General features: G+C 42.1%; 3 protein-coding genes and 1 long non-coding RNA gene across 4 annotated transcripts; 2 read left to right on the top strand and 2 right to left on the bottom strand.

Annotated features, from left to right (window-relative positions):
* The first annotated feature begins 5,424 nt into the window (after positions 1 to 5,424).
* Positions 5,425 to 6,833, top strand: nog1 (noggin 1). The gene has a single exon (XM_080905897.1). It carries the CDS (start codon positions 5,778 to 5,780, stop codon positions 6,450 to 6,452), a length of 675 nt encoding a protein of 224 aa, XP_080762023.1. The 5' UTR covers positions 5,425 to 5,777; the 3' UTR covers positions 6,453 to 6,833.
* Positions 6,834 to 14,360: 7,527 nt separating this feature from the next.
* LOC308411640 lies at positions 14,361 to 34,687 on the top strand. The gene is made up of 3 exons (XR_013974428.1): positions 14,361 to 14,482; positions 22,523 to 22,682; positions 34,353 to 34,687. It is a non-coding gene; the product is annotated as an uncharacterized lncRNA (long non-coding RNA).
* cbx2 (chromobox homolog 2 (Drosophila Pc class)) lies at positions 26,697 to 32,412 on the bottom strand. The gene is made up of 5 exons (XM_080906118.1): positions 32,323 to 32,412; positions 32,185 to 32,228; positions 30,376 to 30,441; positions 30,142 to 30,211; positions 26,697 to 30,055 (listed from the first exon to the last, which is right to left on the bottom strand). Exons 1-5 carry the CDS (start codon positions 32,392 to 32,394, stop codon positions 28,727 to 28,729), a joined length of 1,581 nt encoding a protein of 526 aa, XP_080762244.1. The 5' UTR covers positions 32,395 to 32,412; the 3' UTR covers positions 26,697 to 28,726.
* Positions 33,538 to 40,482, bottom strand: LOC308411639 (ectonucleotide pyrophosphatase/phosphodiesterase family member 7-like; the record flags this gene model as incomplete). The annotated part of the gene is made up of 6 exons (XM_080905607.1): positions 33,538 to 33,740; positions 34,082 to 34,214; positions 36,111 to 36,345; positions 38,666 to 39,295; positions 39,669 to 39,814; positions 40,248 to 40,482. 6 exons carry the CDS (start codon positions 40,480 to 40,482, stop codon positions 33,683 to 33,685), a joined length of 1,437 nt encoding a protein of 478 aa, XP_080761733.1. The 3' UTR covers positions 33,538 to 33,682.
* Positions 40,483 to 72,089: the final 31,607 nt, after the last annotated feature.

The following is a 72,089-nucleotide window of genomic DNA, read 5'->3' as shown; positions in this document are numbered from 1 at the left end:
CACCGACTCCGCCTGGGTGCTGAAATAAACTAAATGTCCTTCTGGCTGCAGAGGACGCCTGCTGTGTCTCTGCGCCTGTCGTCAGGCTTCATTTATATCACTCGGCAGGTTGATGGAGTACTGTATCATCCATCAAGAGCGCGAGTATTTACTTTGATTCCAGAAAAATAAAGGCTGATCTAAAACTGCTGGCACTGGTGCTTCCTTAAAGGGACAGTTCACTCTAAAATCTGCATGGTCTGCATGCTTTTTATCCATCTTGATTCGCTTTGGTGTGACTTCCCCAGTTTTGGCGACACTGTGCTGGAAACGTGTCTCCCTTCTGGTGATGTTTAAAGTGACTGAAAGAAAAAGCATTCAAAAATGCCAAATGTATGTGCAGAAGGAAGTCTACATGCTCACGGCACATCTATGGAAGCCCATTTCGCCACTAAAAACAAAAAGTATCCATAACTTGAAATTTTGAGTTATTTTCTTGAAATTTTGAGTTAACAACTCGAAATTTCGAGTTGGCTCTGCCAATCGGTAATCTACGTGATTGATGTCATTTTCTTGTTACCCGGAAGGATACAGTGCGGAGGAATGCGCACTCAAAACCGGATCGCAACAAACCGGCGCTTTCGAGAGTACGTTTGCTGATAGTAACGCCATGTGATTCAGCTAATAGCTCAAGGATTTCATCATTTGTGAAGCTAGCTGTAGTTTAGCTGTAGCATTTGTAGCTGAGGGCTTCAGCTTCCGGGTAACAAGGAAATGACATCATTCACGTAGATTACTGATTGGCAGTGCTAACTCAAAATTTCAAGAAATTAAGTCAAAATTTCGAGAAAATAACTCTAAATTTCGAGTTATGGATAATTTTTTTGTTTGTTTGTTTGTTTTTTAGTGGCGGAAATGGGCTTCCATACATATCAGTGATATCCTCTTCAACTTTAAAGTCAGCTAGCTGCACGCTTCCTTTGGGTGGCAGATGTAATTGAGTGGAAGGTTATAATAACAGTTCCAGTGAAGCTGTTCACAGTATTTTTGTTTTGTTTTTATAATATATTTTTTGTTGGTCACGACTGCTCAATGACGACATCGCTGCTCAGTTTTTCAGATACTTGTTGTTTGGGTGCTTTGAGCATCATTTAATGAGGCAAAGCTGCAGTTCTTCTCGCATTATTAAATAAACTTGATTTTATGGTCATCCGTCGTCTTCTGACCAGTCCAAGACCGAAGAGATCCGGCTTTTATTGTAAGAGCAGGAACCATTATTTATGTCTACATCTGCAGGAAAATGGTTTGACTGCAAGAAAGATTGTTCTCAGAGTTATAAAGTGGAGCAGATGCTTTCCTCCTAGTGCTGCTGAGATGTGGTGATTCCAGAGGAACAGATGCACGTGTTTGAACGTTATCAGACGGCTGCACCAAAGTTTATAACACTCAGCTCTGGAAAACTGTCACAAGAGCCATTATTTTCTGTCTAGTTGCTACAAGCACCAGATAAACTGCACAAATACGGCATTCACATTTACACTAGAGAGGTATTTGTGCTCGCTCACATGGGACCGACCACTGCGGCACCACGCTGGACGACAGCTTGTTGCTTTATGGCACAAGCCGAGCTAATCTCGGCCTGAGAAAACATTTCCTGTTTGTCCTGCGTGCTTATGCGTCATAATATAGGTTTCTGATATGATAAGACTATATTTAATATTTAAATTCAGACCTCGACAAATGTTTCTTTTCCCAAATGACAATTCAGAATACTGTAAAAATTATAAAAGCTGCAGGACAAATGGATGTGCAAAGTAAGCCAACGATTCTGGGGGAAAAAAGTTAAAATAAGCCATAGTTCAAGATTTACGAGCAAAAACGTAAAAATACTTGTTACAGCGCCACAGGCCGACCCGTCAGAGTAATACCTGTCAGCTGTCCCTTTGCTGCTGAGCTGAGATGTTGTTTTTCATCTTAATGGCACCGATTAACTCGACTCTCGGTCCTCCATACGCCTGAATACACAATCAGTCGTCTGAGTAATTACTCAGCACTTTGTTCAGAGTTTTGTTTTAACGACTTTGTTCGCACGCAGAGTTTTCTGTCTGTGAAAACTTTATTGAGGACTGGAGTGAACACACTCTCACCAGCCTTCAACCTGTGGGAAAAATTAGCTAAATGCTAATTGGGTAATTATACCGCTTGTTTAAATCCACAGATGTTTCACAGCGTGAGCGCATTCTCCACAGCCTGAAGATGATTCATTTGAATAACGTGTTGTTTGATTTGGATAATGATATTCTCGGTTGTAGAGTCAATAATTCCACCTCGTGTCAAACTGTGATTGTTAACGAATATCCTCTTATTTTATTAACAGACTAAAATGAAATTTTCACCGTGGATTTTTTTTAAAGACACTCTGTTAAGCTGAACGTCGCGACAAAAATGTTATCAGTCTGCTGAACGGCAGCTATCAGCCACTATCTCTTCCATCAGGCACAGGGCTGAACTGGTCTGAATGTGGGTTTTAACACTGCTGTGAATAGCCGGGTAACTCGAGCTGTAAAATTCTTTAATGGAACATTAATAGTGTGGCATGAAAAAATGCAGTGTGCCATCAGACTGATGATCAGTGGTCTGAAGGAGCAATTAATTTAAATTAAGCTCACAGCAGGAGTGATTATGGCAACTAGGTGCTGTTGGATTGCAGAGGAATGGAAAAAGTGCTAAACAAACAAGCAATTTGCACACCTCCCAAGTGCCAGAGCAAACAGAATAGCACCCACTCCGTGTCTGTGTGTATTCAGCTTGGCAATGCAGCCTCAATCAGCACAAGGTGTGAAACAACGTGCTGAGGGAGATAAAGTGTGTGAAAGGTGCTTTGTGTTGTCTGTGTGACACTGTAAGCTTTACCTGAAGACAGGACGAGGAGCCTCGAACGCCCGCTTGCCTGGCTGATATTTTTCCAAAGTAGACTTTTCCAAATATGTCAGATTTTTTTTCTGCTCTGCTTTTGCAGGGATGAAAGCTGAATCTTAATCTTCAAGTCCCTTCTGTTGTGTTTCTACCCGAGCATGACTTTTCTTGGTAGCACTGCTGAATGTGGCTGCCAGAACACAGAAGTCTGCTTTTCCTCACTAAATGAGAAATCAGCAGGGAATGGTACAGTGACCTGTGATCAGCTCAAACGTGGAGATTCATTTTTAATGTAAATCCTTAAGCGCAGGTTTAAAAGTCAAGGACCAGACCCTGCATTTTAAAAAAAATACAGGTAATTAGATGGGCCAGTTTATTAGCCGGGGAGGAAAAAGTGTTTGGTTAACTTAGAGATAGAAAAAAAGTCAGTTAAGCAGGCGTCTGTCTCATGTAGGCTGACTTTATAAGGAGGAATAATTCACTATCAAAATGTCCCTGTGGTAAAACAGTAGGAAGGGATTAGAAGAAACCAAAACAACTCTGCGTTAAATGAGCCTGGCAATCCACATGACACTTAATGAGAACCATATTTGCACTTCACTCGAGCGGCCCCATTACAAACAGAATATTCCAGTGTGTGTCAAATATTATTCCTTAAAAGAATGAACATGTCAATTCCAATTTAACATTTCCCTAAGTATGTAAAAAAGTATTGCGAGTGAGTTTGAACGCATCGCTTTAATTCTCCAAAAGAAAATGTGCAATTGAGCATTTCTATTTTTTATTAGACTGCACGTTAAATTCTGCGATTTCTTGATATCTGATGCTTGGTGCTGTTTGCATGCGTGCAGAGTTTAGTCTGCACTGTCCCGCATGTGAATGCGCTGGATTGAGCAGATCTGTCAAGTGTGTTTAGGAGCGATGGTTTATGATACGTGCTGGTCAGATGAAAAATATAAGGGGTGACATTTTCCAGACTTTTCACCATCATTTGACCATAAACTAAATGAGTCGTGTGCTCAAGTGCTTGTGTGAATTAGCTCATTCAAATTGAAACAGAGATGCATTTATCTTAAGCGGATGGTTTATGGCTGATGTAGCAGCTGGCTAAGTTCTTCCATTAAATTATTTTTCAAAGAATGATTCTCTGAGCATGAGTTTAGACAGGTTCACAAATTGTGATACTTTCCATGGCTGCCGCTTAGCGAGCGTTGTTTATTTGGGAGCTAATTTGGCTGGCTTTATTGAGAGGCTCGCTGTGGCGCTGGTACAGGCAGAAATATTGTCCCACTTGAGCTGGACACATGCAGTAAATACACTGCAAAAAGTGTAGTTAACAGGCCATTTCATCTGATATTCAGGCTGTAAATCACGCTTTTCTTCAAGCAAGCAAAAGGTTGAGCTGGATTTGATGTGATTTTGTTTGTTTCCTGTGCAGTGTGTTTCATACAATCTGTCATTCAACTGAATGTGTGTGTATATTTTTTTCCTGCGATTTAAGATTGTTAAAATAATCTTGACAGCATTTTGCCAGTCCTTCATCAGATATGTGCACACATCACTATTAAACTTAAGGTGGTCTTTCTTATTCGCACGAGTCCATCAGATGGAAATATTCAAGACATTTTCATAAAATCATCATTTTATTGTTGAATTTGTGTGTTCCAATATGTTTGCACAGCAATAAGTCTTTAATGAATAGCCACAGTGTTGCTTATTGTAAATTTATTAGGAACTGAGAAGTCTAACATTTGGTTTGAGGTTCGGTTCATTTAAGCTGTGCCAGTAAGTGTATTACACGCCCTAAATAAAACAAATCATTCTGACGGCACATAACCGGCTTTTTTTTAATTGTTATTGTCATTAATATTGATTGGCTAAAACTCGCACTAGGTGAAAACAGATCAGAGTTTTGGGATCCTATAATATGCATTTCTAATGGTGGAATCTAAATTTTCTTTGTGTGTCCTGAAACTTTACAGTGTGAAATATTTTATATTTCTAATCCAGCCAGCAGTGTAAAAAAAATAGTGTTCACATCCTCCAGCTAAATAAATGTTGATGTAGTTTGTTACATTTGACTGATTTTTGATGCATTAACATGTATGTATGTCTGTATTACTTGCTGTTACAAATTAAAGTTGATCTAATAAATGACATGTCAAAATGCTTTGTATTATATTTTTTCTTTCTTTGTATTACTGCTGTTAATAAGCAATACAAATATAGCTTTTAACTTCATGGTGTAAATAATAAACATTAACAAAACTGTTTGTGTAATAAAACTTTCTCTGAGGTGTTTAAGTAAAGTTGTCGTTACTAGTTTGTATTTTTTCATGAGGTGTTCTGGGAGCCTGCTGCAGAGGCTCGCAGCAGAAGGATTCACCAGATGACCAACACCCCTGATGAATGAAAGCCTGGTTTAAGAAAGTCTGGAAAACCGACAGGGGGCGTCTCCTCTCCCTCCGTCCCCCGCCTCCCCCTCCGGCACCCTCCTCCAGTGTGGTGGAAGAAGGAGGTATTGGGGATCTCCTCCTAGACAACAAACCCACATTCAAAGAGGGGCACACGAATTACATCACGCTCCGTGCGGAGGATATAACGGAGGTTGCGAGTTACGCTCAGCGCTTTTCTGCAGAGGACACAAGTGGAGCATCATGCCGAGCAGAGGCGCGCGAAGCTCGAGGACGCATGATCTGATCTTTGCCTTTAGAAGTCGTTTCCACTAATGCTTCGTGGAACAATCTTTTATTTCTATCGCGGATTTTTATCATGGGAATCTGAATATTAAGGGACTCTAGAGGCCCACGTTTGGATACGGCTCACGCGTAATTGCGCACAAGTGGACAATAAGCAGCTCCGTGTGCGTGAGGATCTCATCGATGAACATGGATCAGTCTCACCAGTGTATTGCCATGTATCTGCTGGTGCTGTCTCTCGGACTTGTGATGGATAGAGGGATTTGTCAGCACTACTACCTTCTCCGTCCCATCCCGAGTGACAGTCTGCCGCTGGTGGAATTAAAAGAGGACCCGGATCCTGTCTTTGACCCCAAGGAGCGAGATCTTAACGAGACTGAATTAAAGAGCATCCTGGGAGACTTTGACACTCGTTTTTTGTCCGTGTTACAGCCCACGGAGGACAAATTCACCGGGAACGATGAGCTCGACGACTTCGAGATCCAAAAGCCGGGGGGAGTACTCCCGAAAGAAATCCGAGCGGTGGATTTTGACATCCAGTTCGGCAAGAAGCACAAGCCCAGCAAGAAACTGAAGCGGCGCCTGCAGCAGTGGCTGTGGGCCTACTCATTCTGCCCGGTCGTGTACACCTGGACCGACCTGGGGAACAGATTCTGGCCGCGGTTTGTGCGAGTGGGCAGCTGCCTGAGCAAACGGTCTTGTTCTGTTCCGGAGGGGATGGTGTGCAAACCTGCGAACTCTACCCACCTGACGATACTGAGATGGAGATGCGTGCAGAGGAAGGGGGGGCTAAAGTGCGCCTGGATACCGGTGCAGTACCCGATCATTACAGACTGCAAATGCTCCTGTTCGAGTTAAAACACAAGACTCTGAAGATAAATTATAAGCTCAGTATTTTTTTTTTCCAAATCTCTTTCACGTGCACTACCGAGTGTAGGAATGTATTTTCTGTATATGCGGTGCCACGCAGTTATATAACTCCATGTACAAAATCAGTATTATTTGTAACCAGAGTCTACTTTATTTGTGGAGAATATTGGTTATATATTTTGTATTTATGGAGCGATAGAGCCACGTAAGGACTTGCTGTTTTCAAAACGCGGACGCAGCGAATCGACCTCAGAGTTAAACGTGGATTATTGATACAGTTTTGTGTCAGTGACTTGTTGTTATCCTGTAAATTTAAGGAAATGTGCTATTTATTCTTTATATTCGTACAATAAAACGACACTGAAATGATTTAAACATGATTTTCCTTTACTTCTTATCACTTTTATACCCAATCTGAGCGATTACACATTAAGTCACCTGCCACATTACGCACAGCCTGTAGTTCCCACGCTAAAACCATTTTACGCATCGTGTTCTTATTACAGTTATGGTGGCTGGCCTTCCCTGTCTTACAGCTTATTTCATAACAGTACATAATTATAGAACCAGACGGAGATTTGGCTATAAAACTACTCATTATTGGGGGGAAACGTTTCTCATGGTATCATATTGGTCTTATCAGTAGTCAATTATCACTTTCTGATTTATATACAACAGGTCACTGGTTCTCTTCAGTTAGCCAGAACTATCTTATCAGTGCTAAGGCTGTCAGTCACACATAGGGTCCTTTACAAGCTGATTATAGAAGAAGTCTCACATGTCTCACTTTCTTTCATCTGCACAAGCCCTCCTCCTCATTTTCAGCCCAGCAGGAGATTTGCTGGAGAATCAGAGGCTGATACTACATGACTGTTAATAAGCTGACACCATTAAAATCTGGATAAAGTATTTTCTTCATAGTGCAGTTTGTTCATTAAAGGTCTGATGTCTCCTGGGTAAATACTGAGCGTGCAAAAGAGCTAAACATACAAAAAAGCTCAACTTTCTTTACAGTTAGGAAAGAGATTACAGTCAGTAAATATGCACAGAAACAATCTGATTAAAAATTAAGATTAAACACAATGATGGGGAATATTTTCCTGTAGATGATGGGAAGCGCTCAATTTGAGCATAATTTTGCAGCCTTGCACACATTCAGTTGCAAATATCAACGTGAGTCATTATAAACATGCTCAATTTATTTAAATCAGGGAAGAACGTGGCATAAAATATTGCATTACAGTCTTGCGTTCATTAGCTTTATATTGCATAGGTATATAAGGCAGTAGTGATGACAGGTTACGTGCTTTACTCAAAAATGAAAATACTTTTTAGGCAATAGATGAATGATGTGAAGAATCACGGTATAATTCAAAGATTGCATATACTTGTCATTACTTCATAACACTTCCAATACATAATTTCAATCTAAGGCTTTACTCGACATTGTGGTACTGCAGTTTTACTGTAAATGACAGAGCTGGGTTTTCTTCCCTTTGCTGTGTAACACACAGTAATGCATCTTCTTACAAACAGTGATTTTATCCCAGTCGCTCTGAATCAGTAAAGGCATCTGTGTGTGAACTTTGTGTGAATTATTTTGAATTTAGTGGGAAAAGACTTATACAGTTTACAGCTGTATTAAATAATCTGTATATTCTGTAATGGCCTATCAAAACATAATGGGCCTTTTCAAAGCTACACGGTGTTAGATTTTAACAGCATTGCATTAAAAAGAAATATTGTGGCGGTCTTGTTCATTGTTATTCAAGCTGACATCTTTATATCTTTTTTTTTTTAACTTTGGCACCGCCGCTAAAATCCAAGGGATGCTCTGTGTGTTTGATCACAGCTGTAGGGTTTATAACATGAATAGTTTTAATGTAGCGTTTCTAATCGTTTTGTGGAGCTGCTTCTGTCTCACACTGACTGAGACAACCCCCCCACCCCTCAGTTGTTCCAGAGCCTCAGTCGGGTAGACAGTGGGGCACCAGAAAGCCTGTGTTTTGTTTTAGTTGTGTTTAGTCCGTAATGATGCTCCTTAGCCTCAGAGCCAGCTCTGCACATATGCATGCAGCAGACAAATCCCTGCACTTGTCACCGGATGGTAACCTAAGGCCAAAAATTTGTACGACGCATCTTCAATAAAGTCGTCGTGTAGCCTTTGATGTATGTGTGTGTATGCTGGATCTCAGGCGGTTGCCGCTGATCTGTTATTTCCACTATACTGTTTGTCCTCTTGTGTAAAGTTGGCAATAGTCGGGATTCACAGATGACAAGCTCTGTGCATACCCAGCTATTTCAGGTTTTATGCATCATAGTCTGAAGATTTCGATGCGACTGCCTCAGTAAATATAAATCCGATCATTTCTAATATGTTCAAACCCATTTTCTCTATTTTTGCTCTTTTGAAACAGGTGCCCAAGTATCTCTGTGTTTTTAGCAAACTGTCGACATTTCTTTTCTGATTGTTTTTACAAACCTCTCCTTAGAGAACCTTTCCTCATGTTTCTTATCAAATGAGAAACACAAGTTATTAGTTGTACTTTCCTCTTCTTCAATTTCAACCTCTCTTTCCTTGGGTTTTTCCTGCCGTAGCGCAGGCAAAGTGCTGACGCCGGTCAGATGATTTGTGTGTGGAGTAATACGTGCTGACAGAGCGCTCGGTGCCTGCAAATACCAGCTGAAGACTGGAGGATGCAGGGCTGCTAATGCCCTTCGTCACTTCTGAGCCGGTTCCCAGCTCTTTGCGTCTCTCTCCTCAGCCTCGCAGATCTCTCATGTATGAGATACCCGGCAACACATTGCTTTTAGCCACCAGCGATCCATTAAGTTAATGATCTCTTTGGGTAGAGGCTCGCTTTACTGCTTTTCTACTCCCTCCTCCCCCCTTTTAACCTAATCAACCTTTTTTATTTCTATGCAGATATTCTGAAGCCAAAACCTTGTTGCTGATTAAATTCTCCTACAGGCTTCAGATGATAAAAATTACTTTTGATAACTCTGACTGGCTCATTAATAGGCCAAAGGTAGCCTCTGTGGCACCATCATTACGAGTACAATAACAAGCTGAATGTGCCAGCTTAGTTTGCTCCACAGTCTTGACTTTTACAATGTTTATTCAGTGGGAATGACAAATTTCAAATAATGCCGTTAAACAGTTGAACACATGAAAGGATGTGCCGTAATGATCAGGTTTGTAAGCTTCGAATACACATTTACTGCTGTACATGGGCCACAACTCTATAATAAAATGATACACAAAGCTTTCTGCTTTGATGAAAGCCAAAAAATACCTTTTGATCTTCTTAATGATAGTAGCTCAGAGAAAGTTTTGACTGGTAACGGAAAGTGCTCTGTTAAAAGGCACATTTGACATAAGATATGGCCTTTAAACTTTAAGATGTGTTTTATATTTCAAAAGCTTAATTTGGCAAACATAATGAACCGCAGCCCTCGTTAATCCACCCGTTTCAGTGTGTGCATACTTTTTAGTTTTGATCTGAAGCCATGACACTCTTATTTTGCACTGCATGCTATAGTAGATCAACTTATAGATAACAGAGTAACCCTTAACGGTGCCTAACACAAATTAAAAGACGTTAACAATTAAAACACCTGGAGAATTGACAAGTGACGCTTTAGTACTTGTCAAAGATGAAGATAGCCGACATGATGTCAGCCACCGGTTTGTGGAACAGACTGGAGCCTGTAGGAAAAACAGGGCGAGCTAATATAGTTAAAGTTAGCATGTTTAAGAGATCCGCAGCTAGACGCCTAGTCAGATATCACTCATTGATTTGGACTGCATATGTTGAAGATTCAGAATTGGCAATTTGGACAACCCCATGTGGGGTTTTTGAAGCCCAAAGTAAGCATATTCTATCAAGAGGGCAGCGTGCTAAAATGTCAGCTAATGTTAGCTAACTTGGTTAGCAAGCTACACCCACAAACTGTACTGGTGCATCACACCAATGCTAGATGCCTCTGTAAAGCACGCTGTGATTGCTTTAGTGCCTTAAAAATAAGTTAGATATATAAATGTAACTCCTTTAAAAGCACTTTAGTTTTCTCACAGATCTTATTTTCTTGAGTATAAGGTGCTTGCTCAGGTGCTAAGTTGAGCAAGCACCTGATTCAAGGGTGAAATGAGTCCATCTGTTGATGAACAGCAGTTTAAATCTCTGTATAAAGCTACTAAGTGGGTCTTGAGTTGAATGTCTAAAAGTTTCAAAATGTAAAAGGTTTGCTTAAATTTTTTTAATGGATGGTTTAAAATGTGTCAAATTTATCTGACATGCTTTCATTTGGAGTTCATTCATAATTCTCTATCTTTAGTGACTGTAGGGATTTGTCCGCGTGCGTCTGTCACTGTGGGCAAATCTAAAGACATGTAAATGGGTTTCACTGACTCGCTGTCCAGATGTCCAGCCGTGGCTGCAGCAGAGCCCTCTGGGAAACGTCGCCGAATGAAGGCAGGTGTTCGCTCCCAGTGGAACAGGGAACATCTGTTTGTGTTGTTCACACACATGTTGCTCAGTTAAAGCCTCATTTTGTTCCTGCATTATTTTGTTAGAAAGCTTTTCCCTCCTGTTGAATATCGGCTGCAAAACCAGCGCTCTTAGTCTGAATAGGAACACGCGTAACCAAGGGTGTAATTTCCAGGGGGTTAGGGGGGTTATGACCCCCCCCAATAAAATCATGAATTATCTTGCATAAATAGGCTGTTGATTTTCTTTACTCATTTCAGTTATTACCAGCAAAGTAGTTTCATGTTTAATCATCTGGGAATTTACCCAGATTTATTTAGACAGAGATCTTGACCCCCCCCCCCCCCCAATGTTCAGCACAGAGTTACGCCGATGCGCATAACGCTTAACCCATTAACAATGTGCACACTTGTGTAGACTACAGTGTGTCTGTGTGTTTCTGTGCTGTGCTCACAGTGATGATACTTCTCGTCCTAACTGATAATCAAGCTGTATGGACAGTTTGAGTATTTTTATAATGGTAATTCCATCTTCTCCTGACTCATAAACACAGTCTGTAAATTTTACCAGTACTGCATTAATACTTTCATAATTCCTAGCGCCAGCTCCTGTTATTGGAATTGTTTCAGTTCCAACTTATCTGGGATTTGGGTGGAAAAAGCGGTTTAAGGGTTCTGAAACACCCGTAAACACCAAGCTGAGTCAGCCATTGGGCTTTGTTTGGAGTTTTTATTTATGGAGATGGTTTGTTGTTTAACTCATTAGCTTATCAGCATGAAACTGTCAAAGCTATTTACTAAGAATTTTTCTCAATTATATCATTGTTTTGGCACTGACGTTTATGGAATTATGTTGTTGGTTGAACATTGATACAATTAATGGAAAATTGTACTCAACAGATGGTTAACTAGTGTTTTTTTTTTTTTTTGCCTCATAGATACCATCCACTTCCAATTAGATCACTCAAAACATCAGTTTCATGAGCAAACATTAGGAGCGGGCGCACTTTCGCTGAGCCTGCAGAGCGCAAATCATTAGCAAATGAGCCCGAGTGTACTCCTTTGAACGTCTTTCACCTACAACTGTTCAGTGTCAAAATTTGAGGTTTGGCATTTGGCAGTTTTTATCACTCAAGCTTTAACTTCTTGTAATTTCATGCTCTGCAATAAAGACTGATCACAAAAATCCAGAAATGTTCCTTCGTGGTCTGACGATGAGCCAGGTCTTATGGATTTTTGTTGGTTTCTGGAATAAACTAAATGTCAGTGATTGAGAAAATTATTTCAACCAGGCTACTTTTGTCTTTTATCTTTTGCTAAATGTTACTTCTGAGATGAAATGGCATAAATCAGTGTACAGAGTATATGAGAAACTGGTGTGCTCTGGGCAGACACGGCCTGTCAAAGGTTTGATTTGTCTGGTAAAAGATGCTGTTTGGCGCTCTGCCTGGTTCGCTGCGCTCTCCCACACATCGCATAATTGGAAGCCTTTGAAATCTCCTCGCTGCTGCTGCTGCTGGTCCTCGTCCTGGTCACGATGTTCAAGCTGAGATGCGTACCATGGCCAATGTTAATTTTTCCGGCATTTTTGTCTGCTGTAAATTTCACCAGGTTGATGATTTGTGGGGGCGAGGAGGGGGCGATCCCGCTGTTTGATGTCCAGAGCTCGTTAATCCAAACCTCATCTGGTATGCAAGGTCAGGCCGTACTTTGATGTACACGGGGGCAGTTCTGCCAAGCCCAGAGAGCCGAGAGGGCACTGTTCATTTACAAAAAAAAAAAAAAAATCAGGAGACATAGCAGCCTTGACACATCTTGGCTTTTGTCCATCAACTACTGTGAAGACAAGGTCTAGCTTGATGAAGAGGCCTCTTAAGCCTCCTGCAGCTAGGAGAGCACGCACGAACATTTCCTGAGAAACTGATTCAATACCAGTCATTTTCCAAACTCACGGGTAATTGGAGGAATGTGTGAAAGTTTCATGTTTTCCTCGGGGAGCCACCAGCGCGGTTTAGAAAGAAAGCACCATGACGATGCAGAATATATAAACCCAATATTGGCATGTGCTGTCATACTGCTTCCATGCGTTTCCTTTTAAAGATTCGCCATATATTCCTATTAAAGCAGCTTTCACCCCTGAGCTGCTTGACAATAAAACAAACAATAATTGGTTTATTTTGGGATTTTGATTTGTAACCGCTTCAAATCCTTTGCCATTTTTGGCTTGCGGTCCTTTGAAACAGAGAAGAATGAGTGGAAGCGGTGTGTTTGTTATGTAAAATTAAGCAACAACGGCCCCTACTTTGCACCCAGCGCAGGAATTCACTGCAATTAACTCTTGAGCGTCGCATGTAAATACGAAGGGGTTCGGGGCTCCGCAGGCAGGCCGGCGCTCTTCACACACTGGATCCCGGGCCTTTGTTCTTCCAGGGCTTTGGCCGGCCGCCACACTGCCTCACTTGGCAGCACCTAACTATAATTTTCTCACAATGCCTGGCGTGTGAGCCGTCCATCATTCCTCTCTCTGTGTCTCCCAAAGCTCCCCCGGCCCACTGGCACCTCTTAAGCCTCCAGCATTTTCAGGTTTACCCACTCCTGAGCGCATGCCAAGTCTTTTCTATCATCCCGTCATCTTGCACAACCAAACAAGCTGCCTAAGGATATTTATTAATTCACTCTTCACACTTGGCTATGCTTTGATCAGATGGTAAGTATCTTGCCATCTGATCAAAGTATCACTCCTGTATCGCTCCTGGAGGTGTTTTGATATTCTCAGATGTTCTGTGGGATCGCTGCAAATTGTTTCCAGGTCCAGCTCTGTTCAGTTCACCGACAGTAACTTTAGAAAGTAATAACAAGAGTGCTGCTCTGTACATGTTTTCCTCTTGTTCCTTAAATACCTTTTAGATGTTCACTTGATTCTGAGAAGGCAGCATGATATCGGGGTTTAGAAAGAAATCCTCAGGTGCAAAGGAAGTGGCCACAGCATGGACAGAACCAAGCACGGGTATGGCACTTTAAGCTCAGATTTTAGATTTTGTAATTTGATTACTGCGGTGTTGCTCCGAGCGTGTGATTTTTATCTATTTAATTTCTTATCTGAGGTTTGACAGCATTCAATATCATCAAGCTAAAGTTGAAGCAATGCATAATATTCACTCTCTCACTTGTACCATCATGACATAAATGCGATGTAAATATTAGGAGTGCAACGATACTCGTATCATATTGAACCGTTTGATACAGTGCTTTCGGTTCGGTACGCATATGTATCGAACAATACAAAATTTTTAATTTATTTTATCAACTTTCCTTCTGACGATGCTGTCTGTGTTGAGCGCTCAGTGGATCTGCGCTCGACAGTGCAGCCTAGGCTGAATAGTCGAACACAGATTCACTGAGCGCAGGGCAAGCTAGCGAGACAGAAGCTAAGCTCTGGTTGCAACATGACAAGTTGAACCTCCCCCACCCTCATTCAGATCTGGTGTTTGGAACTATTTTGGTTTTCATGTGACGTATGACCCTGAAGGTAAGCGAGTCATGGACTAAAGTAAAACAGTATGTTGGATGTGCCAGGCAATGCTCAATTACATGGGTGGGAGCTAGTGTGTTAGCGCAGTTAGCTTGTTAACGTGTTGACGCCGTCCAGCCCCACGCACGGGGCGATCAGGGGTAGCTCGTTAACGGAGATTTGCCGTGTTGTGGCGTTAACGTCATTTCAACAAGATTAACCTGAAAGCACTAGTGGGAACACAACGAATATGACTGCACATTTACGCCGACATCATCCTAGTGCAAAGACAAGTGGAAGCAGACAAAAACAACAAGCACGCATGCTACAAACTTTACCCGAGTCATTTAGACAGCCGTTAGCACAGGATTCTCCTTATGGGGACCTGATATGTTTAATATGCTGCTGAGAATATAGCCCAGAAGAAGCGCATAGTATAGCTTTTATTTTGGAAAGAGACATTTCTCTGTAATAAACTCTCTTTTCCAAAGATGAGTGATTTCTCCATCAGATAGATTTATTATTTTATCCCTTTGTTGTTTCAGCAACACGGAAATTTAAAAACTGTACTTTTGAGTTAAAATATATATTTATAATTTTAATAAATGACAAATTAAAAAGGCATGAACATTTTTTTTGTATCGAAAAAATATCGAACCGTGACACCAAAGTATCGAACCGAACCGTGAATTTTGTGTATTGTTGCAACCCTAGTAAATATATAAATACACAACTTTTTTTTTTAAAGTGCAGTGTTTGAATTAAACCCAACATCTAAGACTGAAAAACAGAGTTAATGCAGAGTGCCAAAAGTTGCAGTTCCTCTTGTGGCCACTTGAGGCTGGCTCCAAAAACAATTTCTTCCCCATAGACTGCTACATTATAATGGCGAAATAAACATGCCTGTTGTTTTTAGCCTTACTGGGTAGTTTTCTTCTTCATAACTTTTTATAATGGCTGATTTTTTGTTTTCTATAGCAGCGGTCCCCAACCCCCAGGCCATGGACCGGTACCGGTCCGTGAGTCGTTTGGTACCGGGCCGCGAGAGTTGGGGCTTGAGTGTGAAAGTCATGGTCTTCAGGGTTTTTATCATTAACTCGGTTTCCCTGGGTCTTTTCCCGTGTTGTAGTTGTGTGCTTTACCATAGCGACCAGAGAGCATCAAGGGGTAGAGAGGAGGATGTTACTCTCAATGTTGTTGGCACATTTCAGGAGGACGCTGCTAATAAAGTTACATAATTACACAGTGAATTTGCGTTTATTATTATATTTACAAAATACCACAGTTTTTGTCTTGGTTGTGTCATTTTAATTTGTTGTATTTATCCGCGACGCCTTAAAGGCCGGTCTGTGAAAATATTGTCTGACATTAAACCGGTCCGTGGCGCAAAAAAATATAGCTTATTCAGTGTTGCTGTTTTGTTTGGGTGTCCTGACGCAGGAAGTTGTAGCTGATTTGTGTCTACTTGGTCTCACCTGGACTAATTGGAGTTGCTGAGTAGTACGACTTGGCTGTGTGATACAGATAATATTCTATACACTAATTAAACCACCAACTGTTTTTCATTGGTGAGAGTCAAGGCAAAAATCCTGAAAACAATGGTAGTAAGAAAGAAACAGAGTGTTGTATATTATAGACTTTTGGAAGGTCAGATATTATTATGAGTTCATTATAAAGAATTCTTTAAAAAGCCACCAAAGATTGAATAATGAGAATAAAGCTGAAAGCTTCCAGTCTTGTTGTATTTGTTTTGTAACTGGAATCGCGTCTTTATGTGTTTATCCTTGGTCAGAGGTTTTGGTTCAGGACTTTCCACAGTACTTCAGGATCTTGGCAGCCATGCGGGCACTGCAACCGTGATGTGTGCTTTGGGGATTTGGGTCGAAGTGTAGCAATCCAGCGATCTGGATTGTGTGGCTTTTCTCTCTTTTCAGTAGGTGTTGAACTCTGCATGGACACACCGAGTGTTCAAAGATGTTCGGCTCAGTTATACGGGAATTTGCAATGCTCGGTTTGAGGGATATTGTGAAGCGTCACTGCAGGTAAACAGTCTGTGTGCTGGCAGAAACAGATACAAGCAGATTGTGCAAAGGTCTGCCAGGAGTGCCGCTCTGCCGGGATGCATGTTGTGCGAGGAAATGAAGTTTGTGAAAGTCTTTTCTAAACTTTGGCTTAGCTGCTGAGACTGGAGTAGCAGTTGTGGTGTTTCCCTGTGGGTATAAGCGAGTACTCAGTGTGGCAACCTCCCGGTTAAATAAACTGCAAATAACTTGTATTTTCTCGAAAAAGAGAAGAAGATAAAAGAAGAATAAAAACTTGAGTTTGCAGATATTACGATTTTATCAAATGGTGGAACATAAACCTCCACAGAACCTACAGATTTACTTCTGTTTCAGTTCATTACATAATCAACAGAACCTGAAGTTCAGCATTAAAGGTTATTGGGAGCGAAAGCCCTCCAGCACCAGAGACTGAGACCGAGCCAACCGTGGCGTCTCCATCCTCATGATGGAGCACCGCCAATAGCACGCCTGTGGGTTTCTGATATGATTGCATTCTGTCAAGGTGCTGCACAGGCATGTCACATAAATACTCAACATTTCATGGGCATGATGACTTGAGGCGTGAGCTCAGATATTTTAGCAAATGTGTCAGCTGGTAAATATACACATGGTGTGCATGGCACTTAATCATACGGAAAACCTCACTGACAAGTATCTCATCACGGTACATAAATTTAGTTTGAAAGGCATTTTAAGTTTTTGTTTTGTTGAAATACTTCCAGCGAGCAACTCCTCCTATAACCACAAATTGTCATTTTTGCATTTCTGCTCGTGGACAAATGAACAAACATGCTGTAACCTGCTAATTTGGGAGAAAACGCAACATGTCCTCGTACTCCAGCGACAGGAGATTGCCAGTTAGTTCTGTAACAACATGGATTCAAATATAATATCCAGTGTTGGAAGAAGCATCATCTGGACTTTGACTCGGGAGATTGGTGCTCCTCCTACATGCAGGATTAAGCAACGGGCGCAGGTGTACTGTTGAGAAAACGGGGTCTATTTTACCCAAAATATGACAACAAATAGGCAGCAATGCAAATAAGCTATTTTAAGAACTAAACGGGCTCATTAAAAAGGTCAGCAACTTGGAGCGCTGCTTCACAAACCAAGACCCAGGTCAGAAACAAACCAACCAACAAATGAGAGAGAAGACAAAGGGACACGGAGAGTAAGTAAACTCAGTGCTCAGTCCTAAACCCCCATGCTTTCACAGCAGATGGTTTGGTCCACTTGTTAGGTCTGTGAACTCTAACCAGCTCTGCTGTCAGCCTTTTGTTCAGCTACAGGAAAGACTGTAGCAGCAGATGGGCACCTCAAGAGAAAGACAAAACATCATTAATGCAACTTAGAAAAAGCATTGACAAACACAGGAAACCAAACATGCCTGCCCTCATTTACAGTGCAATAAAATGTGCTGAAACACACTAACCAAACACAACAAACCCTTCCAGGGGGGACTGTCCTGTGCACGTCCAGTGACAGCAGTAGAAAGGAGTTCAAACGGGATAGAAAGGAGTGCGATTTTGTTTGGTGTACAGTGCACGGACATGACCAAATTGTTATTTTGATTCTTCACAGCTGAATCATTTTATAGTTTTTCAGTTGGTCTTTGGATAAACTCGGGTATCAAAACTTTTTCTCACGACTCTCACCCCATAATTTACATCCTCTTACTCACTTTAATACGTTGTAAAGTGAAGATGATACAGTATCGTTCTTGAACCGTTGCCAGCGTGAGGTACCTTTGTTTGCATACTATTTGGCCTCAGTCATCAGGTCTCTCCCCTGCATATTTTGTGGGTAAAGGGTGCTGCTGTTGTCCAAATGGAGAGAGGGAGAGTAAGGGAAGAAGAGAGCTTATGAAAGACAGCAGCATGGGCAGTAGGCGGCATAGAATGGAAGATTTAAGATTTATCACCGAGCCACGGAGTGGAAAGAAGTGCTGCAAGTCTGGAGAGTGGGTTTCCACTTCAGCCTAATTCAGTGTGAAGTGTTTAAGACACACGAGTTTGGTTTGAGGAGATAAATGGGAAAGCCAGGCTACTTTCCGAGGCCGACACCTCTCTGTATTTCAGCTCCATAATTAACTCTCTCAGTAAGTTTTCGCCACAATTCACTGCAGGTTGGCGATTTCGTGTTTGAAGCGCGTTCTTCGATTGAGGTCCACATTTGTTTGACGTGACAGACAGTGTGAAGCTGCTCTGAAAGGTATTTCAGAGGATATGTGCCATCTGGTGGTACAGATGTGTGCAGATGTTTCCCACAGCTGCAATGAAAGTGCAAGTCGATGGATCCGGAGTGCAGTTTGTCTCTGCTATGGCTCGAGATTAAAAAGCATGAGTGCACAGCATGCTAACAAGGACTAATATTAGCAGATGGTGAGCTCTTAAGACTAACGCTGGAGACTTTATGTGAGGAATGATTGATGCGTTCTTAACACTTCCCAGTTTTTAAATTATGTGTGTGTCTGTGAAGACGGGTCCTTCTCACAAACGTGACCTAAATGACATGTTTGATGACTCGGCCCTCACACTCTGAGCCCATTGGCTCTCTTAATGGCCGTTTTATTACCTTAGCGTGTTAACCTGAAGCGCCACTTGCCGCCTAAGAAGGAACCGAGGAGCTGCATGAAAATGATTACACCGCAATTATATCAGCCACTTTGTGCGACTCCTCAATGCCCAGCTGTCTGCCGCCTGCTGCCAAGAAATGGATTAGTTTCACTGCTCCTCTAATAAGACTGTTAAACCAGCAGCATGAGCTCGAATAAATGGATGAAAGCTACAGATAGAGGGATGGAAATAGATGAATATTGTCAGGCTGCAGCCAGTCGTAGCTGGAAAACCTGGCCGATGCAAAGAGGGGATTCTCATTATCTCCAGGAACAGTGAACACCCAGCTGGCTCTTCCTACAATCAACACCTGTCAAAGGTTCTCACGCAGGACACGACAGCGTCAAACAGAGAGAGTTTTGTATACCCGGAGGGCACGAGTACAATCCCGGCAGTAATAAAACTCGGGCAGACCGTGTTGGTCCTGTAAACGTAATCTGCAAAGTGTTAATTACAACCTGGCGCCTCTGTGAAGCTGGAAGTCAGCTGAGTCGTCAGCGGCGTCCCGATCTCCTTCCTAAACAACACAGCTCGAGCCGTGGCGACAGACCTTGGAAATGAGATTTTCTCTCTGTTGGGGTTCCTGTTTGAATGGGCTGCTTTAAACAAATTAAGAGTCAGTCAGATGCTGTGTTTGCGTGACCCCCCTTCATCCTCGGGGGTTAGGGTTGGGGTGGGGGTAGCAGGGCGGGGCACAGCCAGAGCGCCCGCGTTGTTTGCTGTCATTCATGTGGAGGGCCGAGGGTTTGTGTGTTTACCGCACGCAAGCGCTCCTCGCAAGTGCCACTCAATGGAAATGCTGCTCAGGGTCCATTGCATGCCACAAAGCCAGGAGACGCCACGGCTGTGAAGCTGCATGGATTAATCGATTAGCGAGAAGTCGGCCTGCTGGAAATTTGAGCTCTTGCTCTGCACTTTTTTAAAAGTAATTCCAGCTTCTCCATGTGGAATCAATCAAAAGGATTTGTTCATATGTAATAATAAAACGGAACCTGTCTTTTCCCTGATTGGTTGAGGGTTTATGGGTAAATCTGTAAATTTATTAATCTCTGCTCGTTATGCTCACTCTGGTTTTCTGGAAACTCTTCCTCTGCCAGCGTCTCCCACTGTAGCCCCAGAGGACAGGGCTCAGTCAATGAGCGCCGCTCTCAGATTTTGTTATTTTGTTATTGTGTAATGGTTTCCAAAGGTTGATGGATGGCTCCTCTACAGGTCTCCCTTGAGGAGCAAACCCCTCTATCTAGACATTAATCTACTGCTGTGAGACAGACACGCTTGTTTAGCTAGCACAAAGCCCAGTAAGCTGTTGTCTCTGAGAAAAACCTGGCCGTCTCCAGAGCCACTGGAGGCAGCGAGGGCTGGAGCCAGAGTAATGACCTGTGAAATTCACCGATAGAGTTGTCGTGTTGCACGCAGGTCCGCCGGCACCGGGCCTTGTTCACAGCCCACTGCTGGTATCAGTGCTCCTCTCCTGATGCCGCTCAGCCAAAAGGACTTAAAACCAAAATGCAGACTTTGTGAAACTCTTAAAAAAAACAACTTTTGAGCTTTGTTTTCCTCTAACGAGTCGACGATAAACTGCCACTGAAATCGGCCGGTAACGAGCTGCTCCTTGGCGAGTTTTGTTCTAAATTATTTGGTTAAACTCAATATCTGAGACTAATTTCCACTGTGCTGTATCATAACAGCGCTCTCAAATATTTACTCGGCTTTGCCCTGTGAAACGGTCAATATTACCTCTCCCTCTCAATCAGATTAGGATGTGAAGCTTAAAGTTGAGGAGGGGAGCCTTTGACGGCAGTAATGAAAGTAGTTGTGTCTTCCCGAGAGCAGATTAAAGAAAGATCAGAAGGGCAAACTTCCCGCTGGCCTCTTATGTCTGGTTGATACAGTTTGACTTAGTTACCCCAGTTTCACAGCGGAGGGAGATTTCCTCCTTATTCTTGCCCCGTGGGTGTTAAAGAAACCGCTCTCTGGGAGGAGAACAGGCTTATATGTCAAAAACCGCTTGGGTACATAAACGCCTCTTCCTCTTCATCATCCTGCCTCCTTTATTCTCAGTTACTTTTTAATAATGCTTTACCAAATTGTGTTATAACTTTATGGCTGCATGCATGACGCACGTAAATTGATTTGAGACCAGGAATCGTCAGCTAAGCTCGTAGCAGTTGAAGGCTGTAAGGTGGAGCTTTGCAGAAAAGATAAATGTCAACTTAATCGCGTTTTGATAACAGGTTTGATTTTGGAAAATGAAACATGCCGTGGCTTATCATGTCAATGAGACGCACACGGGGATAAATGCGTGCTTGTTCTTGTTCTGTACTTTTGCACAGTTGTGGTTATTCATCTCCATGAGATGAAGAGCGCACGATAAAAAGAAAAGTTCTAGATGAATTTGACTCGTTCGTTGTTGCTACTTTTTCATTTTCATTTTCTGTTTATCGCAATAATGTTTGTCCTCAATAATCAGTCAGAAATGAAATGTTGGGAAAGTTATAGTCTAAGTTTATATTATACATATTGGTACGTTAACAGTTGCTGAGTTACTTTATGTTATTGATATTTGGCTTCTTGTTCTCAAGGTGATGGACAGTCCAGAGTATCCAGGTTTGGATGAGCAGTCACAGACACTGAAACTGTGCAACCTGTTTGCATAAATAAATATTTTTAGTTTTAAAAATGAAACCAATAAGTGTGTGATATTAAAGGTTTCTTTCGCAGTGATGAACCAGGCACATATTCTTCATGTCTAAGGTGAATATAGCTCTCAGTCTGGTTTCTATTCTACTGTTATTGGGTTTATTCAGAAAGTTAAAGTTGATCTCGTGTCAGAACTTAATCCCAGTCCACAAAATCTTAACAAAATGGATTAAATAAAAAGAAAAAAGCATATAACCTGTGAGTTTCCTTGTATCGGGAGTATGATACATCCCTGGGTGTGCCTCAGGGCTCATGTTTAGGACTTTTTATCTTCATCCCTCCCTGGTGACGAAGCACAGAGGTGGACTCGGTTGCTGCTTTACGTTAACGTTGCTGGAGTCTGCTGGGCTGCATACAATACGTGTTGTCTTTGGAAAAATGTTTCCCTTTGACCTCCCGAAGCATTTAAGCATCAAGAAGCAGAACATTTTAAAAGCCAGATTTCCCAACTGACTTTCTAACCCAGTAGATTTATCTTAAATTCCCTTTTTAAAAAAATCAATTAATGCATTTAATTTTAGATTTGCTGCTTTTTTTTAATGCTTTAACATGGCTCGACATTACTTTCTCACATTTTTACAGGTAGCCGAGGTTCAGTTTTAAAAGTGTTTACAGAGCCAGGATGACATCAGATACCATGACTAATCAATAGGAATCCTCTCCGCCTGCTTGCCCTTCAGGTGTCCGTGAATTCGGAGGCGAGGAGGTGGAGTTCATCTGGCGTAATAAAAGTAAGCTGGGAGGAAAATGTGACAGATGTGGAGGCATGTGCCAACGAGAAAAGCGAGAGTGGGACTGTCAGACATGTCGACTCCGGCGTGGTGATGGATGAAGAGTGAGGTAAGACAAATGACATCGTCTGTCTGAGGCTGTGTTGTCATAGTGGAGGATTGCCGCTTGTCTTAACCTCTCAATATCAGAGAGCAAACTGAAGTTTGTTTACACTGCTCCAGTGGAGTGATTTAGAATGAGGGGCGAAGGAGACTTGGGTGTAGGTATGCTCGCTGGAGGGTTGGATCGGGTTTCTAAACATTCCCTTTGAAATCGAATAGCAACCATCCGAGGCATTTTAAACCCAACCAACCACGTTTGGCTGAAATCCTCAAGGAAGAGAGGAGCCTAAAAACAAATACAAACAGAAAATTAAGTATCAATCCCAATAATGGCCTGAATGCAGCGATGAAGCAGAAATTCTTGGTTTAAGGCCAGTATGGAGTCATCCTTTAAGAAATAAGATTTTATAAGTGTCACATCTGCATATAGATGTTTTTTATTTCTCATTCTATTAATTTATTTAGATTTTATTGCCCTCAAAATGAAGTCAAATCTTTTCTGCCACCAAGGTGAGCAAAGGTGAGTAAAATAAAAACCCGTAGGATCCCAGTAGTTTTTTTTTTTTTTCCTGCATTCTTTGTATTGACTTTATAAAAACTTTCAACAGTGCATCATGGAAAAAGCTCATTTCTATCTTTTAAACAGAGGCCGGGGTTAAGAAGAGAAGCTGATTGATTTACAGCCTCTTGTGTTGCTAAAACAATAAGACGTCCTGAGGAAGAAGAACACAAAACATCCCTGGAGATGAACTTGCTGAACACTCTTCAAAACAACTGGGTTTGGGGTGTGTGTGTGTGTGTTATTGTGATGGAAGACGGATTAGAGTCTGGCTTATTTTGCCAGGAGTCAGGTGTGGGGTGGGCGAGGGCCGTCGTGGATCGGAGTAGGTACATCGGTGCCGGGGGCGAGGCGAGGGCTCAGGCTCGCTTCCAAACCCTGCCTGAAGTCACTGCGGGGCTGGGCTGTTTGGTGTGCGAGTCTGTGTGAGCGCACGCGTGCGTGTTGAGTTGGGGGCGTGGGGTGGGGATTACACTGTCACACTGTTCACACTGTTTATGCATACCAGGCCACTGTGAGTGCCTCTTTGTCGCATAAGTGTTTACTTGAATTTATTTTGGGAGAATTCCACATGACTGGGACGGGGATCTCTATAAATTATGGAATAGAGCGCTTTGTGTAATGATAACTTCTGTCAGTTAGTCAGGCTGTGTGACAGTGTTTTTAAGAGCGTGTAAATACAGGGGTGGTGAAAGAGGGAGAGGGGCGTCTGTGTGTTGAAAGGTGCTGCAGACTTTCCTCTTCATTTAGTCTCCTCAGCAGAACAATAGCAGTGCTTTAAAGTGAGCTTCTTATACCACGTCACAACATATTTTACTGCAGAGTTACTCATTTACTGTAATTGGATATAATTACATTTTACCCCGTCGAACACTTAGATTTCACATTTTAGTTGAGAATATACCGTTACGCTCATCCGCCACATTCGTTTTTTACACAGGAAAAAAGGTTGAAAGTCGGTCACGATTAATTGTGATTAAAAGCGCGCTCACTGGTACGTCTCGTTAATACTGGGTTGGGCCTTAATTCTTCATGGCGTACACCGAACAAGGTGTTGGAGCCGTTCCTCGAGATTTTGGTCATGATGGCGCGTGAGTCTCCCGTCCCACTACGTCCCAAAGGTGCTCAACTGGACTGGATCTGGTGACTGTGGAGCCCGTCGAGGAGCCAGTTTGGACGATCTGAGCTTTGTGGCGGGATGTTGTCCCGCAGGAAGCAGCCAGGCAACATTTATCCAATCGTTCATTGTGTAAGTTTGGTGACACCGCGTGAATCATATCCTCAGTTTCCTGTTCCTTACTCAGATGGTGCCACGTGATTGGCTGATTACGTTCGTGTTAACGAGAGTGTACGTTTTAGATCAAAGTATACGATTGTGCTAATCCCGCTACATTCAGTTTGGGTAAATTTAAGAGTTAGTCACAAGTAATTCCTGAAGTTTAGTAAAGCACACGTTGCTTTCAGTGCAATTGCTTGGTGGAGTTTATGCAAGAAGCCAGTTTAAAGCTCATGGGTGAAATAAACAGAAGTTTGATTTAAAAGAAAAAATAATGAAAAGGGACTCTCTGCAAAGGAGACTGATCCCAGAGGCTGGTTACTCCTTTAATTCTTTAGTACATCTTATCAGAAAGACTATGATGTCATTGATGCATCACTGCATGAGGGAAAAAATGGGTTGCAATAAATTTAGAGATGATTTTAAACAGCTGAAATGGGAGTTAAACCATCCAGCAGCGCTGGATTGTACTGAGCTTTGCAGACATTTTTGTTCTGCCTTTCAGGGGGTACTTGGCTGAAAAGAAACGTCAAAGGAGGCACTGTAACAGACGGCTGAAGTCAGAAATAAAGGGGGCCTCTAAAAAAATTCAACAGTCCAACCTTCTTTTTATTTCCCCTTCCTTTATAGTAGTGGATTAGCGCAGCGTGTTTACAGTACGGGTCAGTTTAGCCAGGATCGTAGTGTATACATATAAAATCGGAATCTCCATCCTAAATTTAATAACAAACATCTCTGTACTGGGCTATGCCCTGTTTCAGTTGGGTCTGTGCCAGGACGGCTACTGTAGCTCGCTCCCTTCCATTACCTGACACAGAGGGGCTGCAACACCCGCCCATAAAGGTAGTAGCTCCTCCCACTGCAAGAAATAACCATTATGTACTAAATTAACTCATAGCAGTGCTTACCCTGTTCTTATATCCTGATCCTATGTAGGATAATTGCTGTAAGACGAGCCAAGCTGATTTAAAACAGCTTAAAATCAACATAACATCCAGACATCTCCCAAATCTCCCCCTCTCCTTCATACCACTCATGGCACTTTCCCCCAGGAACCTGACTATAAAAGGAGTCCAGCGGGTCTGGACTGGTTTGGCTCTTGCTGGGTCCAAACCAATGGACAACCGAGTGCAGTCAAGGAGAGGTGAGGAAAAACAAGGTCATCAAATCTGTTAACCCATATTTAAATCAAACGTTCATGGCAACAATACACAAACTGTGTGTTCAGAGGTTACGGACTCTCCGATGGGTCTTTGGTCTAGAGCTCGACTGTTGCCTGTCACAGGTTTGTGGGTTAGAGATGCAAAAGATTTGTGGACGGCCAAGCAACACGCGTCCTCGATGCCAACACAGACCTGACACAATCCCATGGACGTGAGCGTCTGCGACTGAATTACGGAAAGTAAAGTGAACACACGGTCTTATCAAGAGTACGTACAGTATGTTATCCACGTCATCAGATGAAGTTGCCGTGGAAACAGAAATCGGGCTTTATTTCTCTTGGCAAGCACGTGAAATTAGTTAGTGCAGTCATAGATAAGAACAAAATAAAAGTCTGTGTTGCCAGAATACTTTCACCGGGGGCCTGATTTTTAAAGAGAATGTCATTTCTGATTTTATGATTAACTTTATAAAGATTTTACTTTGGATGTATTAAGGTAACTGTATTCAAGTGTAAGCGTCTAAACCAACAAACACGTTACAATTATTGCTAATTAAGACATTGATGAACTCTCAGGTGCATGCACCTTCAAATGCAACAGCACCATCTAGTGGTCGTTATAATAGTTGTGCACGGGACTTGTGTTGGGCTCCTGCAGTGGAGATTTGCAGACTCACATGTGCTTTTTTTAAAAATTGTTATAAACTCTGAATGTCTCCTCAGCACCAAGAGAAAGTGATAGAAAACTTAAAATGCATAGAATTGTTTCTTTTTCTGGCTTCTTTCACTGAATTTTTAATTTAGGGCAACACCTAATAAGTCCTCTAACATTAACCTGAGGATTTCACTTTGGTTGCATGGCAAGAAGACAAGAAAATGGTAGCAAAATAGCAGTATTATTAATTCTAATGTTGGGATTTGTCTGAAACTGCAATGTTAAATTTATATAAATATAAAGCAAAGCGGCCAACGCCACGAAATGTCTCGACTTCTCCGATAAATTAAAGAAAACCCCGAGCCAGACTGAAGAGTTGTACCTTTTTATTAGTCACTCTGACAACTGGTACAATACAAAGATTGATGACACTGTGCTATCCCCAAAAGGCTTTTAATTTGAAATAAATAGTAAGGAAAACATTCAATGGAGACGGTTAGTAATCTAAAAAAAAGCAACATGTATATGAAAAGTTCCTTTATCAATAAAACAAGTAAATATAAAAACATAAGAAGTCATATTAACACCTTGCATTACCCCGTAGTCTATCACACGGTGCTGATGACACCAGATATCACACACAGTCTGTGGTGCATTGCTTTACATTGTATACAGTGTGCTGCAGCCACATGAAGAAGACCCTAAACCCACAAATGTACCTATTACACATGCAACAAAAGGTGATGCTGAGTGCAGTCTACTTCTGTAAACTGCACCTACACCACTCGTATGGTTCCAATTAGGCCACAAATATTTTTTCTCTTTACATTTGTAACAGGTCATCCAGCAGGGCTTTTCTTTTCCCTTCCAGTTTCACAAGAATACAGACGAGGAAACAGAAACGGTGTAGTCTCCAGTGGATGCTCAGGAGAACTCCTTTATTGAACAACCTGAAATTCTAGCTATCTTTGGGGTAATGCCTTTGTGTTTAGTCTGAGAGAAAGAAAGGCACAGTCTGCAGAGCAGGATTAGACACAGGAGTTCAGACGAAGTGCTTTGTTGCTGAACTCCTCTCGAGGGAGCAGAAAGTAGCGCACACTGTTGCGGTTTCTTTTCCGTTACATCAGACAGACCCTTTTTTTTTCCTCTCCCTCCGGGAGGCCGAGCCTGCAGCTCCTGAACCCATGCACGAGGGGTGAAATGAGAAGACCACAGCTGCAAGTAACAGGAAAAAACGAAAAAGAAAAAAAAAGCCCTTTCAGTACTAGGCACCGGTTTTGAATCACCAGTACACGCTTGATAAAACCTGCTGTTTTGCGGTCATCTGTCGTTAAGCTGTCCATGCCTGACCTTTTCCGGTGTGTCTGAAAGGCTCGAGTCCTCACGCCCACGGCCCGCGATCTTTGCAACAAGAGCACTTTCCTCCAAAATTTCCAGTCACAGAAGACGCAAGTTGCTGGTGAATATCTCGTGGAAGCGGTGCAAAGGAAGAAGAGCGAACCTCAGCCGGGGCCGAGTCTTATCTGAGCGTCGGAGGGGAAACGGAGATACTGTATCTGACTGTGCATGCTTCAGCCCATTTGGAAAACTGCGCTGATAAACCGGCTACATTGTGGAATGAAGCTTCTCTTTGAGGTGATAATGGTGCGCACAGTCAGTTCAGATGTGGTGTTTTCTTTTTTTAGTACACAGAAATGAAGCTGTTGCTGGTACTAACACAAGATTAAACAGCATCAAAGTCCAATACATTGAGACCTATATAAAAATATATATAAACACAATGATGATATACCCTGGAGGGATTTTTTTCCCCAAAGAAATGAACAAACGAGAGGTAGCTAATTTCAGAAATGTTACAAAAATAAACCCTATCGACTCAACGCTAAGATTTAAACTGGCTGAGCTATCGAACGACATGGATTCACAACATTAAGAGATTATTCAAACCTAAATGAGCTATCCATAAAAGAAGCTAAACCTCCTGCTCACACCTGCCTTTCATAATTTCTTCATAAAGACATTCCTTCTATCTGCTGTTATATAACAAAGCAGAGGATACCTCAAACAGAAACACACACACAAGATCAATGTGGATAAATGTGTGAGCGCTAATGTTTTGCACCGATTCAGCTGCCCGTGGGGGAGCGTTGCTATTTTAGCTCAAAGCTAAATGTGATTTTGATGAAAAGGTTTTATCAGGTTTGATTTTTGTTTTTTTTACACGAACAAATAAATAATTACTATCAATAAATGATTTTTTTAATACCACAGTCTATCGTTGACTACAAAAAGATAAAGAACAAATTGACCCACTCATTCATTCATTCATTCATTCACTCACTCCCTGGAGTGTTTCTTCAGTTTTCTCAGAACTTGAATCCACTCAGTTTGCAGTCAACTCAACAGTTGCGAATGCTGAAGAAGCCCACGCTGGTCGGCGACTCCTTGACCGTGACGGTAACCAGATTAGCTGTAACATCCGTTACGAACACGTGTTCGATCAGGCTTCGCGTAGGCTTCCAGTCCTGGCTCTGGACCGCGACCTGTCCGGCGTAGGAAGAATCCTGGTCCGAGTCGGAGCTGCTCTCCTCCTCTCCCGTGCTCATCTCGTTCATTTTGGCTTTTTTGCCGTCTTTGGAGGCCGACCTGTCCTGCTGGCTCTGGGCCTCTGTGGGGGATTTATGCACGCCACTCCTCTCCAGCCTTCCTTGGACTCTGGAGGCCTGGATGTCATTGACCTCTCTGACCTTGTCTGTGCCGGGCTGTGTTTTTCTGGCCTGCAGTCTTCCGGGGGTCGCGGGACTCTTTGGGGGTTTACACTCTTGATTTTGTGTCACAGGTTTCCGTGCTGGGTTTGCAGCATTTCTGGGGCCTGACACTGGTGCCGTGCCGTTTCCAGGAGCATCACTGCTTTGCACCAGTTTGTTCTGCAGGTTGAGGGGCTGAAGGCCCTGATTGGAGGAGACATTAGATGGCAAGGACGCCGCCGTTTTAGCACCGGGTATCCGCTGCGCTGTCGTCACAGGGGCCGGTTTCTTTTGTCCATTAGGGGAGCTTAGTGTATGCTGAGTGGTTCCTTGAATGGGGTGTTTGGATGTATTCAGATTCAGCGCTGCTACGCCTTTTGATTTACTAGGAGCTGCTTTTAAATCCAGGCTTGTCCCGCTGCTCATACCGGAGACGGGAAGTTTACTCTCGGTGACATTTCTGCTTTGGCTGGACTTGTTCAGCGGAAGAGAGGAAGGCTGGATCGACGGCCTGCCAGATCCCACGGAGCTCAAGGAGTTTTTAACAGCACCGACCTGGGCGAGGGAGCTTCTGTTCGGACCACCCACCGTATCCCTGGCCGAGCCCCGGTGGAAACCCATGAAGGTAAAGCTGGCCGGGTGAACCGGCTTCTTGATTGCTCCTGGAATATCCGTATCTTTGGCAGTCTTGCGCGGGCCCTTGTTCTGCTGGAACTCCTTCACTTCGGAGGGCAGAGGTTTCCTACTCCGTTTCTTGGGAGGCTCCTGTTTCGCCATGACTATCTGCGCCTTCTTCTGAGGGACAGGATTCAGCTCTCTCGTTCTCACGCTTGGGCTGACTTGTTTAACTTGGCCGCCGTCGTCATCGTCGTCATCATCCGAGGACGACGAGGAAGAGGAGCACGAAGACGAGGAATCGGACGAGGATGACGACGAGCCAGACGAGGAGCTGCTCGACTTTGGAGCTTCAGGCATATTTTCCTATGTTTTTAATAAGAAGGGAATGTTAGATACTCTGTTTGGGACTAAATCCTGCAAAAAAAAATCATCTTTTGAATCAAACTTACAAGGATTTTCCGAGGCCGTCCTCTGGGCCTCTTCCCTCTTTTACGCAGCAGAAGCTCCTTTTCCTGCTCTCTGTAATACATCAGCAAACATGAAACAAGGAGTCATAATTATTAAACATATTTCATATTAATGTTGTGTGTTTTAAATGCCAACAGAGTTACGACTGCAACAACTACAGCATCGCGTAGCACAGCAAACTTTAAAGTGCGGTACATCTTAACGTAGACACTTACTTCTTGTTGAATGCAGCCAGCAGTCTCGGGTCGAGGATATTTTCTTGGGGCTCCCAGCTGTTGTGTCTGAAGTGAGCAGACATGGCGAAACATTAACACACATTTTAGTGTTAATCCAAATCAAAAACTAAAGGTACTCCACAGTTTGAGGAGTGCTTCCAGATTTAGAAAATGACTTTTCAACAGAGTCCATTCATTGAGCAACACAGGGCTCTGTTGTTCTAGCAGCCATAAACTGAGCACAGGCAGTCCCTCACTTTATTTAAAGACGTCTCAGGTGAGCTCGAAAAAGGACGAGAACAGAAATCTAATACTCGGGAGATTAAAACAACACTACAGCTAGTGACAGCTTGGCTTTATAGAGACAAACAGACCCGTGTAACCACAAAGTCATAAAACACTAATTAGTAAACAATATCTTAATATGTAGAGTGAAGACCCGTCTGTCCCTGCACTCGTGGTTTGAGAATGATTTAAACAGCTACAAAAACGGTTTATTAAACAGTAATAAGGACTGAGTGGATGACAGATATGTAATCCATAAGGGTAAAAGTTAAAAATCTGATCGATTCTATACATCACACCATACGTGAGGCATCAATCAAACTGCTGACTTTAGGTACTACACCGAATCAGTTTTTTACACTTCCTTTGTTTCCTCAACAAGCACAGTTGTGTTTGTTGAGGAAGGAAGTAAGCGCATTACTTTGGGTCACGGAGGTTACCAACATGAGTGGGACGTTGTAAAAATACAGAATGAAGATTTTCTTTTTCTTTTTTTCCATCAACACAAATAACTTTGTTTTGCAGAGCTTTGTTGGTGGTGCCTGCACACGATGTCAAAGGCTGGCTGTTGCACTGCCGAGTTATTGAATTCACTTCTTGTTTGTTTTTCAATCTTATATCTGAAACTTAAGTTTGAGCGTCCGTTAGCTTGATTCCTGAGTGTGGCTGCATCAGTGGCCCCATTCAGTGACTAATAATTTGATAGTGAGCATAAATTGAGGAGAAAATAACTAAATGGGCTAAGTGCAGAAACAAACTGAAAACAGGCCTTTTCAATGACCACTCGCTTTATCAGGAGCTGGTGAATGGCCCATTCTGATCTGCAGTCACCAGTGAAATAATCAACCCCCACCCTTTCGTTGCACACACACACACACACACACACACACACACACACACACACACACACACACACACACAAAGGATGTGGTTCTAACAGAAAGCCATGGAGCTGGCAGGCAACAGTGTGCATTGATGGTGGATTACAGCAACAATGTGAAGTGAACAGAGGGCAAGTGACAAGAAATGAAGGCGTAGTGGAGATTTACAGGCACAAACATGCACGTATAACACACACTTCGAGTGGAACAGCACAGAGAAATACTTATATATATACATTTAAATAAATATCAAGTAACCATCGTGAATTTCGGATGTCCCAGTCCGAGTCAAAGACAAAAAAAAGATAAAACTTAAAAACGATGAATAAAATCAGCCAAACGTCATAACTAAAATGAATAAGTTGATGTATGAAAAGCTGAATTAGCCCTAAAGTGTTTTCTTTGGCTATCCGATAACTTCCAAAACGTAAATATCGAACAAAAGGAAGCAAATGTGTATTGTGTAAAACCCTCAGGTGGAAATAACGGAGTTTCATTTTACTGCTGTTAAAATTTGGATTCTTGTGCTTTTATTTATTTTTTTAAAAATAAAAAATAAAAGTTTGGGTTTAGCTAAAAGCAACAAGCGACACGCTGTTGTTGTTTTCATTGTTTCGGCCGGAGCAGCACCACTTGTACTTACTTGGATGACCATCCCCTCCACTTGACGAGAAACTCCAACTTTCCCTGAAAGAAAACCCCCAAAAGAGAAACAGACCGTTTGTAAAATAGGAGAAAAATACGTGGATAAAATCTAACACAGCGGTTTCACAGCGCTGACCTTTCTCATTCGTTTGTTTAAGATGCATTCCGCATCAAAAACCTGCTCTCCCACGGCGCTCAGTTCCTCCATGTCTGCCTTCGCCCTTGCATAAGAATCCTTTATCAAAAGAACAGCGCGGCGCCCGCACGGCGGAATTACGCTGGGACCAAACCGGATGCTCAAGGGCCCGCCTTCAAAATAAAAGAACGCCCGAGTGCCAAAATTCAGCCAGAGGGCTAATTTTAATTTGTTATCCCGCAAGAAATTTTTTAAAGCATCTAGGCTTATATAACGACACAAACTGCGCTTAACATGAATGCAAAAATATCAAGAAAAAAACAATTAAAAACTTATACAGTCAGAATATATAATATTTGATGTCAGGTCTCTCTTGGAAATGAGATTTTTTTTTTTTACCTGGATAAATAAAGGACTAATAAAAAATAAAATGCACTCAAAAATTGATTTCATAATAGAATAGTTTATTCCGTTAATTTTATGCACAAGATTTATTTTAACATGCTTTACGCAAAAAACAAACTCAAGCAAGTAAACCAGTTAAATAACCAGTTCACGTAGTACAAGTTTAAAGGGCAGCATGTTGATTAAAGTATTGTATTTAAATAAGTTCCATACAAGTCTTAAATGTTATGCTAAAAAGAAAAAAAATGAGGACTCAGCTAATGAGAACTAAACGGTTCTGGCGTACAAGTCAAAATATATATTTGAACTTTTGATATATAGACAATATAAAAAACCCAGAGGGTTTACATTTATGTTGAAAGTTACAACCGGAAGTGTTGAGCACCCGCGTTTAACTTGACATTTTTATCCGAGGAGAGGCGGCAACTGATGAGTATGTAGTTCCTCAAAATATGTCACTTGGCAGCCACCGTAGACGTGTATTCACTTCTTTAAATGAAAGTAGAGACGCGATGGCCTTAATATGATGATCGCTACTTTGTTCTCAGCACCTTTTATCTTAATTTAATTGCTCACAGCCTCACCCCAACACCTCGTTTTGCTTTATGGCTTTTATGTTTATTTAGTACATAAAAGTAATATAACGTTACGGTAATGGTCTCAGATGTTTATATTCCAGTGTCCCAACACAGCACTGCTTATGGATGTTTATTCCCATTTAATTACAGCAGAGTTGAAAAAGACCTAAATGTTCTTCATTCATGCATAAACCAGGGCATCTCCAGTTAAACTTGTTCTGATCCTTCTCTTGTCACTTTGTATTATTTGAAAATAGCTTAAATAATAATTTACACTCTGCTCTTTGGGTTCTAATGCAATTTGCCATGAAAGAGAATCATGCAGAGGGTCCGTCCACAGGGAGCTGCTTTTAAATCTCTCTTCATTATTGTGATGTTCAAAATGGAGTTTGATGTGCGTCTTCGTTTTCCGGAAGATCTCTCAAACTTCCTGATCTGAAACACAAAGTAAAGAAATTTTACTTGGCTCCGACAGTCTCGGTCGTTCTGTCGTTGGGCAAGACACTTCACCCGTTGCTTACTGGTGGTGGTCAGAGGGCCCGGTGGCGCCAGTGTCCGGCAGCCTTGCCTCTGTCAGTGCGCCCCAGGGCGGCTGTGGCTACAATATAGCTGCCATCACCAGTGTGTGAATGTGTGTGTGAATGGGTGGATGACTGGATGTAAAGCGCTTTGGGGTCCTTAGGGACTAGTAAAGCGCTAAACAAATACAGGCCATTTACCATATAGATTTTTATTTGTCTTGGATGTATAACAGTTTTGAATGAATAAGTCATTACCTCTTTGTCTTGCGTTTCTGCTTGAGTAGTCGTTGGACCACTGCTGCTGCAAACACTATGACAAGAAATCCAGCTACCGCAGCCAGTCCAGTGAAGGCGTTTTTCATGTACTTCCTGTGTGAACTACTTTCAGCTGAAAGAAGAAAGAAAAACAAAAAATTCACACATTGAAGATTAAATTTTTTATGAAGCCTTTTGCTTTAATATTTCTGTACTGACATAAAAAAAATGTTAGTGTTATTTAATTGTATCGATTTTTATTTGCTTTCAGAGCTCAAAGACGACCCGGTCATGGAGCTTGGAAAAGAAAGCGCCTGGACTTCTTTAAGTTTCTTCTTCGGTCATAAGACCATATGCTGAAGAGACCCAGGTATTTAAGCCCTAGTGGGAGCTGTCTCTTATGGAGGGTCATTGACCCACTATTGATTATGTGCCTCATCACATGGTGTGAAAAACGGTGTGGGCCAATATCCTTAGATTTGTTCTATAACAGTTTGAGCAACAGAAGTACTTGGGTAGAATTAAGAAAGGATCATTGTTTGGGGTAAATTGACAGTATACTGTTATGTTAACCACATATTATAACTTTCGTATTTGTGTTTATATCTGCATGTCTTGCTAGCGTGATTTGTCTGACTGTGTCTTGTTTTCTTGCTAGTTCAGTGATGACTTTGTGCTTTACAAATGTGAGAGTTAAATATGGCTCTGTTATATATTTCATAAAAGCCAGCAGGCAAAGGTGTCTAAGAAGAGATCGGTGCATATTAATGGCTGTCCAGCATAACAGTTATCTGTGTGGTGACCAGTCTAGGGGTGTGGCTAAAGGGGGAGGGGACTGCAGTGGTAAGGACTGAAGAAAGTGTTTGTCAGGGAACAACAGTGTCGTCCTGCTCAATCCATTATTGTAAATATAAAGTTACATATACAAGTTGTTGAAATGTAGGCCAAGTTTTAACAGGTCTGAGGTTTATTTTTATAAAAATGTCTGAGTTTTCATAGACAGTCTGACAAGTTTTGGGTCGGCCCAAGTGGTGGGAAAAATCCTATTATGTCAAACAAGTAATATTGTTATTTATTTTTAATATTAACCTAATTTTTAATAGAAAGAACAATAATAAAAATTGAATAAAAGAAATGGCACAGAGTGCATCCTGACCTGATGACTTCATTATTACATCACACGTCAAAGTAAGCGAGCCAATCAGCTTTTAGTGTTTGCGACCACTGAAAAAAATATGTGATCATATCGATAACATTTAGTATCTTACCTTAGTTTGATGATACCAGATAGTAGACACACCAACATGTGAATAATTGAAGAATTATTATTATTATTTAGATCAGAGGTGGGTTGTACTAACTAAATAATATCTGGTTTTGATATAAGCATTTCTTCGCCTTGTTACATCAGCGAGATGATACATGTTTGAGATTCACTTTGACTTAACACATCAATGAGTCATCAGTGAGTTGTTCTGGCTGACATATTCATTTATTACTATGTAGTGTATGCTGACTCACTCCCACATTTACCATTTTTCCAGTCAGATGCTCAATAAAACACCAAATGTGTATTAAATCAACAAATTAACCAGTTAATTCTTTCCTTCTGTTTTGAGAGCCAAATCAAAGGATACATTTGTAACCTGTATTAATGTTTTAGTATTTATCAGTAACCATTGGGTCTTGGGCTGAAGATATCAAATGACTGAAAAGCACAAAAGCAGTAGTAAGGTGCCCATTTCTGCTGTTTTTATGAAGATTAGATGATTTTTGTGAACTTTTCTACTTTTCTTTACTTTCATATATGAGCTCTTTAGACTTCATTGGAGGAAAAAAATGTTTCCAACCTCGCCTCGAGAACACCAGATGTAATTTGTAGTTGTAACCTATAGCAACCCTACATCTGATTTGGACACAACTAAAGTCAGAAATGATGGATGATCGGCCCAGTAATGAAGGAGCAGGTGTTGGAGCGACACACTTTCAGTGCCACGGGGAGAGACTCATTAGTCTGATATAAACTCACCTCGAGCAGCAGTGCTAGTAACCAGCATGTGTTTGGTAGCGTCGAGATGGCCGTCATTGACCTCTGGCTCGATGCCCAGGATGTGACACATCAAGGGGTAGATGTTCACTGTCTCAAAGGGCCCCACCTTTAGGTTTTTGTGAAACGCTGGACCCACTGCCCTGAAGAAAGGCTTCATGTCCATCGCTTGGTTGTCATAGCCATGCTCTCCCTTGTTGAATTGAACTGGGAAATACTGCAAGGACAGGATGGATAACATAACTCTCTTGACCCAGTTTGATAGATTCAATTAGAATCTAACTTTCAAAAGGTAGTCAAATAAAATAAAACCTCAACAGACGTCCACATCTTGGTCTACTCTCAGTCAGTCAGCAGAGGGAGGTATTGACCAAGCCAAAGCGGATTGTCTACATTGTGCAATGAAAGCCCTTTCACCCTTTGTGACTGCTGCCAGCCAGTGATAATGCCTAAATGAGACCGTTAATCCAACTCGAAAATGTTCATTTTCATGAAATACTTTAAAGATTTAAAATGGTTTCATAATTAAATGTTATATATAGTAGTTTTCCAACACATTTCCAGAATTCAGAATACACAGTTGTCTCTGTGTTATGTAACCATCTCGACATTTTTTTCCTTCTCTTAGATCAAACTAAAATGAGTATATAAAAAAAATGGAGGGAACGAAGAGCCAAATTTCCAGTCCCAACATACAGACCTGGGATTTAACACATTTTGTCACTGGATTAAAAGAAAAAATCTATTTTCCTCTTTTTTCAGGGTTTTTAGGACATTCCAGAATTTTAAAATTTCCTCTTTTAAATTAAGTTGTGATTTAATGGTTCTCAGTACTGATGGACACATTTGCTTGCAAAGTTGCTGCACAGCAGAGTGACTGAGTGAGTGTAGAGCCAAATGAAAATGCTAATTTTGAATTTTGAGGCATGAATAGCTTCATGAAGCATTTGAGAGCGTACTGCATGTCATCAGCAAGGCCTGGATTATCCTGAGGACGTGCAAATGCACTTGATTAAAATTGTAATGTACTAAGATTAGAATTTAACTCCTTGCGTCTGGCTGAAAAGAGCCCAGTTTAAGTATTTTCAATGAGCAGAATTTAAGTAATTTAATTATTTCTGTAGTCAAGAAATGAGGAAATTTGTAGAAAAAAGCCCAGATGGCATGTACAGATAATTAATCTGGCTCTTTATCGCTATAGAAGTGCTTGTCATTTAGAATCCTTATGACCACCTACGTAGGTCATAATCACATAAATTGCCTGGTTGTTAATAAGTTACAACAAGAAGTGCGAATGTTTGCCGAAGCTGCACTTTGCAGTTTATTATGTTGCATGAGAACAAATGTCAGCTCTCTATGTTGAGGGTGAATGAAAGGAAGAAGAACTGGTAAGACTTTATCGATTCAGATTCCGTTATCGATATCATTTATCGATTTTAATTGCGTCTCATTAGCTTTGCTTTGATAGCGTAGCAGTTATAGCAAAGACATTTTGTGCAAATTAATTTTGTGCTGTTGGAGAAACTTCCCCCTTTTTGTTGTGACCGCTGTGGGGGTCATTACTCAAAAGTAATTATTACATATATACATTTTTCTTAAAAGTAAGGACGTTACTTAAGTCCTCCAAGGAGACAGTAATTCATTATCCTACTCGTTAGATTACTTTCACGTTACTCTGTAAAATAGCTGAAACACACGTTCATAATCACATTTCATAATTTAAACCTACAGGCTGCTGTAAAACTATAAAACTAGCTAGAATTGCTACCACACTTTTTGTGGTTGTAAACTTTCTGGAGTCACTGGAATCCTATGAAATGACCATATTGTTGCAGCTTTCTAAAGGCCATTGCTTCTCATGCTTAGATAAATAAGTAGGAGTTTATTCGTTCTAGTTTGGTTGTGTTTGCTTTTATTAATATGCATGCTTACTGTTGTAAAGCAGCATGCTGTAACGCCAACCTTGATGATTTCTTGACTCTGAGCAAGTGGTTTTAACGTCTTGACATCCCCGAGGTCACCAGCGACCTATCTAGGGTTAGGGTTCAGTTTTGCTTTAGCCCCATGTTAAACAAATTATTTCTCATATATTTAGGCATTGCATTTTTTTCTGTTTGGTGACCGAAACATGCAGTAATTCTGTACAAAGGGTTAATGTTAACCAAACTGCTCATTTTAACCTCAGCTCTGATCCTCATACCTTTGACTCGGGGGATGTTCACAGTCTCTGAAGCTAACCATCAAAGTGCAAAAGACTAAGGTCTAAACACAATCAAAACTATCATCTCCTGGCTGATAAACCTATAACTTTACCCTCCACTTCTCCAACTTGTGGACTTTCGAGCTTGTTATCTCTCTGAGGGAAATATTGCTGCGTACAGTTGTACCACACAGCAGCTGCTGAAAAAAATGGCACTATGTGATGCCCTGGCATGAGTAAATGTTAGATTTGGCACGTATGATTGCTGCTGAAGATCTTGTCTGACAGCTTGTCAGGTGAGAGTGTGAAAAACACAATTGAGCATCCGTCAACGTACCCCGTTGATTACGTATCCAGGGTCGGCCCATAAAATGATGGGGAGGATGCGATCGTTTTTAGTAAAGCGAAGGTGCTCTGGCACGTCCTCCTTCTTGTACACGTGGAGATGTGGATGAGCCCCTTTTAAGGCATTGTACACCGCCTCCAGCCTGCCTGGCTTGGGCGACAGCATCCCGGAAGGTCCGTAGTCCACCAAGTGGAAGGACAGGTCCCCGAATGAAAAGCCTGGGATCTTTGACAGGGTGATTTCCTCCACCAGACCATTACGATACACGGTGGACATGCCGTGGTCTGACGTGATGATGATGTTAAGGCGGTGAGTCAGCCCGTGTCGCTCAGCTGATTGCCGAATATAGCCCACTGTTCGGTCCACTTGTTTCACCATCTCTCTACGTTCATTCGAGTCCGGACCGTATCTGTGGCCTGCACCGTCAGGCTCGCCAAAGTAGAAGGAAACAAAGTCCACGTTCTTGTCTCTGAACCAGCTCATCACTTTATCTGTGTTTTCTCGCCAAGCGGTCTCGTTCTTGTAGTTGTAAAGCTGCGGCTCCACTTCCCTCGGCTTAGCAAACTGTCCCTGGTAACTGGAAGCTGTGCCAGGAAAGTGAAGAGAGCCAGCTTTTAGGCCCTGGAAGGTTAGAAAAAAACAAGGCCGCATTAACATAAACATGACATATGCACTTGACACGCTGACAAGTATGTGAAAGCTACATCTGTTCATACTGTGGGTCAACACGCTAGGAAAGCACATCAGTAATAGCCGGATTTTGATTAATTTTCTTAAACCTACAGCTTAACCTTTGAAGCAAACTTAGAGCAGCTGTCATTTGCATGCCGTTAACATCTACGCCTGCAGAATTATTTGCAGTCTAACTGCGGTGATCTTCCTGAAATCATTCAGCGAGCCTTCAGAGGTGTTTTGTCAAGAGAAATGGTTTCTATTTCTGTAAACAGCAAAACAGTCTCTCACAGTGATGAGATGGAAATTGTGCTGCGCAGACCTGTCTCTGTGCTGTGATCCAGATAGGCAGAGTGCCATTGTCCCACCACTGATTCACAAACTGACTCTGATAGTAAGACTTCTTCTCTCCGGTGGTTGTGTTGAAAAACATGTTGTGGATTACCCCGTGATTCTCGATGTAGCGGCCTGCAGAAGAGAATCACTGTCAGTCGGCTTGCTCTCATTATTCATAGCGTGACACATTCACATTAAAAATTCTATCAACTTAACGGGCTGAGTGGCATGATGCTTTTGGACAAGGTCTTACGACCAACTTCGGAGATTAGAGGAATTTAATTTCAAGGAAGTTAAATTTCTTTTAGCAGGCGCTGATGATTCGAGAGTCAGAATACAAAATTAAAAAAAAGGAGCAGAGAATTCTTCCCTCAGTCATCCAAGCATAATCATCTTACTCAGCTATAAAAGCCGTTGGACCCTGGGACATTCAATTACAACTAATTCCTTTTTCCTGTGGCTTTTTCAATACTTGCAAAGTAAACTCAGAGCAGTTACTACTCTGTCATGATATGCAGATCCCCTGCCAAGTAGAAGCGCTGCTGTAGAAAATGAAACTCTTTACCTGTCAAGAGGGTGAAGTGTGTCGGACTGGTGATGGTGAGGTACGGAGGGGTGACATACAGGGCTTTGACGCCGTCCTCGGCCATTTGGTCGAGGTTCGGCGTGTCCACGTCGCGGTCGTAATCCCACCGGAAACCATCGAATGAGATCAGCAGCACCTTCTGTCTCTCGTTGTTTACCGGCGCTCCGAGGACCGATGAGGCCCAGAGGACGCAGAGACTCGCGGTCCACAGCATGGTGAACGTAGGCGCCGACTCTGTGGATCAGCGAAAATCTGATTTACAAAAGGAAAGCCACCTCATGAGGTTTGTCAACCCAGTAACTTCTGGGCAAAGTTTCACCAACTTATCTTATCTCAGTGATTGAAGCGACCTAATCTTTTCTGCATGATGTTTATGGGCTGGCTTTATGGCAGCGAGTTGTGTTCTCAGAGAAGTTCCCCAGTTTTCCTCTTGAGGAACTGCAGTAAAGCAGATTAATCTCTCCAGGCCTCACGGCTGTTTGTTTTCCCCCTAACTCGCTTGTTGATGTTGTCTTTCTGTTTGTCTGCCTGCCCGTCTGTGTGTCGGAGTTTCTTGTGAATCACTGACAATGGGGGAATGACACTTTGATGGGTTTCACCTTGAGTTGGGATGGTGCATGATTGATCTGACACCAAGAAAATAAAGAGGAGAATGAGAGTATATATACTCGTCAGATAGCAGGAGACTCAAGGGAGGAAAAGATCCTAATAGACATATTCATTTTAATAACTCTAATGTTTAAATAGCTCCAGGATATTGTTATAAGGTCTTTAGAAATCCACATAGATTTCTTTCAGCAATGACCATGAGGGTGGACAAACTGTTAAAAAAATGAACAGAAGCCTCCTCGGCACTTTAGTTCATATCATACACGGTGTCCCCGTCCGGACGTTGTATCTATAACTGTGATGTAACCTTATCGACGTCCATCAAATTGCTAGACAAGCTAACTCTTCAAATTTGTTCTTTATTGTGTGTGTCCTTGACAGAGGTTCAAGGGAATAGTCTAATCTTTATGGAGATAAGGGATAACATTCATCAGCTTTCATTTACCTTATTCATATGCATTAGCTTTCTCATATTAACTCTATCTGCTTGCCGTCCGCTGTCAGCAAGATTCGGATGAGTGTTTTGGACTGCTGAGACTGGGGAAAGTCTCAGATCTCTGCTATGAGAACTTTATCAAACACACACACCCTGAACTTGGTGGGCGAGCAAACTTCATCTGACCCTCTCAGTCCTGTATAGAATTACCGTGGGGATCTTCACATTTTCTTGAAGAGAAAAAGTGCGTTTTTTGCCTTTAGCACTCCCTGCTGCCCATACGCAACCATGCAGAACACCTTCCCCAGACACAAGGCCGAATCAAATGCACTCGTTGAGTCACAGCAAAAGCAGTAACAGTACACAGAATAAGACCATGGCATTTCTCAGGGTTGGAGCATGACTTTCTTTTAGCAATGTTCATATGTTCATGTGAATTTTGACTTTTGTTTAACTTTTATATCACTTTCCCATCCTTAGGAAATCTTAGATAATGAAAAGTACATATTACAAATTCCTGAATATGTCACCATAACCCCGACCCCCAAATTCTTAAAAGTCAGCTTGACTTCGGGCATTAAAACGTGGTTCGTTTTTTTAGGTTTAGGACAACTTAACTGAAGGGAAAAACTCCCACATGCTGTCTCACACCACTGCTGTATTTTATTGGATGTGTCACTCTGAGCAATTTCACTCTGTACACAAAAAAAACATCACAGAGCTGTAAATGCAGCGCATAAGGATATATCACCCAATCAGATGGACGTGAATCAAATAAGAAACAAACAAATCATCCCCAAACTATTTTTTGGTGCAGAAAAATGCTTCAACAACATGTTATACATGTTATCACAGACTCAAAATCATTAGACACATTGGGTAGATGGATTAGATTAGATATTGCAGCTAATGTGCATTTTTTTCTGCAGCTCAGAAATAATGGTGCCATTGTATAAAATGTGCGGTTGTGTGGTCCCATGACAATAATTTAACTAGAAAGCACATGCAGCTAATGCTTGCAGTTGTGTTATTTTTTCATTTCCATGCACAAATGAAACCCATTCCCTCAGAGATGTTTAGATCTCTGCATTTTCTTGTAATTGTCAGGTTGAAAAGTAAACAACTCATTTCACAAACAAGATATCTGTTAAAACATTTGAAATTCTCGAAGTGCTACAAAATGTTGACTTTTAAATCAGAATTGCTAATGAAAGTGGAGTGAGCTCCACATATAAAATACATAAACTCAACCAGTGCTCTCTTTTATAAGTGAAAATAAATTCTTAACTGCATCTGTATTCTTTTGGGTTTGAATGACAAGCTGTTTCTTTCCCTGCTGTGACTGGAAGTAGACCATCAAGTTCATGCCAGCGTGCCGAGATCGATGTGTTTTGAATGGTGAGCAAACAAACTTGTAATGCATGAATGGCTTATTATCAGGTTACGTGAAATTAAGTCCAAGCGTAAAGTTCAAACTGCAGGAAAAAGCCCAGTGGAGGTCCACTGTGTTGTTACGTTTCTCACTCAGCTACAAATACAGCACTTTAATACAACATAACATTAACGTTGTTAATTGGAGTGACGATGGAGAATATTAATCAGATTTGTCCTGTTTACTGTTTATTGGGGAACTGAAATAGTTGATAATCTCCGTAGTTCAGAGCCTGAACTACAAGCCTATGCAACACATGCTTTTTCCATGTTTACATTTAAACACTTTACCAAGACTTTGTGCATTTGATAGTGGACATCTGCATGTTTATATTAAAATGTATTGCATTTTACTTGAACCAGTAAAATAAGCAGCAGACAAACGCACTCATGTGTACATACGAGATGAAACGAGCAACAACCGAAGCCGGCATGGGAACTGATAAGAATTTAGCTGTTCCGATTTATTGATATCACTTGTCGATTCCCGTTGGCTCTGCTTTAAGAGTCACCACCATCTCTAAGCAGCAATAAGGACATTACATTCTTGCAAATTATGTGCATGCGGTGTGGTCAGATGTCAGGGGACAATAGCTGCAGTTACAGAGGAGGGAAAACGACCCTTGGCCCTGACCATTGTGCTAAACCCTTCATGGCCTCAGTCGCTTATTGGGGTCCATATCAAATGTATACTACTGGATAACGGCTTGTGATTGACAAGTCGTTTACACAGTCATATCCAATCCTTGCTTATCAGTAAAATAGCTGCTTTTAGCTCTCATGTACAGTGTAATGCTCCTCCTGCTGCCGAGCGAAGCAAATATACACAGACGGTCTTTGAAGGGAAGTGAAACTAAGTGTTAAAAACAATGAAAATGTTCCATTGCAGCTATTCTGCTTTTTCATGTGCGTTTTTGACCTTTGTTTTCTTTTTTCTTCTTCGTCTTCGGTGTATTTGTGGTGAACTGAACTATTTCTTCCTTTCCTGTTTCTTTGTCAACCAATAAGCATTTTATCTATGAAAGGCGACACAATCGCTGGCTCAGCACTCTTGTTTTTTTTTTGAAGTACCGCATGCTAGCATGTCTGCTGTGGTTGCAATAATACCACTAATGCTTCCTTCTGCATGGCCAAAGAGCAAATAGATACCAGTCTGGGACCATAAATCCAACATTAAACATGTTGTTTTGACACTTCCATTTTTCTTTGTCATGCACCAGCTACAAGGGGTAAGTGCAAATGTCCACCCAGTGTCCAAATTCCCCAGACCTCAATCAGACCAAACATCCTTTGAAAGCAACTGAACAAGAGTCCAAAGCTGGGGGGCCACTACAAGGACTTATATTAGGTAGGTAGTTTTAATATTGCGGTACACAGTATTAGGCATGTCGTGATGTGTGCTGAAGCATTGCGTATCAGGCTGGCAGCCTCCAGTAGTTTCTCATGGAAACAGCCTTATCAGAAAAACAGGCTAGATTTTAGGGACTGGATGTGAAGGGGGGTGGCAGCTCCTGGTGCAGCAGAATAATAACCGTGGTGCTACAAGGAGAGGAATCTTTCACACCTGTCAGGCAGCCATGCTGAAACTGAATAAGGCAGAGCAAGGTGTGTGTTTATATGTGTATTTGTGCGTGTGTGTGCGTATGTTTTTTAAATGTAGCTGTGTAAGGTCAATATGTAATGACAGCAGAGGGCTCAGACACAGAGGTTCACAGCGAGGTGAAGATGCATTCAACGCTCCTTTTAAAATAATCACAATAATAATAATAAAAATTCAACCATTTTCATTCAAATTCAGTATCCTTTTGGTTGCCATTAACTATCTAATAGGGGTGGGTTTTTATAATCGATTCATCGATTAAAATCGATTCTGGCTTGGATAACGTAAAATCGATTCATTAAAATCCTGAATCGATTTTTTAATATAAATTTATTTTGTCCGAAATGCCAGAATCTCTGGTGACATCTCACAAAATTTCAAGAACCACCAAACAGTAAATGAGAGCAGGTACAGGGATTCTGCACATAGACTTAAACACACAGCGCGACCCGCGGATCAGAATCAGTTAGATGTCGCCTTTCTCACAGTCGGGGCTGAAAGCCGACAGCTCGCTGATCCGGGTCCGCGCTTTGTGGTCACGCCCTTTATGCGCTGATTCTAAAGCTGTTAGTTTGATCTCTCTCCAAACAATATTGACCGAACCAGCAGCTAAAGAAGATCCAAACGCTTCACATAAACATCGTCATGAATTCACTCTTTTACTGTTTTGCTTCCATTGCGATGCGCAGCTCTCTCTCTCTCCCTCTCTCCCTCCCCCTCTCCCCCCCCCCCCCCCCCCCCCCCTCTCTCTCTCGAACAGTTTCGCTTTCTTCATTATTCGCTTGCTTGTTACACAAGTCTACTGTTGCTTACAGCGCTGTCGGCCGCTGTTTTTTCCCCTTTTACATTCTTCCGAAAAGAAAACCTCATTTCTGCTGTTCAATACTGAACAAATTGAAACTTTTTAAAATTATTCAAAATGCAAAATGCTTAGCCATGTCTCTAATAAAACCGCTGTAACGTCAGAGGTAATGTTGATTAATTAATGGTTTTCTTTCGTTTTTGATGTACTGCAGAATATTTTTATAAAATCCCAGGCCAGGAAAATCACCTACATGTTTTTCTGTGTTTTATCTTCAGCTACTTTGACACAAAGGCATCTGCTGTGATGCTCACACCTTGGATAAAGTCTTGCGAGTGTCAGCTTCCTTTTTATAGATACAAAAATATGTAAATGTTCTGATCTGAATTATATCTCTGACTGTCAAAATTTCCCAGATTTAAATCGAATCGAATCGAATTAAATCGAATCGTGGATCGAATCGATTCGGGACCTTGTGAATCGGAATTGAATCGATTCTAGAAATCAGTGACGATACCCAGCCCTACTATCTAATGTCCATGTCAGCGCTTTGTCAAACTGAATTGACGTGTACATGCTGACCTTGAGTGCCCGTATGAATATTTGGACAAAGCGTATGCGAATGCTGCTCCTGTTTTGTGTGGTGACATTGATTTGATGAAAGTGAGATTAACATTTAGAGAGGGTGGCAGTCATTTCCGCCTGAATAACACAGTACACATACCATACAGTATGAAAATTGAACAGCAGGAATCTGACAACAAGTATTACTATAATATATTGGTGCTTCCTTCAACAGGCCACTAGCATGTAATTATTATCTCTTAAGTCACCAGTAAGCCAAATCTATCAGCTGTGAATCTACGGCATATCGGCCTTGCTCTTCACTAATAATTCCCCTTTCGCTCTCATGGACAGCCTGCTAAGTAAACATGTTCTTTTTCTATTTGTTGCACGCAGAGGTTGTCACCAACGGCTCTTTAGTCGCACATCAGAATGTGCAGGAGTTAGAATAGGGGCGTCTAAACAAATATGTAAATGTAAATGCTAATATTTGAAAAGGAACACAAGCATTTTTTTAGTTAGATGAAATAACTCGACTTGTTTTCATGCCTTGCAAGTATTTTGAAATTGCAGTTTTGTATATTTCCTTTTATTTGCTGATATACAAGTATGATCACACTTATTCACATTTTATTTAAATCCAGACAAATTTCACAATTTTAAGGAAATTACTTTTTAAGGCTCAATCTACCTCAGGGTACTTTTGTAATTCTTGCCCATAGAATATCATCAGACGTGTGTAACCTGAGGAAACCTTGATGCTCCATGGATGTTTACCAAGACTACATAAAGTACGCTCTGAAAATCAGAAATATGTAAATGTAGCATTATGAACAATCCCTACTTTGACCATCGTTGGAACCAACCAGCGGATCTACACCATCCCAACAGTGATCCCTCGAGATGCTTAACCAAAAGATGAGCAATGGCCACAAAGAACAGTACCCTCCAAACCAGGGAGATTTTTGTCTATGTTATTTCTACATAAATGCTTTCTATCTAACATTCACACACATTCAAAGACAGCCTTGGCCAGTCACCTGAAGAAGTACAGAAGTCAGTAGAATAAACCAGATGTTCCCCATTGAACCATCCAAGGTGTCCTCTGTGTGGCAGGTAGAGCACACGTTGGCCATCCCCACCAAGGTTGGAGTTGGCGTAACACTGGAAGAGCAAATGGGAGAAGAGTGTAACACATAACAGCAATGCTCATTGGCTAGTGGATCTAAGAACAGACCACAACATCCTCCCTGAACAGGATCTAGCAACCCAACAAGAAAGTGTCATACATGAAGAGCTGGGCAGTGCCAGGTCCTCATGTGGTTAAAGAAATTGAATGTACTCCATGAGTGCCTGGCAGCAGAACTTAACCAGCTGCTAATAGATGATGCACCCAGAATGACTAACCGATGCCTGCACAGCACAGACCCAGAAGGGGGTCATTGCAATCCAACTACAGGCCAAAAACCTGCCTTAGCACAACATGGAAGCGACAGAATAGAGCAAAGGTCAACCAGCTCCGCTACATGGATGACATCAAGCTCTATGCCAGGAGTAACTGAAACATTGATTCACTGATATATACCACTAGGATCTACAGCAGTGACACTGGAATGTCATTTTGACTGTAGAAGTGTAGTTGGATGGTAACAAAGCGAGGAAAGGTAGTCAGAACTCAGGGTATTGTACTACCAGAAGACAAGATTCCAGATTCTGACGATGGCTAAAAGCACTTTGGAATCCCAGATGTGAATGGGAGCAATAAATGTGTGACTAGGAAAGCTGCAACCACTTAATTCTATCCAGAGAATAAGGCATGTTCTGAAGAATCAGCTGAATGGGAAGTTCAGTATCTGGGGATTTGACACCTAGGGACAGATACCCTGCTGAGATGATGAACGTGCAAAAGGTGGCGATAAAATCCAAGGCATCAGTGCACGAACGGTTTCATCCAAAGTACAGAACCCTGAGAATGACAGAGGTAACATCCTGTGGGACTAACAGATACATATGGACAACCAGGTGAAGGCTAGCCAACCGAACATAGTGGTGGTGGACAAGCAAAGAAGGCTGTAGTGGTCGATGTAGCTATACTGAATGATAGCAACATCAGGAAAAAGGACACGGACAGCTTGAGAAATACCAAGAGCTGAGAGAGGAGAGAGAGAAGATGTGGAGGGTGAAGGTAACAGTGGTCCCTGAGTTAATCAGAGGAGGCAGTAACCCCAGCTGTTGGTACTTTACTGTAGTTAATCAGGAAATTTGTTTACCTAGATCAGGGGTGGGCAACTCCAGGCCTCGAGGGCCGGTGTCCCTGCAGGTTTTAGATGTGTCCTCGAACCAACACAGCTGATTTAAATGGCTAAATTAGCTCCTCAACATGTCCTGAAGTTCTCCAGAGGCCTGGTAACAAACTAATCATGTGATTCAGGTGTGTTGACCCAAGGTGAGATCTAAAACCTGCAGGACACCGGCCCTCGAGGCCTGGAGTTGCCCACCCCTGACCTAGATTATCCCTTTGAAGTCTGAACCATTTTACAGAAATTCACATTTTTGTAAAATTGAGTTTTTATTGAACCTTCTGACAATTTTCTTTAAATACTCATTTACATATGACTTTTACTTTAAATTATATTTGTTATATCAGACCAACCGGCCTCAATCAGTCTGACTCTGCCCCCACCTCTCCCTCCCACTGTCATTTGGCATCAGATTCCCACAGTAGGGGGCTGCATTCTCAGCTGCATTCTCAGCCCCCTACTTTAGGCCATGTACACACATGCCTCCACACCAACCCACCCAACCACTGTCATCGTCAATTATGCCGATGACTCCACCATGGTTAGGCTCATCTCTGATGGAGCTGAGAGCGTACAGGGTGGAGGTAGAGATCTGAAGCTGAGCGTCCTTAAAACCAAAGAACTCATAAGGGACTTCACAAGGCGCCCACCACCTGTTTGACCCTTCCACTCAGCGCCTCAGGTCAATCAGGTCCCACACCTCCAGACTCACAAATAGCTTCCTCCCCTGGACCATTCAGTCTGTTAACAAGCACTATCCCCACGCCCCGCCCCTGCCCACCCACCTCACCAATCTGACCAATCTGAGCCATGATGTGAATAACGCCCATCACTCAGGCCACTCACACACGGACTCTATTCAGATCAAGTCTTTGCACTACTGCCAAGAACTTTGCAGCTTGTTCTCCAATGTGCGTCTGTCTCTTATTTTTGTATATATTCTAATTTTTACTACTATTTATATTATATTCCAGCACAGTTGGTATGGAGCACCCACAATTACGTTGTACATTTACAACATGATGATGTAGAAGTCTCAAAAATAAAAATACCCCTCACTTATCTAATATACATGACTTTGGCTTTAAACAGTTCAAATGCAGTGTTGTGTGTCTGCATTGTTTAGTGTCTTTCCATAATGTTCAAGTAGGCAAAAAGGTTTTTTAAGGATATACACAAAAGGTGTGAAAACTTGAATTCAGGAGATGTGTGTTGATAATTAAAACCATAAAATTAGAAGTATTCAATTAATGTTGTTATTTTCAAGTCCCACAGAAAGACCAACAGTGATAGTGAACTGACCCTATTAACAAGTGTTGTTTGTGTATCCAAAGCCTGTTAGCTTATTCCTTTGTGACACAGAGCTCCATTGTTTTTCAAAAACTATTAAAACCACATCAGTGAGTCACACAGCTGCACAGGCTGACATGTTCTTTCATTATCATGAACACACACGCTTTAGCTTACTTTGACTCAAACCCACACACACAGGCCTTCTGCTTCAGATTTCCACTAGAGCACCAAATACAATTGGAATTAGTCCCAGTAAATACACTGCTACTCACTGTTGGAGTAAACAACAATTACTGAGCCTTTAAAAAATAAACACAGTTTATTTGCAAAAGATTTAAAGAACTTGGAGAAATATTGGGATAAAACTAGCATCTTCTTTGTTTAGAATTTAGGAAAAATATGGAATAATTCCACTCTTCATCAGGTCAAACAGTAGTGCCACTTTAAGGCCCAAATGAGAAGAGAGAGCATCTCTGAACCTCAAAGCAAATGGTCTACAACAGCAGAAGGCCACACCGGGTCCCATGCCTGTCAGCTAAAAACACAAAATTAGACAACAGGAGATTGGAAAAGTGTTGCCTCATCTAATAAATTAAAATTTCTGCTGCAAAATTCAGATGGTAGGGTCAGAATTTGGCACAAAAACACAAAAGCATGCATCCATCCTGCTTTTTATTAAAAGTTCAGGCTGTTGTTGGTGGTGTAGTGGTGTGGCAATATTTTCTTGGCACTCACTGGGCCCCTTTATTTTTCTTATTACTAAGTTAATATACTGTGTTGTGTTGTTTGTGTTGCGTTGTGATGTGTCGTGTTGTATTATATAGAGTGCCGACGTAGGACAGTTTTCCAATTTCATTGTACCATTCTACTATATATGACTGTGCAATGACAATAAAGAGTTATCTTATCTATCTTTATACCAACCGGGCATCGTTTCAGTGCCACAGCTAGCCTGACTATTGTTGCTGACCATGTCCGTCCTTTTATGACCACCGTGCATCCACCGTCTGATGGCTGCCTCTAGCAGGATAACACACAGTGTCACTGGTGATCGCTGTGCTCAAATGACCTCCGCACTCACCAGATCCCTATTCGGTAGAGCATTCTTTGGGATGCAGTGGAGAGAGAGATTCCCAACAAATCTGCAGCAGAATCTCTAAGGAAAGTTTGACAGGTCTTGTTGTCTCGGAGACATGATGAACTAAGGTGATTTTTGAAGCAAACCCCATATTAAACAGTACCAAAGTAGCTCGTGAGCCTATATGTATTTAACAGACTTTCCTAATCCATAAAACACATGCTTTTCATATTCAGAGGGGCCAGCAGCGATGAGCAAACTTCACAGTATGCAGAAGGTAGTAAATGGCCATTATTACACTGAAATATCTCTAACTCTCCATGTGTAGCATGTGTGTGACACAGAGAGAGGGAGAATGAAGGTGAGAGAATGAGTAAGAGCTGGGAGCAGAGTGGAGGAGGCTCAGGCTTGTGGAGGCAGCTAGGCTGATTTGCAGCTTCATTCCAGCGCGTGGGCCCTTTCAGGCTCTGTTGCCTGTAACAGGTTGACGTGATAAACTCTGTAGCTGAGCCAGTCAGATGTGGCACATTGAAGGCACCCTCCTCCTCTCGCCTTTCCCCCTGGCCTGGTGTCTCATTGTGGCGCTGTGGGGCTCCAGTGTGCTGGCGTTACACTTTCACACAGCAGTAATTGATTTCTTTAATTTGCTTCAAGAGAAACTGTTGTCAGCCAACCAAGCAGGCATTTTTCAGGCCACTTTAATTAAATGCCAGGTCTTTAGGTGTGATATGAAATTCGTTTGGCTCCTCTGATCTTCTACTCCTCAGACAATTCATTAACATTTTCGTTTCTGCCTTTATGTTTTACACAAAGCTTCAAAAAAGTAGCTCATCAGTGACATTTGGTTTCTCGCGCTGTACATTCAATCACTTATTTAAGTGCATTTAAACTAGAGATTAAGTGCAGTGTAGCTGTTTCACGTGCGATAATACTGAGTTTGTAGAGCCTCAGTCAGCCAAGAAATTCGAGAGAATAATAAAGCAGGCCTGCGTGTATAGAATTAACTGCATTCGATGCCAAATCAAGATTCGAGTGTGTGTTTGTCAACGCCTTCCTTCACTCTGGCACCTTGCAGCTACACTTATTCCATGTTTGCGGCTTCATCCTGACGACCTTTGTCTCTTTCACAAATGTCTAAAGTGTCATTAGGGCTTCGATAGTATCAAATCTGCGTTACAGCTCACATGTAATACCTGGTGAAGCAACACTGGGCAGGTGTTATGTTCAGTCTAAAGCAGGAGAACCATTTATTTCAGCTATAATAGCAGGGCAGCAGGCACACCTCCCTAATAATATCCTGATGCCTCCCCACTCGCTCTGACTCAGAGATCTTCTGAAAGGCCCCTCTCCACTCATCCTCTCAGAGTGGCCTTCCTCTCATGGAGATGAACAGCAGCTGCCTCTTCCTACCTCCCACCATACGTCAACACATCAGCACCACTCTGCCTGGCTGCCTTCAAACGCCCAAAAATACGAGGCCCACTAAACCCGAAAGCACAGCCTTGCCGCAGTTCACGTAACAATAGCTGATGTGTGTTGACAAAAATATTTCTGCTATCAAATTGTGTGTGATAGTTTGGGAATTGAGTGGAAAATCCATACGGAATGTATGATACCTGGTTTTCACACTTTTAAATCGCAAGTACGAAAGTTCCGTCTATATCAAGATGACTCTTATTTATGTTATATTTAGTATTGTGAAGTCATTGGGTACTCAGGGCCGACATCTGTTTTGTTTTGGGGGGCAGACGAGCTGAATAATAAATAATTGAATTGTTATCTTACTTCTTATTGTTGAATTTTAAAAAAAGGCACAAAAACATCATATGTGCTGTAGTCACCATGTGGTACGGGGTAGCTGCAGACACGAACATTGGAAAGATTCCCAGATTTGAACTCACAAGATCAATAACTTATAAGCAAAATGTTGTTAGAATACCAACAATGGCTCCCTCCAACCACGGCAAAGTAGACACAGAGCTAAAATCTAATTTTCATCAACTCAACCATCTACACAGTGCAGCAGTGAAAAGAGATACTGCTGCTACAATAAAAAAGAAAACAATCTGTAAAGACTTTTGTGTGCAGTTTATTGTCACTGGAATTACTTCACGCGTCAGTGGTCTGCTCTTGGTCCTTCTACAACACTTAATTTGGGGGGAAAAAAGCTTTTGGCAAGAAGACAAGCATACAGTGTTTCTACACTCATCCTGCTGGAGAAGTTTTCCTGAGATATTATTAATCCGAGGATAACATATTCTTTTTAACGTAAGGTTTTTCTGTTGGATAAGTGAAATGTGAAGTACTGTAATGCATCAAACACGTGCTTGTGCATCTTTATTTATTAATCATATAGCCACACTCTGAGCTGTCAGGCTCTTGAAGCACTGAGACTCATTTTCTCTGACAGTTAGCATTTTTTTCTGACTGCCTCTTTCAGCTCATCATCTGTGACTGCTCATCATCTGTACCTGTGACAGCTTTAATTCTTGACTGTTTGGCACATTTTCGCCCTGGTTCATTTCTGCAGTGAAGACATTATTTCATCCGTGGCAGAATAACACGTTGCACAAACCTTCTGCAGGTTAAACTGAGATAACCAAGCAACTTTAGGACCGACTTAGAGTATTCACATGCTAATCAGTGTGGTATCAGTTCCCAGAGTTGTTGGCTTGCCATGTATAACTGCTTTATCTGACATGCTATCTGGTCGTTAAGTCTGACGTCACTAGCCGTGTCTGGGCCTAAACTCCGCTGCAGGTCCATATATCAAACGATCACTGTGGTATTACTGAGAGTTGAAAAACTGTCTAAAGTCTTTCATCTTTAATAAAATGATTAGCGTTCTGCTCTACCAGGTGTAACAATTGAGTTTAACGTCCAGGCATATATGAAAACGGAATTTATGACATTTAACAGAGTTAGAAGTTAGCAGGGAGTTAGCTCGCTAGCTTCTATCTAAATACAATATAGCATGTCCTGACTGCGGGGTTTTGGAAACAAATTAAAACGTACAGCTCTGCTATCACTTCCAACATAAATGAAGACAGAAAACTAAACAGCAGTGACGTTTGTAGGGTTACTGAAGTTTGGCTAGCTGGTATATAATGATGTGCTACGTGACCGCTAGCGACACAGCTATGTTAGCATAATATAAACAAGCTAACTTTTTTTCCACTCGATAAAAGTTAACGTGAGTGTTCTCGGTGGTCAGGAACAAATGTAATCGCATGGCAGGATGCTGTAAAAGGACCAAACTTCAGCCAGGAGAACAACTGAGACAATCCATCCACAATACGAGGTTAGTCATTCATATACTGCTGCATGGGCTGGGCTGCAGTTACATCCTAAGGTTTTAAAAACTGAGCTTAAATAAATGATTAGCGGTAATAAAAGCCGAGGGAGGTCAACAGTGATCACTGACTGTTTTAGGAGCTTTTTGAGATTAAATAGAAGAAAATACAAAACATTAAACATGTTAACAACACAAAAGCCATATTAAACGCAGACTACTTTAGACCCGGAAGTAGGATTCACTCACGTCATCACATAACGACCGGATTAGGACTGCTGCTAATAAGTAGCTTTTCTAATATTTCATATGGGGTTAGGGTTGGCTAAACGTATGGCTACAAGTCTAAACCCTAGCTAATATCAATAAGGAGGACATGAATTTGCCATGTTTTTGCCATGTTTTTGTGTGAACCAAAATTTTCTCTGAATGTCTGATTCCAGGGGGTGAATTTTCCAAGATGGAACTTTATTTCATTTTCCTTCATGAAACAAATGCCACTAAAACACTTATTCTAAACAGACTTGAAAATAATGCCTACGCCCTTTAGATGACTGTACTGGATATTGTGAGCAAATATTTATCTAGCTCTTCCTTACCACTGATGTACCCTTGCTGGCTACAGTCTTTATCCTCTTGGCTCTCACGTATTCTCCCAGTTGCCTTTATCACTGGTGACCAGTACTGATTTAGGCTAGCGCAGTGCTGCAGTGGTTATCACTGTTTTCTCTGTCCATGTCCACCAGGGCTGAGTCCTCTCCGGGTTCTCCCTGGTTGGTTAACTGGTGATTCTAAATGTGAGTGTGGATGGCTGTCTATGTGTAAGCTGTGTGTTAGACTGACTGATCTTTCACCTAGCCAGCTGGGATGACTTCTCCTTCACCCTGAATTGGATTAGAGGTTAAGACATTGAATTGATGAATCTAAAATGATATAAAAGATACATGCAACCTCCTAGTCTTAAAGGGGAAGTCTGTGTGGACTTGCACTCTTTTTAATGGCCATTAGGGAACGACGACTCCTGTGTGTTCCCATTAGAGTCAAACAGATACAATCTACCGTACACTCATCATGTTTCCAAACTATCATGTACTAAAATTTGAACAAATGTAATGTTGAGCTTTAAATTTTTAATTTCATTAGTCACATCAGTCTATATCAGGGGTCTCAAACTCCAGTCCTTGAGGGCCAGTGTCCTGAAACTTTTCCATGCGTCGCTGCTGCAACACACCTGAATACAATTAGTAGGTCATTAGCATTAGAATTTAGACAGTTTTTAACTCTCAGTGATGCCACAGTGATCGTTTGACTTTGGGACGTGAAGCGGACAGAGTTTTGGACCCAGATTACTCAGTCCCCGAGGCTCCTGACTACGCTAGCCGTAGTTCTCTGACAATCCATCAAGCCATGTGGCTTCGTAGCTTACCAAACTCGTACTAAAACATTGTTGACAGATTTTTGAGCGCCGTGTACCACAGAAAATAGGTTCAAGGTTGGTAAGCACAACCAGAATTCATATATAAGGTGCACCGGATTATAAGGCGCACTGTCGACTTTTGAGAAAATTAAAGGACTTTAAGCGCAGTGCAGAAATAGTGCAGAAAACACGGTTTTCCAAACACTTACATTTAGTTAAATTTACTTGAGTAGGGTTAGGGGGTTAGCACTTCAGTATGCAGTCTAGTTCTATACTCTGGCTAATGACCTACTAATATTATTCAGGTCTGTAGCAACAGGGACACGTAGAAAAGTTTCAGGACACCAGCCCTCGAGGACTGGAGTTTGAGACCCCCAGTCTATACAGTCTTTAGTACTTTACTGAAAACTGTGTTAAGATCATAGACGCAGTGACACTGCATGGCCCTAGAGGTCTGTATTCTCTTATCTTTCATAGTTAAGAGAAGTTTGAACTTTTGTCCGTATGACTTCTTTAAATACAATATGACGACTACAACACGAGGAACTCTTTGTTGTATTTGCTTTGGGTAAGGGAGCTTATTAACTTAAGGTTGTGGCATACAGTACCAGCAAAGAGTGCAAAACTAGCATTTAGTGTGGTGCAGGCGGCCAGTCCGTCTTAAGAAGTGTAACTGTGGATGTTGCTGTATCGCTGTCTGTTGGAAGTATGACCTCGGGGCATCATTAGGCAGCAAATTCTAACTGTTGTGAGCTGCTGCTGGAATTACATTTTTTGTGGTTTACAAACATACTGAACTTACGTTTGCAGAACAGTTGTTACTGTGTTTTCACAAACTTTGGACTTTACCCATTTTAATTATCTTAAGCATAATCTGCCATTTACACTTTGGCATTCTTTCAGTTCTTCCTGCGAGTATTTAATCTTGCAGAAGGAAAATGATCGTTCTTTAAAGTGTAACAAACATAAGCATTTAAGTAGATTAACTTGTGCATTGCACACAACTGCTACAGCGAGTAGAGCTAAAGATTCAAGTGTCAAAAAGCCTTGCACATTAAGATATTGGGCCTTCAAAAATGAAGAATCTGGGTGCGTGCAATGTCAGGACTTCATCCAAAATGCATTTAAAGAAAGGGTTTTCATCTGGAAATAGAGGGGCAGGCATTGTAAATGGGACATTAAAAGGAATCCCACATCAATTTCCCATACCAAATGCTGCAGAACAGGAGTCATTTTGACAAAGTAGCCATGTGATTATTTTTTATTTCCATTTGAAAGCAATTAGCTGAAAGGTCCTTCCCTTGAGTTTCTGTGGCAGAATGTGTGGAATGACTCAGGATAATTGCTGTGAAATGAACAGAGTGCCAAGTTGAGAGAAGCACGAAAACCGCAAGGGTTCCCTCTCCATGGAAACGCCCTCTGCCTTTGTCAGTGCACCAGGAAATTAGGCAGCAAGCGATAACGGGGCTTGAATGAGTAACAAATGCAGGGGGGCGAGTGATATTTACTCCATTTCAAGCCATTACAGAAATTGAGTGTTTCCCCACGTCTCATGCTGTGCCTACTGAGTGCTGGATACAGGAGGAGGAGGGTCATTAAACATGGCAGCCGCCAGCGACGTGCTGGAGAAAGCCGCTTGAACAACACAGTGTTTGCACCACCAATGGGCAGGACAGATATAATGAAGCCCAGCACTGTCAGTGTATGGCACCAACTGATGATACTGATGCCTGAAAGGAGGACAAGGTGTTAGACGAAAGATGAGGCTGAGACGGTGTTTGCGGCTCATCTCGTGTCTTTGCCACAAGCTGCCTCCTCAGCTCCTGCCCTAATTGCTGCCTTGCTTGGAGGCAGCTCTCCCTCGGTATGCCTTTCATGCTTCCCTTAATTACGTCAGTCGGAAAGGAATGTGATTGTTATTGTCATTACTCTCGTTAGTAATTAAGCAGCTATTGACTCCTTCCCTACATTCGGTCTGTTTGATTAGGCCTCAGGTCTGGAGGTATGGATTAAGCTCTCCCGATGTTGCAGCTGCAGAACGCCGCAGCCTTTTGTTGGCTGGCAGATAGGCGCCCGTACGGATGCAGACTGATGAAGTGGAAAACATCTTTACTTTTTGTGTCACTTAAGCAGACAACCTTCAGCCTGTGCTTACAACGGAGGTGTTGCAACACCTTTTCCCTTCATGATGTGTCCTTGTTGGTAACACCTGAATTTCACCTGTGTTGGAGGACGAGGAAATCACCAATGCGGATGTGTCAAGAACATGTTCCGCAAATACAGCGGCGGCTTGGCAGGAGAGGAGGCTTAATTTTACATACTGTTCCTCCAAAGTTCAGGGTGGCTTCCAAGTTTCCAAGTTTGGTTGAAATCAGTCGAGATAAACAGATATTTGCACATTTGTTTGCAGAACCTGCAGGCGAGGGACAAGATGGTTTCAGAAGCTTTCTGGGTCCTGTTGATCAGTCACATGTGAGCAGGCTTTGTTGTGGACAACAGCTGTCATGTGACAATACTTGTGATGGCAGTTGTCAACAAGGATTACGTTAGAATAACCGAAGAAAAAGAAGCTGGAATAAACAGATGAACAGTTGACGTTAGCGTGAGCAGTGACAGTCTGCGTGGCTTACAGAAAGTTGTGTAGCAACATCAGGAAATAGGGGGTGAAAAAATATTTTCTTGAGATAAGTTTTAAAGCTGTGTTGGCTGTTTTTAGGAGTTTTTAATTATTTATTTATTTAGAAAAACCTCGTATTAAGCATGAATTCTTCCTTAAAGTATTTTATGGAAATACAAGTGCTGAGAATAATATATATTAAATACATTTTATGCACATTTGTTCATTTTGGATCCGACCCACTGTTGAAATGGTGCACAAAGCTTTCTACAGGAGACTGCACAGGTGCAATAATCTGTACACTGGTGACAAACAGTGATGCTGGAGTAGGCCTAGGCTGCTGGGGGCTTCCCATGATGCACTTACTGTCTTTATACATCACTCTGCATCATTAGTTATTATAATCTCTGTCTGTTAATATCTCTCTGTCCTTCTCAGGTTTCTTCCTGGTGAAAGGGAGTTTTCCCTTCCTGCTGTCGTCGTTTTGTTGGGGTTTTCTGAATTATTGTAGGGTTTTTATATTACAGTGTAAAGGACCTTGAGGCGACTGCTGTTGTGATTTGGTGCTATATAAATATATTGAATTAAATATTTATTAAAACATGCAGGCACTCCAAATGGATTCCCATTAACCTGGCTAACCAGTCGCTACTTCATAACTCTTTGCACACTTGTATATTGATTTGGAGTAAAGTGAACAGAAATGAGCTAATTTGATGCAAAGAAGAAGCTCACAGTGGGACAGCAGTCGAGGGGAAAGGGATGTGAATCAAAGAGCTAATTGACCAACATCACAATGCAGTGAAAAAATAAATCGTCTTCTTTCAGCTGCTCACTCTAGGGGTTGCCACAGCCACATCTGCCTCCATCTCTTACCAGCATTCACTTCTTTTACACCAACCCTCCGGATGTCCTCCTTCGTTACATCCCTGAACCTTCTCTGTGCTCTTCCTCTTTTCCTCCTGCCTGGCAGCTCCTGCTTCAGCATCCTCTGTCCAATATATCCACATGTCCTCCTCTGCACATCCCTGAACCATCTTAGCTTTGCCTCTTTAACTTCACCTCCAAACCGCTCAACCCCTCAGAGGTACTCATTCATGATCCTGTCCATCCTGGTCACTCCCAGTGAGTGAAATCTCAACATCTCCAGCTCCATCACCTCCAGGTCCAACTACCATTGCAACCCTTCTGTCACATCATCCCAGATACTGGTCTACGACCTCTTCTCTTTACATATAATTCCTGCTTTTTACCATTTTAAAAAGTCTTTTTGTTTTCCAGTTTAATCACGTACCACAGTAATTGTACTGCAGTGAGTCTTAAGTAAATGCCAGTACATCAGCTCTGCTCACATACCGATTATAACACTTGCTGGAGAAAGTGTGTTACAGGTAAAATGTGAAATCTAGGAAAACTTGGTTCTCTTTTTGACCACGACTGCTCATTAATTTGTGTAGTGTCATGCTGCTGCCAGTGTTGGCATTCTTTCTATTTCAGGGTCTGTTTAGGTCCGCTGCATTTTGGATTGGGCCTAATTATCTTTAGATATATTTCATACACCGCTATTTAGTCTGTACCAGTAGTGCAGTCCTGGATTTGTTAATCAGTTTGCAAAAGGCACAGAGCCATATATGCATGAATAAAAGGAAAAAATCTTAAGATGAGTGTTTTATAATGATTCTTAGAGACGGCTGCAGATAAATTTAATTGGTTTATGGAAAAGCAGAAATCACTGCTATGACAACGTATCACTAAAGGTGACACCAAAACCAAAGAAACTTTGATCCTGTGGGTTTCCATGTTTAAAACTCCAGGGATTCCCTCCCTTTAGGAAAGTGCAAAACAAAGACGAGAATAATAGTCTGCGTATAGAAGAGGGAGTTCAGTAATCATGCAGGAGTGACAAGGACCCAAAAGCAATTCCTGACTGAGCACTAATCCCCACTTTTTTGTGGAACGCACAGAGTGAGATAAGCCTGGAGGTTAATGCAGAGGCGTCTCTCCTCTGTCCTCGGCAGTGACAGCCCCTGACAGGCGGACCCCAGCAGCACGCCTTGTTTATGTTAATGTAGATGGCCTGGGCCAGCTCCCACACTGAGCAGCACAGATAGAGTTGTCAAAGGCTCATCAGAGTGGCACTCGCAACCTCTCGCTGGGCTACCCGGGATCTCTGCGTTCGCATTTAGGAGGGGAGTACCTACAGTGAGGGAGATGGGCGAGAGGAGCCACCATGCTGTGGTGGCTCCTCTCGCCCACTCATCCACCTCATCATATTTCTTCACACTTTGATGGAATCACATGTAACATCTTGGAGAGACGGCGCGATGCAGAGGGGTCAGCTTTTAACGTATGCATCTCTGACAATGTGCATTTTTATACCAACTACTTCTTTATTCCGTTTTATTTTGATAGGGTCAGACTCTGACAGTTTGAATCACAACTAGCTACGCACCACTAGTTTTTGCATTTATTTTCTTTTTGCGTTATTCATAAAACTGGGCTAAGTCGTGCCTCAAACAGGAAAATGAAGGAAATATCACTTATAATGAATAAGGTGTGGAATAAAAGTACAGAATTAGGGGGAAAAACAGCCTCAACAACAATAAAAAAAACTCTTTCTTTTTTCTTTTTTTTGCATTGATAAAATATTTATCAAGTGTAGCAAGCGGACGAGAGACTGGTAGAATATCTTTATTATCACGACTGTTTCCTTCTAAAGAATATGAAAACATGTTGAGCAATCCACCTTCCAATCTTTTTTCCATGGAGACTTTTAAAATTCATATCCAAACCATCCACTATCTAAAGAACACGTGGCGCCTCTCGGTGAAGCTTATCAGCAAACATACTCCACTTTCCAGTTGGTGTTGTCCCGCTGTTTATCTGTTTAGCACTCTGAGGTATCATTCCCATCGTACGCCTTGTCTCTCACTGATGAATGGTTGCGCCCGGTGACCTGCCTCCCCCCTCGCCGGTGACGGCGCGATGTAGGGTCGACCCACGGAGGTGGGAAGCAAGGTGGGGACACTGAGACAGATGAAGGGTCAGACGTGTGCGCCGAGATGCGTCTCCTCTGGGTCTCCTTCACCTCGTGCTCTCGTCCCACACCAGCCTTTCATTCTAATCTGATGATAATGATATTTGCTCAGGACGACCTCTGCTTGCACAGTGTAATTACCCCCCCAGCTTTCTATGATCTCACCTATTGGAAATCGATGGGCCATAAGAGGGCCCCATCAGGGCTTATTATTATCACTGCTCGCTTTTCGTTACAGCGCGATCAGATTTAATATGTTGTCGAGTTTTTTACTGCATGTTTTTCCCCCTTTTTAAGTGTGGTGAAGTAGCTAGTTTCATCCAACTAAATCTCATGCAGAAATGCATGTTTTACACTATAAATTAATTTCTCAAAGGTCCAGCGTCCTACTTTGAAATTATATAAAGTAAAAATAAAGGTATCTGCATTTTTAAGGATGTTTTTATTCCTTTTTCACTTCACTCGTCGCGCATACCAAAACAGCTTTGGCGGATATTGTTGAGTGTTATTTTTGTCCCCTTAATAGCACCTTTGGCTTCGTCGTACTCAGCACTTCCACACTTGTCCGTGCATTTGTGAGTGGACGCCTATTTAAATCAGTTAGGTGAATCTGCTCTCAATGACTCCCTCCATTAGCTACTCATCCAGGGTTAAGTACCCTCTGGAACATGTGGCAGTGGCCATCAGGTAACCCTGCCTCTGCACTGCTTTGATTGAGACACTTCAGTTGAGGCCTTTCCGCCGTGACCTTCTGAAAGCCCGCTGCAAATAGACCTTTCTTGTATTGCCAAGGGTATGCGTGCGGTCCGCTGATCTGAACATTATTGCTACTACTTCAGCCTTATGAAACCCAAACTTGTTATTTCAAGAGCAGAAGCAGTGTCTTTGTAGTGACCTTCGAGCTTGTTATTGTCAGTCTTGTCAAAGAGATAAGAGGATCACAGGTGAGATTTCATCAATGAAGTTAAGCGAGAGCAAAGTTAAGGCACGCTTTTTGGACTGAGGGCCGAGCTCTGTTATAGAATTAAACAATGACAATTTGCTTTGTTTCTGATCAATTCTAGGTGAGAGGTCTGTGAAGGTGTTTGTTGTTTATTTGCTGTTAAGATCGGGTCACAGTTTGAGTTGCTTCTCTTAAGTCTCACTCTGAGCTTCCTTGAGCAGCAATTTCCTTTTATTGACCCCTGCAGTGCCTACAGAGGTCAGTGCCTGACTCTGTAAACATCTAGGAGCTGTCATGGTTTTATGAGCTAAAGGCACCTAATAACATAGCAATCAGCATTTAAGACAGCACATTTAAGCACCGCTGCACTTTGAAGCAGAACGAAAATGCACGGCAGAGCCTCTGAATCACGCTATTTTAAGTTGTAAGGTCAGAAGAGGGATTCTGACGAAACAAAGATGTGTATATTTTTTATAAAGAGGAATTACAGCGAAACGATGAGGGTCGGCGGATGAAGCCGAAAGGCTTCCAGGTGGTCGTTAACGACATGAATTGGTTGTGAAAATATATTTTTAGCACAGGACAGAAAAGGTGACAAAGGAGGATGGGTGGAAGTGATCGATATGTTTGTGCAAAGGGCAGAGGACTGCCGAGACACAACAGTGGAAGTCATGAGTGAAGCAGTCTCTCAAGGGGACGGCAGGCTCAGCCAATGTGGAGACACAACAAATGAGGAAACGGTAACAGAGACATGGCTGATGAGCAGGGTGTGCACTGGGAGTGTGGGGGTGTCACAAAGTGACAGAAAATATTTGTTATGAACAAACTGAACTTCAGAGCAGGTTTACAGTACAAACACTGAAAACGGACGCAATGCAAAGACGTGCAGTGCTGTGCAAAAGACTGGAGACGCTCCTCATATTTTAAGGGAAAAATGCGAGCATTTGTTGAAATGTGCAAATATAAATGTAAAACGTGGCAAAAACCAGAGCTTATACAGTTTTAAGAGATTGAAATAGGGTTTTCATTTTTCTTTAACAGTCTGAGCCAGGGGTGTCGAACTCCAGGGCTCGAGGGCCGGTGTCCTGCAGGTCTTAGATGTGTCCTCGATCCAGCACAGCTGATGTAAATACTCCTCAGCATGTCTTGAAGTTTCTCCAGAGTCCTGGTAATGAACTAATCATTTGATTCAGGTGTGCTGACCCAGGGTGAGATCTAAAACCTGCAGGACACCGGCCCTCGAGCCCTGGAGTTCGACACCCCTGGTCTGAACTCTCTTGGGCAGATGGAATTCTTGAGGAATTGCTCTCCAGGGTTCATGAACCTAACGCTCTTTGGTGTGGCTTTTCCTCAGGACTAATAGGAAGGTGGCATGGCCGAGTATCACTGTGCAACATACTGAATCCAAAGTTGTCCAAAAGAATAGAAAAAAGTGCTTTGGTGAATGAGTTGTAGAACCAGTCTAGTTACTATTTACTCTTCTTTGGATGTTGGCTGCCTTTTCTTTGTCTCTTCGTCAACATGATCCCACACTGCTTCAATATTGTTTCAGTCTGGGCTCTGGGAGGCCAGTCCATGTACCATTGTGCGTTTTATATCCAGGTATGCTTCGGCTGAATTGGGATCATTGTCATGCTGAAAAATGAAGCAGATCTGATGGTTCAAACCACAGCAGAGCCTCCATCGTGTTTTTAGGTGGCTGTAGACACTCACTGTTGACCTCTTAAGACATAAAGAAATTTTTCTTTATGATATTCCCTTATTCCTTTTTTGGCAATACTTCTATTTAAAATTTGCCAATCTGACACATTACCAACTTTAAATTATTAGTTGAGCTTTTACTCTAAAAATATCAGTAATAGTAAGCTCAGTTTCACTGTCTCTGCAGAAATTAGATTTTGATGGTGTTTCACTGATGAGCCACATTCCTCATTTTTGCATAATTCATAGTGACCAAGCTCTCAGTGTTTGTAGACAAACCAATTTCTAACAACTGATTTCTCACACAGTTCCTGTTTCAAAGCAACCCGTATACCGGCAACCTTTGGTATTTACTGTATTATTCTCCGACGCTGAGCGCGAGAGCGTCCATGCATGTGTGTATTTCGCTCAGCTGTGACTGGTTAAGTGATTTCTTGAAGGGCTTTAGAGCGACCATTTCATTTTGGCACCTAATAACAGTCAGGTCACACTGTGCCCCAGCTGATCCTTTTTGATATGGTCCGTGCACTTGCCCAAGCCCTCTTTCACAGGTGCCAATCATTATAATCAAGACTCTGCTCCCCCCGCCTCCAGCCCCAGCACCCATCTCTACCCCAACCTCTGTGGGTGCACAGTGGCTTCACAGCAGTTGCACTGAGGAAGAGGAGAGTTTAATCTGGGCCCTGTTTGGGCAATAGGCCACATTCTCTGACCCTTGCTGACACTATTTGGTAGCTTTATTTACCATTTACTTTTTTGACATATATTTCTAAATGAAGAAACCTAACCCTATCACTCAAAATTTCTGATGAGAACTCAAAGCTTTGCTTCTTCATCCATGTCTTCAGAGAGCTACGAATACATCCTCCCACACCAAGGCAGTCACTGTGCCATAGGGCTCTGTGACAGCAAGAACTAATGGTTTTGAAAGCTGGAGCTTTCCCCATATAAATAAATATATATATATATATTTTATACTCTAGACACATTTGAGCTGTTGTGGGGATTCAAAGGGGTCACCTAGCAAAGGGTACTGTTTTCAAAAAGGCCAAAGGTGAAAGGCGAGCCTAGTTTCCAGATCCCATGAATCAGTGGTTGCACATTATATTTAGCGAATGGCTGCGTTCGACTTTGCCCTTTTCTGAGATGAATTACTAACTTCATTGCCCTCCCCAATGGACTGGTCAGTGTTAAACCAGTGACAGCAAGACAGAAATCAAATTGAACTCGAGATCAAATCATGGCAGCAAGTGCCAGAGGCTGCCTCACCTTTCAGGAAACCTTGGAGACCAACCGTGTGCTACTTTTTTCTCCCATTCGTTTGATGCTGTTACACGACTGAGGAAACGGTGAAACTGGCCAAACAAGCTCGGTGGTAGTAAAGTCATAATGTATCATCACTGATCTTTTATTGGTCTTTATCACCGCATTTTCATTGCAGGGCATCACATATTGCCTGTGTAGGATGCCACTGGTGTTACAAATATATCTGAAAATACTCACAGCTCTGCTTTGGTGTGAGTAATGTAAATTTTATACATTTGCCAACCAGTTTGTTGTGACCAGCACTACAAACAGACTCTATGCAAAACAGCCACTCTCCAAATTGTCCTCAGCCATCGACAAGTAAATATAATCCCAGCATTAGGAGGTAGGAGGGATGTGATGGGCTATGTTAAAAGCCATTTGAAAGCTTTGTGTTTTGCACCTTTGCTTACTTGCGCTTTCCTCTCCGGTTGGGTTTAAACACTGAAAACTGCTTGGTTAGTTTAGAAAAAGATTGTTGTTTGGGTTAAAATACACCCACTCACATTGTGAACCTCTAAATGTTGAAAAATGACGCTTACATAGTGCAATTAAATGTAAGGCCAGTGGGTCTTTTCTAAGTGTTCCTTTGTGACTAGTTGTGGAGTGACAGATGTGTCTCACTATAACCTGAAACACTGTGGCACAGACTCCTTGTCTGGGCCGGTGTTTACATTTTCATTATTTTCATTATTTAGACAAAACATAAACTTGTTTCTCTAAACGGGCCAACCCGTGCGCCGTCTATCCTTCACCACACAGAAGGCTCAAACAGTGGTTTCTTTTTCTTTGTGAGCCATAAGCTGATGACAGTTAATCAATGAAGTTATTTACAAAGCATAATTACAGAAACCTCGCTAACCTTTGCAAGTATATGCCTTCTTACTTCTACATTTTCTTCTTTTTTGAACAATATTCCTAGCTGTTGTAGTTTACTCACCTTTAACCTCTAAAAATAAGTAAGTAATGCATCTGCAGGTTTTCAGCATCAGCTGTTTTATTATCATCCAAGTCTGAACACACTGTAAAAACATGCATCCATCCATTTAATGCTGCGTGTCTGGGTCCAGGCCTCAGGGACAGCAGTCTCTGCAGAGAGGCCCAGATCTTTCTTTCTCTACTGAGGTGTTCCCAAGCCACTCGAGAGATAGTCTCTCCGGTGCGTCTGCCTCGGGGTCTCCTCCTGCTTATTGGACAGACCTGAAGCTCCTCACCTAGGAGGCATCCAGCAGGCATAGCAGTCGGATGCCTAAACCACCCCAGAGTACTGGTGACTTGCCATTGCCAAACTCTAAAGCGCAAATATATCTCCAGAGTAGAAGAAAGTGTTGGATGAGCCTCAGGTTTGCCAAAGCTGTAATCCCACGAGTTTAGTGAGTTTGGTATCTGTTCTGTTTTCTCATAGTTGTCAGAGACATCAAATGTACTACAACACAGAGAGAGATGCACTCAGTGCTGATAGATGTTATGTGATCTTGTTTGGACAGGACTTGAATGTAATGGAAATTTTATTTTTAAGCAAGTACTGCACTCCAGCTTTAAATGCTAAAGGTCTGAATAGTTATGTAGAAAACCAAAGCACTACACTGAAATCTTCGAAATTGAGGTCCCAAAGTGTTAATTTACACATATGATATGTTCTTGAGGTCTGCAAGTTGTGTCGAAACCAAAGGTAGAATACCGAAAGTGCCGTGTTTGTGCGAGTACACAAGAGTGTGGTCAAAGGATGCTTTTTCAATTAACATTTAACTCTGGTGCTAAAGCCTAATGAAAGTGCCCTAAACTTTCCTGAAAAAGCCTTTTCTTCACAAAGGCTGTAATGTTTATTTATTGTTGACATATGAAATAACAGAAGCCCTGCCTTGTAACATGCAGTGCTGTTCAAATATACTGTAGCCTCCAAAATTACACCGGAGCTGAAAGAAAACCTCTAAAACAAACAGGATATACTGGAGGGTGGTTTTATTAGCCTGCATTTGTGTGAGTGTATACCACTTAAAGAGGAGACTCAGCTACTCAAATATTAATCATCCACAACACAAAAAGAGCAGTTTCTCTATTTTACACCAGCAAGTCCTGAGCAAACAACCCAAGACCAGCTATTTCTTTTCTTGTATTAAAACCTGAATTTACAATGTATCACCTCAAAGGGCTACTTATTCATTTATTTATTCATGTATTCAGCCCTGCCAAGGTCCAACCTTCATATGCTTTATGTTTACACTCTTCATGTAACATATGGAAGGGATCCGTGTACTGTCATTTTCCTCCAAATTTATATTTTCTAGTAAAAATAATCAAATATGAGAGCATGAGGGTGGGAATGGATGTTTGTGTCTGTGTGTGCCTGTATGTCTGTGTCTATATGTCAGGTTGGGTATCAGACGCCACCTCTCTGGGGACACCTCAGGCCCTCCAAGGTTTGGAGGCCTATCTCCACCCACCACCACTTCCCCTGCCGGTGGCGGACTCCCTCAGGTGTCGGTGTGTTGGTGGTTCTTTGTGTCTGGGGGTGGGCGTCCGGGTACACACCGGCTCACTCCTTGGCGGCCGCTTGTCGGGGCCTGGGGCTCGCTCGGGCCCCTTTGGAGGTGGGGTGCCCCCGGCCTCTCGGCCTGGGGCTCGGTCACTCAGGCGCAGCTGGGGGCCGGCGGAGCTCACGGGCGCGTCACTGCAACTCCCCCTGACTTCTGCTCCGCGGCTGCTGGGCGAGCCCTCATCTGGGACTCTCCTCAGCTCTTACTGGAACAGTGGCGCGGCTGCCCCTCTGTTGGTCTTCCATGGTCTCTTGTGTTCTGGGGGCCTCTGGATGTCTGGAGTTTTGATCTCCTCCATACCCGCTTCACACCCTGGAGGACGGGGCTGTGGCCCCCCCACACTCCCTAGCAGATCATTACATGGAGAAACCTTTGGAATGCAAGCATGCTGATCCACACAGGTATGCACACATGGGTATTCACAGACGCGGACTAAAGCTTTCTTGGCTGCTGCCTCAAAGCACACTGTGCGCTGTCTATCTTGCGTGCTGCACAATATCGTTTATTATTTAGTAAATATTGATATCTATGACTAGCTAGTTTATTGTGATGGTGCTTTGTTTTCTCTATTATTATGTTGCTCTTTGTTGTTTGCTGTCTCCTCTGTTTGTTTTTTTTGTTTGTTTGTTTTTTTTTTTCTCCATACAGGTGACCCAGGAGTTCTTTTTTTTTCTTCTCTCTCTTCCCCCCCCTTCTCACCGTCTCTTCTCCCCTTTGGTTTTCTTTCTTTCTCTCCCCCTCTTTCTCTCATTCATTCCCCCTGCCCTATTTATTAAAAAAAAAAAAAAAAAAAAAATGACAAAGGATGAACTGAAGCTCTGCCATCACGTAATGTCGCATACTGCTGTTTCTGATGTCATTTAAAAAAAAAAAAAATCAAATATAATAATAAAGAGAAACAATTTAATTAGGCGTCACAAATATTTGACTTTGATGTACGGATATATGTAGTTACTCAAACAACTGTTGCATCTCTGCTTTGCCGATATTTTATTTTTTCTTCCATTGTTAAATCCTGATTGATCAGTTAGTTTAATTAACAAACTTACACATAACTGCAAATCTCGGTCATGAATTTCTTGTCATGAACAGTTCAGGCTGCAGCTTTCAACAGTAATATACATTAATGACTAATATCCTGTTCAATAGTTTGGCAGCAAATTTGCAGTATGATCTAACCAAACTAATATACAACTATCGCTTGTTGCTAGCATTGCATGAAATCAGCAGATTAGGAACTGTAGAAGCAACCACTCTGGACAATCTGCATTGCCTCAGACTGCTTCAGCAGCTACACCCAGCAGCCTGTGAAGCAATAAGTGTTCTACCAGCATTGTGTGCTACTGGAGTATGGATGAGGCGGTGCAATAGAAAGCAGAACAACAGCAAATTTAAAGGCTCATGCAGGACACTGCTTATAATCATCTGCTCTTTGGAGAACCAAAATAGACTACCTGTAGTTACATGAAGCTAGGCTTAACTACCAAATGGGAGATGAGAGGTTGCAGCATAATCATCATAATCCTAATGGGAACCTGGCTAAATCCATCCATTCCGGATGATGCAGTTAGCACCGAGGGGCTAACAAGATTCCAGTCAGCCCTCAGTTTTCCTCTTAGTGGTAAATCCTGGGGTGGCAGTGTGTACATTTACACTAATGAGAACTGGTGCAAAAAAGTTGAACTGGTCTCAAGTCACTGTTCAGAGGCTCTTCTACCTGGCTGGGGAGTTTGCTGTTGTCATCACAGCTGTGTGCATTCCCATCAATTAAAATTTTATGGAAGCCCCAACTCTCTGCACCGTTCCATCAGTGACTTGCAAAATACTCATCCAGAGGGTGTTTTCATTGTAGAAGGGGACTTTAATCAGGCCGGCATGAAAACAGTTTTCCCTCATTTCCATCAGTATGTAGACTTTGCAACTAGGGAAAAGAACACACTGGACCCATCCTATTCAAACATAAAGGAAGCATTTAAGGCAGAACCCCACCCCCACTGCAGCTCCTCAAACATCTTTCTGTGATGCTAATTCCTGCATACAGGCCCCAGCTAATCAGAGGAAAAACCCACTGTGAAGGAGGTGGATCTGGCCTGCAGGAGCCATGGATGTATTACAAGTCTGGGACATGTTCAAGGCCGCTGCAACCGACAGTCGGCATATAAATGTGGATGAGTATGCCAAATTTATATCTGCATACATTCAGAAGTGCATGGAAGATGTCTCTATCACCAAGAGTATCACCATATGGGCCAATGTGAACCTGTAGATGACCAAAGAGTGCAACGCTCAAAACACCAACTGGCACTTTTTCAGTTTTCTTGCTACCCAAATCACTCCAAAGAATCTCCTTTGTACCCAAAAAGTGTCCTTGGGCAAGACACTTCACCCGTTGCCTACTGGTGGTGGTCAGAGGGCCCGGTGGCGCCAGTGTCCGGCAGCCTCGCCTCTGTCAGTGCGCCCCAGGGCAGCTGTGGCTACAATGTAGCTTGCCATCACCAGTGTGTGAATGTGTGTGTGAATGGGTGGATGACTGGATATGTAAAGCGCTTTGGGGTCCTTAGGGACTAGTAAAGCGCTATATAAATACAGGCCATTTACCATTTATTTTTACCAAAAAGTTGGAGAAGTCCTTTGGATAAGTGACCAAATGTTTCTCCCACTGAAAGCGTTACGTTACAACTTTTTGGGATTTCCTTACCTGGATGTCTGATGATGCAAATCTCCTTTGTACTGCATCTAAGTCTGGAACATCTGGAGGAGAACACAGCTGTGTGGATGCTGTTCATGGATTTCAGTTCACCATCATTCCACAGCACTTGCTGGATAAACTGATTCTCCTGGGCCTCAGCAGCACCCCTATGTGCATCTGCTAGATCTCCTCACCAAGAGACCCCAGTTTGTTCAGGTGGGAGCTCAGTGAGATGATGCGTCTTGAACATCATCTAACAGGAAGCACCAGCTTGTGTCCCGAGTCTACTGCAGTTCAGGTCCACACAGAGAAACTAAAGCTGGTTGACTGGTGCATCGCTCACTGCTTGGCTTTGATTGTTAAGAAAACAAAGGAGATTGCTGATTTCAGGATGAGGGAGCAAAGTCACAGAGCATTTCACATCAACAACACAACAGTGGAGGTGCTCAGCAGCACATGCAACAATAGAGGATGGCCTACATATTTTGTCTTCACCTGACCATAAAGCTCTCTGCAGGACAGGCCAAACATGGACTGCCAACCGGTCGCAGCAGATGGCTGCTCCCCCCTTAGCCTGGTTCTGCCAGAGGCTTCTTCCTGTTAATAGGTAGTTTTTCCTTTCATTGTTGCAAAGTGCTCGCTCAGATGGGGTTGTTTGATCATTGGGGTTTGCCGTGCATTACTGTATTGGCTCTGCCTTACAATATTAGGCACCTTGAGGTGACTGCTGTTGTGATATTCTGCTATATATATGTATAACTGAGTTGAATTGAATAATAAATTCGTTTTAGACTGGAAGTTCCAGCAGAGAGTGGAGGAGATCACTGGACTCCTTTCCCACCTCCAGGTCTAAAGTGTACTGAGTGATCAGAGCAAATAAAATAATGCGTGACCCCTCACACGCCACCACGATCTGTTCTTCCTGACGGCCTCTGGGAAGAACATCTTCTGCTCTTCTGTATTTGGCCTCTACTCTTTATGGTCAAGTTTATCTAATGTGCAGTATATACTGTCTGTCTATTTTCTCTGTCACACACTTTATTTTTTATTTATAATTTATTTATTCTTCCTCTTTTTTCATTTAAAATGCTGAACCACTCTACTTTGAGCCAAGTAACATATTTTCATTCTGATATTCACAGTTTTGGTTCTGGCCGTCTGAGAATATTCTTTCCAGATTTTACCAAAGAAAAAAAAAGGAATTAGCTTGTTTTCCAAACTCCCTCTGCCATCTGCTTTGACCATAAACTCCAGACAAGAGCAAATAGTTTTGTTTGACTGTTTCAGACTTTACGTTTCCCAATTTTGCTTTAAGTTATAAAGTTATTTTGTTATTTACATTTGGCCTAATAATGATCCTTATTGCTGTTTTAGAGAGGAGCGGTGCTTCAAAGGATAGTTGCAGATTTCTGTCAGAATCTGCAGATTATACAGTACAAATAAAATGTTCACGTTTCTCCAACGTTGTCTTCCCAACAGTTTCACTGACATCTACACTGGATGTCCAGGAAGCGTTCGCGACGTCTTCTCCGGTGCTGATAATTGGCGTCTGTCTTGTGTCAGTGACGTAAAAGACGGATTTAATGCGACATGACCGTTCAAACAGCAGTCGCTTTCTAAAACATCGGATATGTATCGGATTCAGTACCACATACGAAAGTGACCCAGGTCGGATTTGAAAATATCGGATTTGTGCCGTTCACACTGTCATACCATGATCGGATATGGGTCGCATAGGGTCAAAAAAGTCGGATTTGATGCGCTTTCGCCTGCAGTGTGAACGTAGCCTAAGTAGACCTGGCTGCAGTGCCCAGAAAACAGAATTCAGTTGACTGCACTCTGCAATCCCGTGACACATAGTTGTGAGATTTTAGTTAGTTTTAACCTAACTTTGCATTTGCAGGCACATTCACAGAGCCTTGACTTTATGTTGGATTATTGTGCATTTTGACTGCCAGTGATGGTTTATTTGATTGTTTTCATTGACTCAAAAATATGTTTTTCTTCATGTGCCACAAAGCGTTAAACTTATTTTTTTCTCTACTTGGTATTAAAAAAAGACATTTCTGTTTCTATGTGGTGTAAAGAATTAAATAACCTTTAAAAAGGTCAGAATCTGCAGTGGTGCCAGGGTTTTCTCAGTCTGTTTCTACATGTTATGAGTGATGAG

This window comes from Rhamphochromis sp. 'chilingali', assembly GCF_963969265.1.
Source record: "Rhamphochromis sp. 'chilingali' genome assembly, chromosome: 15".
NCBI lineage: Eukaryota > Metazoa > Chordata > Actinopteri > Cichliformes > Cichlidae > Rhamphochromis > Rhamphochromis sp. 'chilingali'.
The sequence above is the reverse complement of the archived record's forward strand: the minus strand, read 5'-3'. Positions and strand labels throughout refer to the sequence as shown.

What these genes read in the sequence shown, in the direction of transcription:
- nog1 (XM_080905897.1), top strand. Translation starts at nt 5,778, where the DNA reads ATGAACATGGATCAGTCTCACCAGTGTATTGCCATGTATCTGCTGGTG.
- cbx2 (XM_080906118.1), bottom strand. Translation starts at nt 32,394, where the DNA reads ATGGAGGAACTGAGCGCCGTGGGAGAGCAGGTTTTTGATGCGGAATGC. An exon ending in TAAACAAACGAATGAGAAAG is followed by an intron (nt 32,229 to 32,322) that starts GTCAGCGCTGTG and finishes GTTTTCTTTCAG; the next exon opens with GGAAAGTTGGAGTTTCTCGT. An exon ending in CTGGCTGCATTCAACAAGAA is followed by an intron (nt 30,212 to 30,375) that starts GTAAGTGTCTAC and finishes GATGTATTACAG; the next exon opens with AGAGCAGGAAAAGGAGCTTC.